At 42.6% G+C, this 70267-nt stretch overlaps 4 protein-coding genes and 1 long non-coding RNA gene across 33 annotated transcripts in view; all 5 read right to left on the bottom strand.

Moving 5' to 3' along the window:
- LOC148129650 (uncharacterized) overlaps positions 1-8147 on the bottom strand; it is a 13973-nt gene extending 5826 nt beyond the window's left edge. Inside the window, exons 1-2 of the mRNA XM_087973298.1 lie at positions 6875-8147; positions 1073-1118 (exon numbers count right to left, since the gene is read on the bottom strand). Coding sequence (XP_087829424.1) covers positions 1073-1118; positions 6875-7165 — 337 coding nt within the window. The 5' untranslated portion in view covers positions 7166-8147. The remainder of the gene's footprint in view (positions 1-1072; positions 1119-6874) is intronic.
- Positions 8148-12378: 4231 nt separating this feature from the next.
- C12H8orf33 (chromosome 12 C8orf33 homolog) lies at positions 12379-25099 on the bottom strand. Of its 28 annotated transcripts, none has more exons than XM_087973287.1 (11): positions 25010-25073; positions 24436-24462; positions 23929-24166; positions 23386-23450; positions 23024-23114; positions 22407-22544; positions 20196-20714; positions 19085-19255; positions 17574-17657; positions 14587-14733; positions 12379-13573 (listed from the first exon to the last, which is right to left on the bottom strand). In XM_087973287.1, the coding sequence occupies exons 4-11, from the start codon at positions 23392-23394 to the stop codon at positions 13365-13367; spliced, it is 1368 nt and encodes a 455-aa protein (XP_087829413.1). In that variant the 5' UTR covers positions 23395-23450; positions 23929-24166; positions 24436-24462; positions 25010-25073; the 3' UTR covers positions 12379-13364. The 28 variants fall into 28 exon arrangements, with proteins under 28 accessions (XP_087829413.1, XP_087829393.1, XP_087829410.1 ...); XM_087973267.1 differs by having other exon boundaries at positions 17574-17661; positions 19050-19255; positions 24898-25049; XM_087973284.1 differs by having other exon boundaries at positions 24898-25049.
- A 1792-nt stretch (positions 25100-26891) lies between these two features.
- AMDHD2 (amidohydrolase domain containing 2) lies at positions 26892-37172 on the bottom strand. 2 transcript variants are annotated; one of them, XM_026682494.2, is made up of 12 exons: positions 37074-37172; positions 34989-35095; positions 33809-33945; positions 32880-33019; positions 32690-32744; positions 31323-31535; positions 30041-30129; positions 29649-29793; positions 28719-28826; positions 28454-28522; positions 27974-28075; positions 26892-27477 (listed from the first exon to the last, which is right to left on the bottom strand). In XM_026682494.2, the coding sequence occupies exons 2-12, from the start codon at positions 35069-35071 to the stop codon at positions 27389-27391; spliced, it is 1230 nt and encodes a 409-aa protein (XP_026538279.1). In that variant the 5' UTR covers positions 35072-35095; positions 37074-37172; the 3' UTR covers positions 26892-27388. The 2 variants fall into 2 exon arrangements, with proteins under 2 accessions (XP_026538279.1, XP_087829421.1); XM_087973295.1 differs by lacking the exon at positions 37074-37172 and adding an exon at positions 36914-37019.
- A 5191-nt stretch (positions 37173-42363) lies between these two features.
- Positions 42364-58714, bottom strand: ATP6V0C (ATPase H+ transporting V0 subunit c). Its single transcript, XM_026682502.2, has 3 exons — positions 58343-58714; positions 46557-46740; positions 42364-43284 (listed from the first exon to the last, which is right to left on the bottom strand). The coding sequence occupies exons 1-3, from the start codon at positions 58419-58421 to the stop codon at positions 43077-43079; spliced, it is 471 nt and encodes a 156-aa protein (XP_026538287.1). The 5' UTR covers positions 58422-58714; the 3' UTR covers positions 42364-43076.
- On the bottom strand, positions 44487-46333 carry LOC148129649 (uncharacterized). Its single transcript, XR_015750872.1, has 2 exons — positions 45760-46333; positions 44487-45533 (listed from the first exon to the last, which is right to left on the bottom strand). It is a non-coding gene; the product is annotated as an uncharacterized LOC148129649 (long non-coding RNA).
- Positions 58715-70267: the final 11553 nt, after the last annotated feature.

Below are 70267 nucleotides of genomic sequence, written 5' to 3'. Positions count from 1 at the left end.
ATGTTATCAGTGCTCAGTGAAAATGGATTAACTGATAAAGAGATGCTTTCCTTGGTATCCTTCCATATTCCCAGTTTACTAGACTACTCCATGTTATTCTAGTCTAATTTTTTTATTATAGTCTGTTCACATTTATTGGAATAACATTCTCTATAGTCTGTTCATTATTTATTAGAGTAACATAATAGAAAGACTTTACAAACCACTTTCTCAGGTCTTTCTATTATGTTACTCCAATAAATACTGCATTCCTTCTATTATGAGGCACAGTCACGATTCCTATCCGAAACAATGATGGGAAATTTTACAGTTTTTTTTTTAAAAAAAAACAAATGGTCTTTTTTTTTTCACGTGAAGAAAAACCAGGAAGTGGCAGGCAAAGTTCAACCAGAATGAAAAATTAATGATTGTGGAACACTGCTGCTGGATAACATCCTCCTCAAAATTGATTAATTCAGGGGGTGATGAACTGAGGTCATTGTTGAGAATGGCCTTGAGATTAAGGATGGGCCAAAATATCACTGCTTATTTACACCAGATCAGCATTAGCCTGGTACTGCATAGGTAGATTTAAATTCTGTTAATCCTGTAATCATTGATAGGGAGAATTGTTGCATCCAGTAAACCATAATAAGAAGGTAGCTCAAGTGTGTTTAAAGATTTGCTGAGCCTCACAAACACACCTTATTTCAATAACCCACTCCTGAAAATCCAGGATAGGAGATTTGTTTAATACACAAATACATATTTTTTTCTCAACCAGATGCAGTTTCCGGATGTGATGGCTTCCCCATAACACAATCCACCATTGGCTATGCAGATAAAATCCCACCCATCTGGAAAACCGGGAAAAACAGCGCAAGCATCACTCTTTTCCCAATTCCAGTGGCCTCTTGCCTTGTCTTGGATTCTGAGTCCCATCTTCCTAGCCACAAATGGCAATGGAGAATGGTGTTATAGTCCAAAAGTAGGAGGGAGCCAAGCTGGGCAAACGATACATTTTCTAGACATGCAAACGGACTCAATGATTCTTTGACCACCCATGAAATTTGGGTTGCCAACAAGGACTCACCAATCTCATCCAGGATATTCTGCTGAGCTGTATGGTGAGCTTTCTCTTGTTCCTTTAAAAAAAAGAGAAGGTGGGAAAGGGAGAAGAAAGACACACGTGAATTGGAGGCTTTAGAATATAGGATCATAGAGCTGGAAGGGGCCTTGGAGGTCTTCTAGTCCAGCCCCCTGCTCAAGCAGGACCCTTAAGCTATTCCAGTCAAATGGCTGTCTATTTTTGAAAGCCTCCAGTGATGGAGCACCCACAATTCCAAGAGCCCAGCTATGCCATTGATTAATTGTTCTTATTGTCAAAAGTTTATCCTTACTTCTAGGCTGGGTGTCTCTTTAACAAGCTTCCACTGAGACTTTTTGTCCCGATGTCTCTAACCTAGGCTGTTCTAGATTAGAGAGAGGGGGGAAGAGAGGGAGGGAGGGAAAGAGAGAGAGAGAAAAACAGAGAGAGGGAAAGAGAGAGAGGGAGGGAGGGAGGAAGAGAGAGAGAAACAGACAGAGGCAGAGAGAGAGAGGGAGGGAAAGAGAGAGAAACAGAGAGGCAGAGAGAGAGAGAGAAGGGAAAGAGAGAAAGGGAAAGAGAGAGAGAGAAAGAGAGAACAGACAGAGGCAGAGAGAGGGAGGGAGGGGAAAGAGAGAGGGAGAGAGAGAGAGAGAAAGGGAAAGAGAGAAAGAGAAAGAGAGAGAGAGAGAAGGGGAAAGAAAGAGAGAGAGGGAGTGAAAGAGCCTGTTCTAACAGGATGAACTTTCAACCAACACAAATAGCAACTGAAACGTTCATCAGAGTACCGTATTTCTGCAGGGCATCATGTTTGGGGAAAATGGGTTTATTTCTTTTGAGATAGCTAGATTCCCCCCCCCCCCTAATCCTGGCTTTAGGTGAAATCTGAACTGAACCTCTTCAGACTTCACCCTCCCTGCTGAAGTTTTTTTTTTAAATTTTATTTATATATTTTTTCCCTTAAATATACATAAGTGCTTAATGTACAGTGTATTGCCTGGATCCATTTGCTTATACAACAAAATGGTATCATAGTAATCATAATTATAATAATAGTAATCATAATAGTAGTAACATTTACTTGTTTATAATAATAATCTTTCATCATTTACTTACACATCTTTTTTTCCCTCTATTTTCCACCTCTTTTATCTAACCACTGATAAAACAAGATCCCACGTTGAAAAGTATTCTGTTTCTTCCTTATCTTTTATTTTTAGTGTCAATCTGTCCATCTCCGCACAATCTAGTATTTTTTTAAAATTATATTTTCATCACCCTCCCTATTGAAGTTGTTAAAAGGAGAGGAAAATGCAATTAAAAAAAGGGGGTAAGCATTTTTGTTTCCTAAAAGCCTCTCTGGTGCTAAATACATTAGAGTGACTCCAGTTTGACCTGCTTCGGGTTGTGTCTTTTAAAGGCATGGCTGGTATGCTGGTTGAATATCAGATCTGCCTGCAAGAGGGCAGCCCAAGATTCTCGTGGAAGGTTAAATGAAATTTAATGCTAGCAAATGAATTGCCTCCTGCTAGATCCACTTCTTCATTTATGCTCTCCCATCTACCTATCGTGAAGTTTCCAGGGAAATTGAGAAATCGAGAGATCTTTTCCGGAGAACAAACCAAAGCAGTCAGAATGGTAACTACCCCACGGGAAAAGTGGGTATATACCAGGGGTCTGCAACCTTAAAACACTCACAGAGCCATTTGGACCCATTCCCCACAGAAAACACCGGGAGCCCCGAAACCTGGGTGGGCATGCTAACTCAACATCACTCCCACCCAGTCACATGACACACGCACCCGCCACACTGATCCAGGTTTTGCGGCTCCCGGTGTTTTCTGTGGGAAACGGGTCTCTCTCTCTCTCTCCCTCCCTCTCTCTCATTTCTGTTTTTTTTTTGTGTGTGTGTTTTATCTTCTCAGGCCAGGCGAGGAGTGACTGGGACAGGAGGCCGAGAGGCTGGGCCAGCCAGTATGGTGGGCTCACACAACAGGGAGCCACAGCAGAGAGCCCAAAGAGCTGCATGCGGCTCCAAAGCCGTGGGTTGCTGATACCCAGTATATACTGTTCACATAGATACAGAACTCAAAAATATTTCTCTGTTTTTTTAGAGTTGCCAGCAAAAACGGATGGGGGGAAGCAGTGCATTCCTTAAATGCTTCATAGGTAAGTTCTAGGCAACCGAAGCTTCTGGCATGCAAGATTATTACTGGAGACCATGATTGATGACTCTTGGCTATGGATGTGTCCCACTGGAGAATATACATCCAGGGGGTGGGGGAAGACCAGGGTCAAGGGTGAAATGAACGATGTGTCTCAGAGTCGACTGCACCCAGGTAGCACCGGCATGTTCACTCCTAATAAATCTTCTTTAAACTCTGAGAAATGCAGCTAGAGACTCATAATTTAAATGGGGGTGGATGCCGGAGCCCTAGCAACAGGTCGTTTTTGGATGAACAAATAGAGACATTCAGAGCCGGAATACTGGAAGCAGAAGGAATTATTAACTCGATGCGGCACCGTTTCTGCAAACTACTACTTCCTTCAAAAAGGTGTCATCTGACAAGCGAGGTCCTAATTTGGGTAAAGGAGAGAGAAAATCTTCAGAGGGTTAAAGAAAGACCTCTACCCTACTGTAAATATGCCTTCACTATTGATTATCGATAGTGAAACAGCACAAGTCTTTACAGGAGACCAAAACAGGAACAATTTTTATAGTGCAAGCATTCAGTAATAGCATCCTGGGATGTGTGCTTTAAGTTCATTTTTATTAAACCCTAGAAACATGATTTTTTTTCATTAAAAAAATAATAATCCGGCTTAAGAGAAGCCTGTCTGTTCTATGGCTGAACTCTAAAATGCATCCATGACCTTGATTTGATACATAAATGCACTGGAGGTTTTTAAAGAAGAGAGTGGACAGCCATTTGCCTGAAATGGTATAGGTTGTCCTGACTGAGCAGCAGGTTGGACTAGAAAAGTGGTCGCCAACCAGTGTGCCAGGAACCACCGGTGGTCCATGAGAAAATTTTGGTGTCCGCAGAGAAATGTTACCCCCAAAGCAATTAATCAGGCTCCGCGGGAACACAAGGCTGTGCCGCCCACATGGCCCACGGGAACACAAGGCTTGCATCGCTTGCATTGCGAACAACATGAGGTAGTGAGGGGAGGGGGAAAGGACTTGCCCCCCTTGCCCCATGCACCTGGTCTAGCTAGTGGGCTGATTTTTCCACCTCTTTCTTCTTCTGCTTTTGGCTACACACACAGAAAGCAGCCAAAGTCTTTCTTTCTCTCCCCCAAAGTCCACCAGAAATGAGTCTTTGAGACCCTGCAAGGCATCCTGCTCCAAGAGGCTGCACTGGCAAAGACTCATTTCTGGTGGAGTTTGGGAGAGAGAAAGAAAGACTTCTGCTGCTTCTGTTGCTTTCCTTGCACGAAGCCAAAAGTCTCTCTCTCTCCCCCTGAGAATGGAGCTGGAGATGGAATCTTGTGATCCCAAATAAAGAACGATCAATCGGTAGGAAAACGGGGTGGGGAATTTTCCTGCAGGCTTTTGGGGGGATTTTCCCAGGGTCTCTATTGCTTTCTGCAGAGACCCTGGGAAAACGTCAGCAAGCCACCGTCAGTCAAAATTCACATTAATGGTCTGCAGTATTTAAAATTATGAGTTTGGTGGTTCCTGAGGTCCAAAAGGTTGGCGACCCCTGGACTAGAAGACTTCCAAAGTCCCTTCAAACTCTGTTATTCTTTTGTGTTCTGTTCGTAAATCAGGTTAGAGGAGCAGGTTTTTCATAATAAATAAAGAAACACATGCCCATTTATATGGGAAAAAAAGCTTATCCCCTTACAGTTTGCTGATTCTGGAGATTGCCATCATGGGGGGAAAAAACTGATTCCATATTGAAAGGGGAGTTAAGATACCTTCGTGCTAAAATCTGGCATGTTTAACTATGTGTTGTGGAATAAGCCACCTCATGTGGATTCATGGAACACACCAAGCCATAAACCACAATTTACAAACCAGAGTTGAGTCTAAGAATGTATTTTGTTTGGTTTCTGCTCTGCAGGTCACACAGAGCCTTTAACAAGACCTAAGCAGGGATGAGTCTGTGCAGTGATTTAGTGGCCTTCCTTCTGGTGCCAGAAGAGACCAGAAGGTATATTAATGGGTCACGCTGAAACCGATATGAAGAGTGTGCTAAATATTCCATGGCCAGCCCTATAATCTGGATGTCCATTTTAGGAGAACATGGCTTTAGGGCCATTAATGTTGGGCTGAACTTCAAATAGTCCCTTCGGGATTTGTTCACCAAGACAGGCAGATGATACAACAGGATTTGTACTAGATCAGCCAGTAGATTTGCAAATAATTAAATGGTTAGTTAATTAAATAGTAGGAATAACTTTTTCTACATACAACCTTAACCTTCTGTCTTGTTAAATATATATGGATGGGTTGTGAGATGCAGTGGTTTTAATGAATCTTCTTGCAGAAATGCAGGCCAGTTATAGACAGAGTTTATAAGTTGTGCTAAGAGGCAATTTCTCTCTAATCATGGTTTGCTGGTTAGGTTCACACAACCTGCTAAGCCATTAAATCTGATGAGCAAATACACAACCCAGGTTATCAACATGCCATTCTGTAATCATTTAACATGCTATGCCCAAACAAAAAGGGGCTGCCACAAAGAAGAGGGAGTCAAGCTATTCTCCAAAGCACCTGAGGGCAGGACAAGAAGCAACGGGTGGAAACTAATCAAGGAAAGAAGCAACTTAGAACTAAGGAGAAATTTCCTAACAGTGAGAACTTGCCTCCGGAAGTTGTAAATGCTCCAACACCGGAAGTTTTTAAGAAGAGATTGGACAACCATTTGTCTGAAATGATATAGGGTTTCCTGCCTGAGCTGGGGGTTGGACTAGAAGACCTCCAAGGTCCCTTCCAACTCTGTTACATTCTGTTTCTAAAAAGCCTATACAAGGTCTTAAGGATGAGAAGTCTTTATACAACCAGCAAAGTAAGTGTCTAGGTTTTCTACCATCTGCTGAACTACAATTAAACTCAACCCAAAATTTGCCTAGATACTTGTTGTCAGGACCATAGTTTTTTTCTTTTTCTTTTTGGTAACATAAAGTACTGAAAGCTAGGCAATCAGAAAACATGAATGAAACCACCTGGATGCTTTGGAATTGTGATTTTGGAGAAAATTGTTGAGAATACCTCCACTGCCAAAAGAACAAATAATAAAAACCAAATTGCTTGCAAAAAAAACAACAACCCAAGTATTGAAGCTAAATCTTAACCACTTTGGACACTTTATGGGAAATGGGGAATCTCTGGAGAGGACTCTGGTTCTCGGGAAAAATTTCAGGCATTTGGAAAAGAGGTCAGCAGAAGACATGAATACAGGGGTCCCCAAACTTGGCAATTTTAAGACTTGTGGACTTCAACTCCCAGAATTCTCCAGTCAGCTATGCTGGGAGTTGAAGTCCACAAGTCTTAAAGTTGCTAAGTTTGGAAACCTCTGCACTAATATCACCAGCTTACAATTGTCTCAGAGACAATTATGGATGACCATTCTGGGAAAATGATGCCCTTCAACCCATGAAAATTCAAAAGCGGTTGAATAAAGGAACAAAAATGCAAGATGTGACCCAATCCAGACGGACATGTAGATTGGAGAAGATATCACCCAGTCTGAATGACCTTGTTGGTTACACCTTGTAGGTTGAGGACTTCAAGAGATTCCCACAAAACTGAAGTCCAGCCCATCTGTTGTATTATGTCTAGATTTTATTGTGGCTCACCTGATGTCCTTTTCCTGCAGATTCTCTCTGGTGGACGCTGTGATCAGAGTGATGTTGCTTATGAGTATCTGTGCCAAACAAAAGGCCAGTTAGCTTCTGCATGGAGGCCTCTAGCTCTTCTTCCGTGTGTTCCAGGGCTTTTCCGGCACGGGTGGCAAACTGACTATAGGAGGTTGAGGGCTTCTCATCCTCTAGCTTCTTCTTGACCTCATCATCTGGCTTCTGCTTCATCAAAATAAGGATTAAGACAAACACAGCCATGCACAGATAGGCAACCCAGAACTCGTCCATTCTAGCAGATTCAGGAACCCAACTTCAGCTAGAACTTTCAATATTGCTGCAATAAATCGCAGAATTGGTAAAGCGTTCAGCAAGTTTTCACGATTCTTTAGGAGGAGAAAAAACTTACAATACTCCAATTAAGAGCACAAATAAATCTGTTCCACCGGATATTTTGGAAAATTGAAGTTAGAACTTCCTTGCTTAAAGAACTTTCATCCACCTTAGATGTTCTACGATGTTCTTCTCCAGCAAACACAACTGAGCCTTAATCGCAAGTTACAGAAAGGGCCCCTTTTTCTTAGATGTATTGTTAATTAAGTTTTTAAAGAAAATCTCATTTCATGTTCTCATAATGCCCATTTGCTGTTGCTGCTTCCCTGGTGGCTGGTGAGCACTAGATGATTCTTCAGACCAGCGGAAATCAGACTCCCAACCAAAAATATCAATTATGTTCAGGAATAGTTTTCACAATTATCCAATGCTCCTTTGCTATGTCAAATAGGCAAGTCCTATATAAATAGTCTTGTTTTTTCAAAATCCAAGATATTAAATTCCAGTAATTGTGATCAGATCCAGGATGTTTTAATTTAGTTCCTAAGACTTGTAAATCAATGAACCAAGGACACTTATGCAAAAAATGTTGTTCTTTAAAAACAAAACAGAACTGCAGACCTAAACCTATAAGCTAAAGCTACTTTTAAAAAAGATTTGCCAGAATAGAAGACTCAACCTTTTGAATTGTAAGAACCACCAGTAATTAGAAAGTGCAGATCTTGAAATCTCTTGAATTTATCCCCAAGGATACTTGCTCGTCAGGAAGTAGAGGTTAGTTGCTTTATATGGCTATTGAAGTCAAGCTCTTTCTCCTATGACACTTCTTTTTCACTTAGCTATTCCATAGGAATCTAGTCAACAGGCCAATTAAAATATGGCACCCACCCCCGTCTTTAGCCAATCCTGGAAGAGGGTCATCACCATATATATCATTCATCACCAGAACAGCCAAAAAGTGAATGAGAAGGGCTGGCTGGTAGAGCTGAACCTTGTAAGCCAAACTTGGACATAGCTGAGTTCCTGTCAGACGTTTTTTGTTACTGTAGAGAATGCCAGAGCTAGAAGAAGGAAAAGCGATATCAAGCTATCACCTATACTTTCTATTTTACACTTGATTTGCTGACCGCTCAGCCACAGCTTTTAAAATAGCCTGTTCTTAACAACTGAGTTTCTTTTCCTACCACCTAAACATTGAAAGGTTGGGGTTAGGGTGCTCAGTGGCTAAGATGGTAAGCTTGCCGATCAGAAAAGTCGGCAGTTCGGTGGTTCGAATCCCTAGCGCCGTGTAATGGAGTGAGCTTCCATTACTTGTCCCAGCTTCTGCCAACCTAGCGGTTCGAAAGCAGGTAAAAAATGCAAGTGGAAAAATAGGGACCCCTTTGATGGGAAGGGAACAGCGTTCCGTGCACCTTTGGCATTTAGTCATGCCAGCCACATGACCACGGAGACATCTCCGGACAACGCTGGCTCTTCTTCGGCTTTGTAATGGAGATAAACAACGCCTTCTAGAGCCAGGGACGACTAGCACGGATGTGTGAGGGAGACCTTTACCTTTACCTAAACATTTAAAAGATGCAGAAGAATCGTCAAATCAGAAAAATCGTGTATGGGGCACGGAAGCAATTCAAGGTATGGGTAGTCCTCGGCTTACGACAATGGAGGCCAAGATTTGTGTTGCTAAGCAGGACATTTAAATGATTTTTGCCCCATTTTACAACCTTTCCTTCCACAGTTAAGTTAGTCACACAGATGTCAAGTGAATTCGGCTTCCCCATTGACTTGGCTGTTCAGAAGCTCTCAGAAAGGGATTATGTGACCCCAAGATGCTGCAACCGTCATAAATGGTCAAGTATGTGAATTCTGATCATGTGACCATGGGGATGCTGTTAACGGTTGCGTGAAAAATGATCGCAAGTCACTTTTTTCAGCGCTGTTGTAACTTTGATCAGTCACTAAATGAACTGTTGTAAGTCACAGTGTCAGGGCTCCAACAAATCCACCCCCATTCAAACCAAGTCTCTAGCCACATCTGAGTAAAAAAAAAAAAATTGATTAGGAGTAACCTTGTCGGCGTTACCTGGGTGCAGCCAACTCTGAGACACTTCATTCATTTCCCCCTTGATTCTGGTCTTCCCCCCACCCTCCCTGGATGTATATTCTCCAATGGGACACATCCATAGCCAAGAGTCATCCATCATGCTCTCCAGTAATAATCTTGCTTCGGCTTCCTAGCAATTATTTGAAGCATTTAAGGAATGCACTGCTTTTCCCCCACTCCCTTTATGCTGGCAACTAAAAAGACCAAAGAAGTATTTTTTAGTTGATACACGGACCAGCTACATAAGACATCTTTCTAGAGGATTGAAAGCAATGGATTCAGAGAATGAACTGACTAAGGCAACCCAAAAAAAGTACTTTTTTTGGACCTCTTGGGATAAATGAACAAGGAAAATCAGAAATATCTTGTTCCTCCAACAGTTTTTTTAGAAAAAAATTTCTGAAGGTATAAATTTGAAGGCTGCCAGCTGACCCAGTCTGGTTTGTTCTTATTTCTTTAACCGACATTCAATCCTCAGGATGATAAAAATAATTGAGCAGATAGGGCTCTTTCCGGTTTGTCGCCGCGAGCGGCAGGGATTTGCGGTTGCGCGATCCCTACCGCGCTAGCCGTTTTAGGACTCCGACCCAGCCGGTGCGGAGCTAGGCTGCCTGCAGGGGCAGCTGAAGGTAGGGGATCCGGAGAAGGGACTGGGGTGTTGCAGACCCCTCCCTGGCCGGCAGAACCCCCTTTTCCCAGGACGGTGCAGCGGCGGTCCCGTAATGGCCGCGCACAAAGAAGCTGGCAGCCGGGTAAGAATGCGCAGGAGGAAGTGGAGAAAGTGATTGAGAGGAGAAAGTTTTCTTGGCTCCTAGGACTCTAAGACATATTTAATAAAATTCCTGAAAAGTATGACTTTCTGAATAATACCTGCCAGAAGAGGAAAAAAGCGGCTGCTTGAAGGTGCTGAAAGGATAGCTTTCCCTCTTTTCTTACGGAATAAATAACTGGATATTAAGAAACCTATTTTTAGGTGGAAATTGGTTTTAAGCGATGAGTGGGAAGAGAGAGGATTAAAAAGAAAATATTTGTATGCTAAGATTTGTTGGAGCAGATGCCTTAAGGATTTGAAGACTAGAATATATTGTAACAAGACTTTAAACAGATTATGGACTTTCTTTCTCTTTGATTGATATCACCCCAGAAGGAGAAAAGTGAGAACTCTGCCTTGGTTTGGACTGATTGATAACTTTGGGACTGTTCTATCTTTTTTATTTTCTTTTGAATATTCTGGTTGTTGTAAGAAGAAAGAAGGAGAAAAGAAAAGAAGATTTATAATGGCTCTTTCTGTTGAGGAACTAAGAAATGGTGTGGAAGAAGCTTTCCTTTTCTTAGAAATGGCGCTTACTAATTATCAACAAAAATTACAACAGATGAAGACAGCAGAGGAACAAGAAAGAAAGGAAGGAGCCATCTTTAATGAATCTCAGAATTTGATCCAGAAAAAAGGAAGAGAGAAAGAAAAGAAAAGAAGAGAAAGAAGAAAAACTAAAGGATTTAAGGACTTAAGATCTAAAAAACATTTAAGAAAGGGAAAAATAAAGTGCAAAACCAATATGATGATTGTAAACAAAGGGGAAAAGAAATACGACAGAGAAGGGAAGCCGGTAAGGCAGAGGCTAGAAGAAGGGGGGTAGAAAGGTTTGTTGGGAAAAGAAAGAAAGGGAAAAGGTGGAGAAAAGCTACAACGTTTTGAAATTAAATGGAAAAAGGAATTTTTATGGATAATGGATAAAGTATAATTTTTTTAAAAAAAAAAAAAAGATTTTGCAAGGTACATAAGATGAGATGGTAGTATTGCAATGGTTTAAGAGTTGATAAGAGATTAAAATGTTAAAATGTTTAAAATGATTGGTTTTAAAACTTAATAATAGGAGAGGTTTAGAATATTGTTTTAATTAAAGAGTTTAATAAAATTATGGTATTGATGTTATTATAAAATTTTTATTATAGTATTTCTTTTTAATATTTGGATTTATTCTTTAATTATGCACTTAATTGTGTTGGATGTATTAGTTAGATAGAATGTACCAAGCAAAATCTGATTGGGTATTAGATATTATTTTAAAGATTAATTTGATTAACTTAGGGGGGAGATAGAAAGGCATCATACTCTGATTAATGATTTCAGGAGAAACTGATTTTCTTTTTTTTTCATAAGGGATGAGACAAAGGGATGATAAAAAATGGACAAAAGATACAAATATAATGATTTAAACTAAGATGATTAATTAAGGTAGAATTAAGAAGTGTGAAATATGTGGAGAAGTTAATATAGAAGGCTTAGAATGGTAAATAAAATAAGTAATGATATGTAAGATGAGCATGAATATAATTGAAGTCCATGAAGAGAGAGATACCTGGGTCCAAGTTACTTTCCAAAAAGATATTTTTTTTATGTTTTGTGTGTTGTGTGTATATGTCTTTTCTGGGGAGAGAATTGGTAAAAACTTGTAGAAATATAGAATGAGAATAATGGTAACTAAGTCAGAAAGAAACAGATGAAATAATAATAATGATATTGAATAAGAGTAAAGAGAAGTAAAGAGAAATTGAATAAGAGGTTTTGGTATATTATATGGAAATGGTTTAAAACAGAATCATAATTTATCTGACTTGTTAAATTTACAAGGGAAAAAGGTTTAAACATGTAATGAATAATGATAATTTGTGTGTTTTAAAAATTAATAAAACTTGTTTTAATAAAAAAAAAAAAATAATTGAGCAGATAATCTCTCTTTCAGAATTCCTAAATAGCCACAAATGCCTAGCCAATGGCCAATTTTCTGTAAACTGTGGTTGGGTTCACACATCAGACTAAGTTACGAATTATGGAATATTAATCGTAATGGCAGCTTTGCACTAAAGCCTCACTGATATCAAGCACCTAAATTTGGATCACCTGATTGCGGGGATGCTGCAAAAGTGATAAGCGTAAAGTTCTGGTGGTAAGTCGCTTTTTCCCACTGTCATCGTAACATGGAATTTGCTAAACAAACGGTTGCAAGTTGAGAACTACCTCTGCTCCAGAAGTAAGTTTAAAAAAAGAAAAGAAAAAAAAAGCAAGATGCACAGCCTGGATCTGTTTATTTGAGCTTTGATCCAGTGGGAACAATACCTTGATCTGCTCCCTTGCTGAGAGAAAATCAATCAAAGACTCCAAAGGTTTGAGTCACGCATAGAGGCGGTTTGCACGGACAGATTGTCCTCCCTGACCTTAGTGTTGGTTGTGGGAACCTCCGATGATCTTCTGCATCCCAAGAAAAGAACCCCATTGTTTCAAAATGATAAATGCAGTGGCCAAGATTCAAAGGCTCCCGCAAAGCATGCTAAATCACCATGGACAATCCTTCTTGATATCCAGATTTTACGGAAGTGCCTAAATTGTAGACAAGTTAGATCAGCTGCGCTTTTTGAGCCTCAGCGTACAGGAACGAGCGGAGAATTTCCAATTCTCTCCTTGCCAGGAAAAACCTATTTCTGCACAGAAAGTTGGAAGAGCAAAGTACTATATTCGTCTAAAGGCAGAAAGATCAAACTTGGTTATGACCTGTGGTCAGTCCTCTGTGACCGTATGTTTTGGCTTTTTTTCTAAAGAATTGGAAGAATTGAAAGAATGGCGTATCCAAATAAGCCATGATAATTTTCACACCTTCATGCCTCTCACCTGATTTTTTTTCCATCTGCTTGCAGAGCGTGTGTGAAGAGAAAGCAGATTTGCTAGTATCTTGTTCATTTTATGTGCTTATTTTTTTAAATTTATATGCTGTCCATCTCGCTGTCAGGCAACCCTCCTTAGCTCTCAATCACTTGTCCCATTTAGGAAAGCATTTGCATAGAAAAAATGCATCAAATCAGGTATTCCCTCCTGCAGCACTGAATGTATAAACCCCGTATTTTATTAGTCTTTCTTTATCAACTTAGAATTTGCCAATTGGGCAATTTCTCCTCCCCCCCCTTTTCATAGGCCATGCTTGCCATTCTATGTCCCCCCCCAACTCGTTACTTCTTTCCCCCCAAAGGAGCCTTTTCAAAATCGGCATCCTGGGGCCTTGCTTAGAAAAAGTTGAAGCAGAATTCCTCTTGCGCTGGTCTGAATTTAAAAGAGGAAGGGTCTGTTGATCGGAGACAAGCTGGGGGCTGACAGCAAGAAGGTTCCTGAAGGTTCTTGAAGGTTCTGGCTCCTTCTGCGGACTTTCTGAACACCTGGCTTCTCTTCTTCCGAGTCTCTTCGTTCACCTCTGTGATGTGAGCGGCTTTCGAAGCTTAGGTGGAGGGAAAGGTAGAGATGAAAGGTCAATGCAAATGTTTTGAAAGGCTGGTGTTCCCTGCGCTCATTTTCCCTTGCTACTTCATCCAGTTGGAATCTGTAAATGGAGAATAAGCTGGAAAACAGCCTCTACATTTTATTTCCATCTGGAAACATTATAATGTTAAAAACTAGACCTAATGAGCGCCTAGTTCACCCTACTAGAGTATTCTATCACGAAGAGAGTCAATTACCATAGATAGGATTGATCAAGATCTGGTTAAGCTCCTTCTCCAGACAGTTTGGTCTAGTGGATAAGGCACCAGGCTAGAAAATGGGAGAAGTTGAGTTCTAGACCTGCCTTAAGGATGAAGGCCAGCTAGGTGACTATGGGCTAAGCAGCAGGAGACTAGTGAGTTCTAGTCCTACCTTAGGCATGAAAAAGCCAGCTGGGTGACTTTAGGTCGATCACCAGGAGATGGTGAGTTCTAGTCCTACCTTAGGCATGAAAAAGCCAGCTGGGTGACTTTAGGTCGATCACCAGGAGATGGTGAGTTCTAGTCCTACCTTAGGCATGAAAAAGCCAGCTGGGTGACTTTAGGTCGATCACCAGGAGATGGTGAGTTCTAGTCCTACCTTAGCCATGAACACAGGTTGGGTGATTTTGGTTCAATCATCAGGAGACTGAGTTCCAATCCCGCCTTAGTCATGAAAGCCGGCTGGGTGACTTTGAGCCAATCACCAGGAGACGGTGAGTTCTAATCCCGCCTTAGTCATGAAAGCCAGCTGGATAACTCTGCACCAGTCCCCCCCCCCTCTCAGCCCACCTCACAGGGTTGTTGTTATGGAGGAAAGCGTGTTGGATATGTTCACTGCCTTGAGTTATTTAAAAAAATAAATAAAGTGGGATGCAAACAAACAAATCATTTATATTTGAAGGCCGTTTCCAACTTGCAACCTGTTCCCTACCTATAAAATAATAAAACTGGGATAAAAAAAATAAAAAATAAAAAGCCCCTTTCTCCCGACCTGCTTGCAAGAGCTTCAGCTGCTTCTGCCTTTCCTCTGCCATTTTTGCTCGGTAGTCGCCGAACATCAGGCGCATCACTTGACGTTTCTTCGCCAACACTGCTTTTTTGCTGCGTAACGTCTTGATGGCACGGACAGCTTCCTCCACTGGAAAGATTAAACAGAGTACAGAATAACAGAGTTGGAAGGGACCTTGTAGGTCATCTACAAGTAAACCGCACTTTTTTACTCAAAGTAAATCAAGTTTTTACTCAAAGTAAATCAAGTTTGGTGCGGTTTACTCAAAGTAAACCGCACCAAACTTGGTTGCAGGAAATACGACTTCAGCAATAGAGTGGTCAATGTCTGGAATACTCTACCCGACTCTGTAGTCTCTTCCCCAAACCCCAAAAACTTTAACCTTAGACTGTCTACTATTGACCTCACCCCTTTCCTAAGAGGTCTGTAGGGGGCGTGCATAAGCGCACCAACGTGCCTACCGTCCCTGTCCTATTGTTTCTCTTATTCTTTTATTTTTCTTATATGTACCCATTTCATATATTCACAACCATGTATACACTTATACATTATCTTGTAAACAATTGGCAAATCAAATAAATAAATAAATAAATAAATAAAATAAATCTAGTCCAACCCGCTGCTCAAATAGGAGGACCCTACACCATTCTGGAACTGGGTATGTCTAGTCTAATGAAAAGAAGGACTAGGGGAGACATGATAGTGTTCCAATATCTGAGGGGCTGCCACAAAGAAGAGGGAGTCAATCTATTCTCCAAAGCACCTGAAAGCAGGAGAAGAAGAAATGGGTGGAAACTAATCAAGGAGAGAAGCAACTTAGAACTAAGGAGAAATTTCCTGACAGGGAGAACAATTAATCAGAACAACTCGCCTGCAGAAGTTGTAAATGCTCCAACATTGGAAGTTTTTAAAAAAGATGTTGGATAACCATTTGTCCAAAGTGGGGTTTCCTGCCTAGGCAGGGGGTTGGACTAGAAGACCTCCAAGGTCCCTTCCAACTCTGTTATTCTATTCTACCCAAATAGTTGTCCACTGTCTTCTTGAAAGTCTCAAGTGATGAAGCTCCCACAACTTCTGAAGGCAACTTCTGTTCCATTGGCTAATGGTTCTTACTGTCAGAAAAATCCTCCCTATTTCCAGATTGAATCTTTCCTGGATCAGTTTCCATCCATTATTCCTTGTCTGGCCTTCGAGTGCTTTGGAGAATAGCTTGACCCTGTCCTCTTTGTGGTAGCCCCTCAAATATTGGAAGACCGCTATCATGTCACCCAGCTAAAATTGTTTTACCCTTTACCCCAAAGGAGTGATCATTTGCCATTCTTCAAAGGCATCAAGGGTCAAGGACATGGATGATCTCAGTAGGACGTGCAGCAAAAATACGTCTTCAAGATGTCTTGTAGTGACTGTCAATTCATTGTTTCCATGTGATTCACTTAAGAGCTGCAGTGATTCGCGTCACAACCGTGGCAAAAAAAAGGTTGTAAAATCTGACGGGACTCAGTTAACCACTGTCTTTCTTAGCAATGGAAATTCTGGTCGCAATTGTGGCTGTAAGTCGAGGATCGCCTGAATACAAATTTAGGGTGATGGAAAATTAAATACGACACACCCTTTTAAAACCTGCTAAATAAATACATGCAGCAGATCTATTTTCTCCCCAAGATAAAATTCAGAAGCGAATAAGTTAGGTTTAAGTTGTCATTTGGTCACTGTCTGCTTCTGGAACTGCCATTTGATATCTCTGTGTCATGATCTTATTGGAATCCACCCTGCATTTTTAAGTCTCCTTGAGAGGATGTTGACAAATCCTGGAAGGGACATCCTCAAAGTAATAAATGAATCCAGGACTGTTCCATTGTTCAATCAAGGTCAATGAAAGGATGAGTGTAAGCGATTGGGAAAGACCGCAATCCAAAAACAGGAAAGACTCCAGGAACAAGAGGTGCCTAGATAACGGAATAACGAAGTTGGAAGGGACCTTGGAAGTCTTCTAGTGTCCTGCCCCTGTCGGAGTCTGAATCCGAGGAGGAAGACGAACAGCTGACAGGGAGCGGGAGTGTGGCTCTGTTGGCTGTGGAGGAAAGAGCAAATTCCGGCTGGGCAGAGCAGGGAAGAGGTAGAACAAGGGAGAGGAAGTTCAGAGGAAGACCCAGGCCCACCCCCTCTTTATCCTAGGGCACGCAGGGAGGAACAGAGGAGAGAGCAATGTGGGTTGCATGGCTTACAGGGGAGGAAAGGGCCCTGATTCCCTTCATTAGCCACAGATGGGAATGAGAGTTTAAAAGAAATGCATGCTGAGTGCAGCGCGTGCTGGGAACAAACGTGAGTTTATCTTGTGTTGACTTTGGTTATCTGCGTTCCTGGCATGCTCCCAACCGTGTTGAGTTATTGCTGTGCCTTCACATCTGGAATTCTTGCTCCTGCCCTGCCTTTGTGCCATGCTCCGGGTCATCACCAAGCCTCTGCTCAAGCAGGAAACTCTATAACATGTCAGACAAATGGCTGCCCAACCTTCTTTCCCAGGCCAATCTGGAGATTTTCCATCCAAATACAGATCACGCCTAACACTGCTGATCTTTTTTGAGATAATTCAAGGTTGGCTGACTGCTGCCACCTGCTGATTCCTGCAAGGTTCTTTGTTATGGAGAATCACTGTCTAGCACAAACTTTTGATAATTGCAGCCTTGAAGTTCATGTGTCCCCCCAACCAGTAGGAGGTCCATAAAATCATGAAGACTTGTTTGTTGAGATGTTGGGTGTGGTCCTTGTTGGGTGTGGTCCTTGTTATTTCTGTGTCCATCTGCATAGATTTATCGGACCCCATCTTGTTTTGGCTTCTATTGGATTTTTCTTTTTTTTAGGTTAATATATTGCGACCTGCTCAGAGTTAGTTGGGAGTTGGAGAGGGGTGAGGCCTAAGTTGAATGTAATAAATAAGCAAACGATTGATTTCAAGCAAGCTCACTCACTTTGTTTTGGTGTGGATTTTTGAGTCTTCAGGCCGAGTTCCAGCTGTTCCACACACCAGTCTACCTCTCTCTTCAACTGATCATCTGCCTGTTAAAATTCAGGGGGAGGGAAAATGAGAATTAGTTGAGCCTGACACTGCAAGCTAACTACTTCTAGCACCTTTCTTCTCCAAGTTATCTCACAAGAGTTCTCTAACTCAGTGGTTCTCAACCTGTTCTGACCAAGGCTTCCAAGACCGTAATTATGCACACACTTATTTTAAAAACAAGTCTTGTTTTATTGCAATGTTGGGAATTATTTTCATTCCCAGCCAGTAATGAATCTCAAACAGTCCCTCGAGATAAGCACCCACCTTTCTTTTCTGTGAAGTGCTGCCAATAACAGAAGTGTCAAATGAACTAGGAAAAAAACCAACCAAAGTACAAAGAGCTTCAAGAATGAATCTGAACCGAACGACTTTGCTTCCTGCAAAGGTTTAGTCATTTTTGCCTGTCCTTTATATCTTAGGGGAGGGGCAATCACCTCCCAGCCTTACTCCCAAGTTGCCCCTTTTGTTTCAGCTGCTCTCGCCTTCTAGCAGCTCTGTGCACATGTGCACTGGGAACAGGCTCCCCTGGGTCCTCGGCCTCGCTGCTGCCAGACTCTGAAGGCTCCGGAGTCAGCACCCCACTCCCAGATGGTCCTGGCCCCATCTCTGCATCGGACGCAGGACCCTCGTCCGAATCCTCTCCAGACACCCTGACTGGTCCCCGTTTTTTCCCACTGTCCGATTCCGCTGCCGTCTCCGCAGGCTGACGGCGAACCACAACACAACCGTAGCAAATTTAAGATGTTGGACGACTTCAACTCCCAGAATTCCCCCAGCCAGCCTCTCTTGCTTTGCTAGATGCATTTCAGTTTAAGCGGCGAGGGGTACTGACCTGGTTCAGTCATCATGCTAAACCATCGGTTTTTTTAACTGCATTGTTGTCAGGGTTCCGACGGATGCCCTAATAATTGTGTCAACCTACCTCTGGGTTCAAACTGCATGCGGAAACCTAAAACTTAAACCTTGGTTTGTAACTCACAATGAGTTCACACAACCCGTTCTTCTAAAACCAAAGAAACTACAGGAGGGTTGTGGCCAATGCCAAACACTGCATTCAAACAGGGAAAAAGGGACAGCATCCACCCTGGAAGATCTGAAGTCCTTCAAGCAAGCTGCTTTGAAATGCAACCATAGTGGCACCTTAACTTTCCATCTTGACTGAGCTACAGGTAGTCCTCGACTGACAACAGTTCGTTTAGTGACTAAAGTTACAATGGTACTGAAAAAAATATATGCCTCAACAACTCAATTGTGGTTGTAAGTTGAGGACTATCTATATTGATAAATTACTGTAGAGGCTTAATATGAATAGTTCTGCATCATTGATTACTACAGTCTATAATTTTTTGTCAATGAATTTTAAAAAAACTATCAGTCCTTAACTCACTCCTTGTCTTATCTCACGTTCAACTTGGTCTTTACATGCCTGTAACATCTCAGCTGGTTCAGATGTTCCTTGACCACCAAGCTTGTTGTCTCCACATCCTTGGTCAACCTGTGCTACTTTTGACGGTGGGGGTTTCTTTTTCTTTTTTCTCTTCGATGGTCCACCAGCTGCCACAACCAATTTCTCTTCTGCAGCCTCTGTTGAAGCTGTGTGCCAACGATTTTTTTTAAAAAAATTAATCAGTTGCTATTTTTAATCGATAACATTAGATTTATATTCCTTTGCATCTCTTTCACTTACCTGAAAATTGTTTCCCAAGGGAAATAAGTATCTTTTATTCTGTACAGTTATTGTATAATTAATACATTACAGGTAGTCCTAATTGAGTGTCCACTCGCTCAACAAATTATGACGGTGCTGAACTAAGCAACAGCAATAGCACTTAGATTTATATATTGCTTTGCAGTGCTTTACAACCCTCTCCAAGCGGTTTAGAGTCTGCCTCTTGCCCCCAACAATCTGGGTCCTCATTTTATCTACCCCGGAAGGATGGAAGGCTGAGTCAACCTTGAGCCTGGTGAGATTCGAACTGCCAAATTGCAGGCCGTCGGCAATCAGCAGAAACAGCCTGCAGTACTGCATTCTAACCACTGCGCCACCACGGCTCTTAGGATAGGACCTCATAGTTGCAGCCCTCACAGCACCTCCATGATCACGATGTGGGCGCTTGGCAATCGGCTCACAATTATGACGTCACCACATTCTGTGGTAATGTGATCACCATTTGTGATCTTTGCTGCAGGCTTCGAATAAGCAAAGTCAACGGGGAAGCAAATGGGGATGATGCGCCCACAACATGTTGTGATTGCAAAGGATTCCCCCAACAACAGCGATGGGGACTGCCACAAACTGCTGTCGTAAGCCAGTGTGGTCATGTGATGTTGTACAGTATTGCTTAGCAGTGGAATCCTGGCCTCAAATACCATAATTAAATGAAGACTATCTATAATAAACTCTATTATTATAGAGATAGAAGCCAGCACTACTTATAATTGAGTTAGTACTGGAATTAGTTGCCAACTTACATAAGATCAATAAGTACATATTTCTTTCCAAGGCTCAATTAAAACTTAGTGGTCCCCATACCTACTTGGGTGGCTTCCAATCTTGGTGCCTCTTGCAGAGGATGTTCTTCTCTGTGTCTGCTTACACAATCCTTCGCGTCAGTTCTATCAGAGCGTGGAGAGGCTGTTGTCACCACAGCTTTCTTGGATGAGATGAAACAGCTCTCTGGAGCTGTTTCTGCTGAAGCTCCACAGCCAGGATCTATGGCATCCCCTGAAGGTGAGGAAGCATCTGGGATGGTGAAGTTGAAAGCAAAGCCAGGCTGCTGTGTTCCAGTGGAGAAGTCCAGCATCCTAGAGAGATCGTTACCGGTAGACTGTTGCCTGGAGTCACCCAATCCATGCTCTTCTGCTGTGGTTCTATCCGTTTCTTCTGTGGTTCCTTCAGGTAGGACAAAGTTAAATTGAAAGCTGTTACCTGAGGATGCAAGCAAGGAAGTCGACACTTCAGAAGGACTGCCGGATTGCTGCTTCCTATACATCATGCTGCCCGAAGGAAGGCTGTTTCCTTGTTGCATTTCTACCTGCATGGGCATCACACCTACAGGTCAGAAACAGAAACATGGGACACTCCCATTAAATCACCAAAGCATGCTCAACCCAAAGCACCAAATTACACAATCTTTACACAAATAAAAACAACATATGTCATACATAGTACATGAAACATAAACTGAATGTTGTGGAATTTGGCTCGAGATTAAAAAGGTCCCCAAGCCTTTTTAGATGTATACTGTAGAGGAGAAGCTGCCTTTGTAACAGCCTCCTAATAATGGCTTCATCTCTTCCCAGTTGATTGATGAGTTGGCTACAGGTAGTCCTTGATTTACGACTGGTCGCTTAGTGATCGTTCAAAGTTACGACAGACCCAAAAAAGGGAACTTTATGACCTAGATTTATAACGGTTGGGCCACCTCCACAGTCATATGACTGAATTTTAGGTACCTAGCATGACAACGAGCTCCATTACGATATCTACCTGTATTTCCCTTCTTCTCTACTGGGAGATCAAACTCAGATTTTTAGCAGGAGCAAAAACAAGCATCCCGAGGCTTCAGCCGACAGAAGAAACAGAAAGGAGTACAGTCCTTCCAGACTGTCAGTGCCTGAAGCTTTTGCAGAATTTTCCTCCTCTGGTTCCTTATCTGTCTGTTCTGTTCACGTGAGCTGACCGCCTCCATTTCTTTTGGCCACATCCCTAGCTGCTAGGCTGGTGGCTGGATCTCAGAGAAGACAGGACTGGGTGTCAGTTAAGGCAAGTGCAGGATGGCTATTTCATCAAAAGAAAAACCGAAGGGCTCACTTTGGCTGAAGCAATTTCCACCCATTTTTTTTTTTCCAGCAGTCTTACCATTAACCCTCTTTGCTCCCCAGTGTCCATTAAAGGAACGGGGTTCTACACTCGTCTTTTGCAGTTGGCCCCCTTGGCTTAATCTTGTCTGAGCTGGTGCATTTCCAGTTGTGGAGCTTAAGATTCCTCATCACTTGCCAGCATGGTCACAGGCAGCAAAAATGAAAGCGGTAAATCATAATGTGGGGAAGGCCTCAAGTTACAGAAGGCTACTCCAGCTGACTAGGCAACAGCTGCTAGCGGCTTCTAAATAGCATGATAAATTGGATGACAGTGTCTTGGTATGTGGGCTTTTCATTCTATAACTTGGGGTCTTGGTTAGGGACAATGTTGCTTGGATCTAGGATAAAGGTGAGCAACTTTCAGACAACCCCACCTTCTACCTGCAGATATCCTGTACGAGTGATCCGTCCTCAAGCCAAAGCAAACTTTATCTGCCCTCACAGCACACCAGATTAAAAAGAAGGAAGGAGAGCAAACGAAAGCAATATCTTTTTTTTAAGGGAAGGATCATTGGCATGCGGAAGCCATGACAAACCCATTCAGGTGGTGGCTATAGCAGGAAAGAACCAAAAGACACAGACTCTACAGATAAACCTCCAAGTGGCCTCAAGGGCTCTCTAAAAGAATGCAAATGACTAGCTGTCTGCAAGGAATATAAATCCTTCCATTCCCCACCATCCAGTCAGAGCTGAAGAAGCTTCTTGGATGAGAAGCAAAACCTCTTCAAAAGAAAAAGAAAGTCCAGTTGTCTCCAGAAAAAAGCACCTTTGGGACAACCATGACCTGAATGACTGAGAATCTCTCTACACATGGATGAAAGAATTGGGAGAAGTAGCATGAGTGAGTGACCGACACAAAAGGCAAGACCTGCCTGCTCACCAGCTTTGGCTGTTCTCTCGTTTTCTTCAGCCATTTTGAGACGGTAATCTCCAAAGACATGGCGCATCATTTGCCGCTTTTTCACAAGGGGAGCTTTACGGGAGCGCAATACTTTAAGGATGTGGCGTGTTTCATCGGCTGCTCTCGGAGATAAAGAATGTAAAAGTTACTCATGAAAATCTGGCATTACAAGTAGTCCTTGAATTATGACCAGTCACTTAGCAACTGTTTGAAGTTACGACAGACCTCCTCAGAGTGAATTACAACCCCAACTTTGAAGTTCCAATGGCTATCCCCCTTGTGGTCATTTAATTGCATTTTGGACACTTGGCAACCAATCCGCACTTACAGCCATTTGCAATGCCCCATTGTCATGGGACCATAATTTACAGTTTTTGCCAGAAACCGGCATTATTTTCATGTGCCTGTGATCTACAGCAGGGTTTCCCAACCTCAGCAACTTATGTGTGGACTTCAACTCCCAGAATTCCCCAGTCAGCATACTAGGTAGAGAATTCTGGGTGTTGAAGTCACATATCTTAGAAATGGTGAGGTTCAGAAACACTGCAGTGTTTCAAATGGATCCACTAGAAGAGGTTTTATTATTTATAACTCACCTTGTTTTGGAGTTGGGTTAAGACGCAATAGGCCAGTCTCCAGTTGAGTGATGCACCATTCCAATTCATCCTGAAATGTTGGTTTGGGAGCCTGGATCAATGGGAAATGTACAAGCATTAAGGGCCGATGTTTTTTAAAAGGTGGTTTGCACATGCCTGTGTGCAAAACCTAAATAACCTTTAAATCCCAGTAGTGTTGGTTGTGGCAAAATTGCTGTGCTTGCTAATATTCCCTGTGCTACACAGTAATTAAAATTGCAGGACTTTGACAGTTAGCTATTTCTGAGCATTTAGACTACTTTAATCTTAAGCAAATCAAAGCAGTTTGCCACATCTGTTGCCATAAGAAACACACACCTTACCTCTTCCATTAAGAAAGTTTACAATTGTTCACATAAAATCTCCAGATACTTTCTCTCCCGTTCACCTAGTAATACAAGGTGACACAAGAACATTATCATGAAATCTTTTTTTCGAAAGGCCCAACTATGTATGCTACATAACTGATAAGCATTTGTAGGAATGACATTTTCTATATTGTGTGGATAGCTTTACAAAGTTCTCTTCTTTGAAGATTTTTTCCATTCTATTTTTCCTTTATGTTAGTAATAACATTGCAATATATTATGTCTAAAATATTAAAACTCTCATGTATTCAGATCAAGAATTCGTTAAAATTTGTTTTCTCATAAACAGCCCACTTCATTGGCATACAAGATCTGAACTATGTATATATTTATAATTTTTAGTGTATTGTGAACTGCCCAGAGTCATTGGAGTCAAGTGGCATCAAACCAAACCAAATTATAAACAAAGAAATGACAGAAGGCTACAGAATGGCTCTACTGAGAGCATCAAATCATTGAAACAGCAGAAAACAAGCAGTAAGAAACAAAGGAATCTACCTGGTCCCAGATACTGTTTATTTAGAATATCAAGAATTTCAAGAGTCAGTTTGGTACAGTGGGGAAGGTCCTGGCCTAGAAACCAAGAGTCATGCCTTAGGTCTAGTCATGCCTTAGGTCAAGGATCTTCAAACTTGGCAAGTTTAAGACTTGTGGACTTCAACTCCCAGAAAGCTGCCTTAGGCATAAAAACCCAGCTGGATGATTTTGGGCCAAATCACCTCAAAGGGTTGTTGTACTGGAAAAAATAGCAGCCTTGAATTAACTAAAATATATTTAAATCTACATATATAAATTTATTTATAAATATATAAAAATCTAATTTTAATATGGTTTTGTGTACAGTATTTATGTTTTTAATTGTATGCTGCCCAGAGTCTGTGACATGACTGGTCTGTAAATTTGATTATTAACAATAAATTACATATACATACTTTTTTTTTTTTTTGCAAGATAACAGAACTTATTCTCAACAAAAATACATTTTGCTCTGGGGCAATGCCATACCTCTATTTCCAGTTCTATTTCAGGTCTCTAAAAATGCAAACAGAAAGTATTCCACTTTAAAATTAACCAGAGTTTGCAAAGAGAATTCCTAATCACTAATAATAATAATAATAATAATAATAATAATAATAATAATAATAACAACAACAACAAAATAGCAGTAGTAGTAAGAGGAGGAGGAGTTAGTAGAAAGTCAAGACAGACCGAAGGAGGACGGAGAAGTAAAACATTAGTGGCTTGCTAATATAAACCTAATCTCAAATCGTGCATCTGTTGCCCTAAAGCAGCCTTTTAATTTCAGTTTCCAATAAATGCAGATTATTAATAGCCCGACCGGCCTGTCGAGCTCTTAATAATCTGCATTTATTGGAAACTGAAATTAAAAGCACTCAGAGGCTTCCCGACTCCAGATTTCATGCCCGACCAGGCCGCGCTCCGTTCCCCCTCTCCCCTTAAATTTACATAGATTCCTCCACCCTCACTGCAATCCGGATCAATCCACTCTGAAAGACAGCACTGAGACCGAAGTCCAGTTTCTTGCACTTAATAGTAAGTTACTCCATTGAGATCCCACCAAAAACACGCGCAACGCGGGCCCCTTCCGTCGCTGGACTGCTTCCCCCGTCGCTCCGGAGTTCGGGGAATTCAGTTCCGCCCGGAAGTCGTTCCTCCCTCCGATTGGCTGGGGAGTCGTTTTTCTCCCACCCAAAAGAACTGGATCTGTCTGTAAAGACTTGCAATAGGGGGCTTTGGACTACTATTCCTATTCTTCCAGAGCAGAGGTCTCCAAACGTGGCAACTTTAAGACTTGTGGACTTCAACTCCCATAATTCCAGTCAGCTATGAATTGAAGTCCATAAGTCTTAAAGTTGCCACGTTTGGGGACCCCTATTCTAGAGAGTCTGGGAATGTTTTCTTAAGCTGCCCAAATATCTGGAGAATTGGTTCTTGCATACCAGTCATTTTTTTCTTAACTTGTTGAAAGGGTAGATTTTTGCATTCAATGATCCAGTGGTGGTTTTTCTTTCTTTTTTTCTCTAATGTTGGGAAAGGTGGGAGGAAATAATCAGCAGTAAGGGGGGTGAACTCAGTTAGGGATTAGGCATTATTGGAAGATCTGAAGGACCACGTTAGACACTGTTCATCTTGTAGAAAATCTACCTCTGCGGTCGCTAGGAGTTAAAAATTACTTGATGGCACTAATCAGCCAAAATCACCCCAGCAAATAGATTTAGTGAAAGTGAACATTCACCCACAGCCTCCCTCTGTTGGAGAAACATTGGTTGTGGATTGAACATTTTATTTCTCTTTATAAAATATATGCTTTTAAGAAAAATTTCCAAAATTAAAAGAATCAGATAAAATTGGTTCTTGACTGGAATTGCAATGGCTGAAAATCTAAATTCACAGCATGGCAAAAAGAAAAAAAAACACGGCATGTCATGAAGCCAAAAATTCCATTTTGTAAAAGGAACAGCACTGATTTCCCGCCTTTTAATATGGCCTTCTTTGTGAAAAATTGGGTTGGACCACATCTCCCATCATTCCTAGCCAACAGTGCTATTGAATGATCATAGGTGTTGTGATCCATCGACTTGCAGGAGAATGAAGTAAACAATGTTGGCATCCATACGTTTGACTCAACGTGCAGCGTGAAGCATGGCCAGTGTGTTCATAGCTAGGAATATTGCGCGAACCGAGGTCATTTGCTGATAGAATCTTCCTTCTCCAAATACTGTGTGCTCTTAAAGGAATGGTTAACCTGGGGGCCAATGAACCTTTGGATGTCTATGGGTATATTTCAGAAGGTTCTTAATCTTAGACAGGAAAAATATTAACTTTTATTTCCACAAACCTTTTAACTGAAATATAGCTTTAGAGTTTATAGGTAAATATGGCCTCCAGATGTCAAAAATCTTTGTTCAAATCAATGAATCTCACCATCTAAAATTATTATACCCTTAAAAAGCTTATTGCCATTGTTGATTTCTCGCCTCAATCCTTGGTAGCAACAGATATTTCTCTCCTAGGTTGTGTAATCAGGAAGGGCATTCGGCCAGTAAATGCTCAGCTCTATCTAACCATCCCAACTTTACCCCAAATTAAAGGATTTCAGGGTTGTAAAAGGGGATTTATCTATGTATGTATGTATGTATGTATGTATGTATGTATGTATGTATGTATGTATGTATTTCTTTTGGGTGGAATTTGGGAGGCTTTAAAAAATATTGAACTTATTTTAACGTGTTCATTAATTTGTCCGGACTAGTATAAGGTCTTCTGCTTGAGCAGAAGGTTGGACTAGAAGACCTCCAAAGTTCCTTCCAACTCTGTTATTATTCTATATTCTCAACCTTTCAAGTTCAAAATGAAATAAAAACATTCTACAGATTTCAGCAATTGTGGTCAGAAATGGCTCCCAGGCTGTCAAAACAAATGATTTTTGCAGGATGCAGCACATTTTGCCTTGGGTTTAATGTCACCCCAGATTTTCAGCTTAGACAAATATAGTCAGCTGTAACAGTGCTGTATAGAGTTGGCTTTACATGGGATCAAAGCAGATGACCCCCTTCCCAAAGCATCATTCAAATATTCAAGAGGTTGCGTTGCAAGACAAAAGAATGAGGCACTCTGGGGGAAAAAATGGCTGCTGTTCCCCAGTACCAGTAAGTTTCTTGATGAATAGTGAGGAAAGCCCCTGTCAAGTTCTGGAAGGAGTCCCACCTCATGTCTGTGGGACAGCTACCTGGATCAAGTCGAGAAGAAAAGTTCTACCATCCTCCATAGGGAGGAAGGCAGCCAGTGCTACAGTTTGAGCAGGACTTTTCGAAGAGAGTCTGTGGAGAAAAATGAGGCAAACCAGAAGGCTTTAGGGGGGAAACGGAGCTGTGGGCCACTCTGAGTCCCCCTCTTCCTTTGGTCCGAAGCTCTGCCTATCCAGCTCTGCACAACTTCAGATGATGAAGTGGTCTTGTCTCCAGACCTCTTCGCCGGCAATATAAGTGGCCTGTACACGGAGTCTCTCATCCAGCAGCACAAAATCTGTAGGAAGAAGAAAATGATGCCTCCCACCCCAAGCCTGGTTGATAGGAATTTGAGGAGTTGTTACCCGACTCATTCAGGCGCTAACAATATAGGAGAGATGGGCATAACTCTTTCAGCCAACCCCAACTGAAATTCACACAATCGGTTAACCTACACCTCCCATAATCCTTCATTCAGCAGAGAAGGATGAGGCAGATGGATGTCTCCAAGGAGAGAATTCCATGAATACCACAGGCACACCTAACATCTAAAGGGTGGAAGATAGAACAAGAAGATAAGAGATTCGTGGTTTGGATTCCCACCATCCAGAACCTCTGAAGTAGTGGTGTTGCTGGACCAGGATCGAGGAGAATGAGATCCAATTGAATTATCTGGGAGGTTTTAGCCCAGCCTCTTGTTTTCAGCTCAGTCTATGTGACAGGATTCTCAATGGATTCCATGTTGAGCTGGAAACAGGGCGATCCAAATTCAATCCTTACAAGAGTAAAAATACCTGCGTCGGTATCATAATCCAAGGTTCCCTTTTGATCCTCGATATTTAAGAGCTGAGCAGGATGGAGAGAGGCAGCCTCCAGGGCTGTTTCTAATGAACAGGCTGCAAAATAGAAATGGGGGTTGCTTTTTAGTCAGAATCCACAAAGGCAAATGGTTCTTCACTTTGACAACAAAGCCCTCGTCCATTCTATACCCCTCCTGAATGGACAGGAGAATCTGTGACTGACTATGTCTCTACGCCAGTGTTTCTCAACCATGAGAATTTGAAAATGTGTGCACTTCAAATTTCAGAATTCCCTAGCCAGGGAATTAATTCCCTTGTGGGAATTGAACCTCTACTTGTGGACCTCATCTTTCATGCCCAATACTGAGTCATTGTGAGGGCCACCCTTTGGGGGCGTTTACAAATAAATCCCCAGCAGATCTGGCTCCCCGGGACATGGCAACTCTTTGTCCTAGTAAGCTAGACACTCCTTACCAGTGGCATCCGTGAAATGTCGGATACAGGTGTCCATGGTGGAGATGCTTCCACTCAATGTTTTGGTACCTGAAAAGGGGAGGAGGGGGAGGAGGAAGAGGAGGAGAAAGATGATCAGCTTTACATGCAAATACACTTGGATAGGGGATGCTGGGAACTGTAGTCCATCTCACGGGTTTGCAGAGACCGTCTGGGTCTTGGGGGAAAAAAATCAGCCCACCTGTTTGAGTGGCTAATTGAGATTTCAGCCTAGGAGTGCCCTTACCTGCAATGTAGGAATTTGCACCTTCTACCTCTACCACCAGCTGGCCCAGAGTGTGTCTGCCAGGAGGAAGCCCCATTGCTGGGATGGCATCTGTCACCAGGATCAGACCTAAGGAGGGATGATTTAAGCCTGTTAATTCCACCAGAAAATAACTTCAGTGTTGCAACATATAACAATAACACTTCACAGTCCTCTCTAAACAGCGTACAGAGTCAGCCTCTTGCCCCCAACAATCTGGGTCCTCATTTTACCCACCTTGGAAGGATGGAAGGCTGAGTCAACCTTGAGCCTGGTGGGATTTGAACTGTTAAATTTTAGGCAGCCGGCAGGCAGCAGAAGTAGCCTGCAGTACTGCCTTCTAACCACTGTGCACCAGCGAAAGAAGGAAGGAAGGAGGGAGGGAGGGAAAGAAGGAAAGGAAGGAGAAAAGGAAGAGCAATAGCAATAGCCCTTAGACTTATATATCACTTCACAGTATTTTACAGTCCTCTCTAAGCGGTTTACAGAGTCAGCCTCTTGCCCCCAACAATCTGGGTCCTCATTTTACCCACCTTGAAAGAATGGAAGGCTGAGTCAAACTTGAGCCTGGTGAGATTCGAACTGCAAAATTGCAGGCAGTCAGCAGAAGTAGCCTGCAGTACTGCACTCTAACCACTGTGCCACCCAGGCTCTTATGGTTAGTTCAGTTTTCAGGTACCCCAATGAAGGGACTCGGCCATTTGCAGCTTGTCAGGATATATAAACATGATCACGGAGGTGTCTTCAAACCAACATTAAAACAAACCATGACTTACTTTGAGTGAACTGAATCATATTCTCTCTATCAAAGCCCTCCCAATATCCACAGACGTTATTGGGCCAAACTAACTAACTAAAAAAATGCCCCTTCTCATCTCAGGGGAATTGCCCCTACCGCTTGTGGAGACAGACCTTGAGGATGGGCCCGGTGTGCGATTCTCAGCGCAGCAGGATTCGTGTGGATCCCGTCTGAGATCATGCCGTAAAACACTTGCTGACCAGAAGGAACCTTGTCACTTGTGAGAAGTCCCACAATCCCGGGGTCTCGGTGGTGGAACTGCAGAAGAAATGTCAGGACGCAAGGCAGTTAAGTCCACGGGTTAGGAACAAGGACTACAAAATCTACTCTTCCATTTCTTGGCTGGACCACACAATCTAGGAGGGGCTCCTAAGAGGAGGAATCACAATTATGTGGGAAAGTGGGTTTTCCAAACCCCAGGAGTTAATTCACTCCCAAAAAAGGTAACTTACAACCAGTTGGTTAAGATTCTGGAAGTGGAAACTTGCCTAGGTACTACACTCACAGGTAACATGGCATTGAAGAGGTGAGTGATGAAGGTAGCTCCCTGACAAACAGCCTCCTCAGCTTGAGATAAATTAGCTACAGAATGACCTAGAAAAAAAGGAAACGGAGAGAACTCAACATTCATGTTCCTTCGGAACCTCTTCTGTTGCATTGAATCATTTAGAAGAGAGTTTTTCAAACTTTCAAAGCATGCTGGCTAGGGAATGAGAGAGAAAGTGCAGATCATTAGCTGGTTTTACCCGTTATGTCCAGCAGGACCCATCTCGATCCACTTTTGGGATTACTATTTTTAAATGAATTACTATTTTCAAATGTAGCCTTCTGGCCTCACAGGGGATATTGTTAGCATTCCGTTTGTGGCTGCTGTCTTTAAGGAGGTCATAACATGACACGACGTCCCTGTGAAAATGCCGCAGCTTCTATCCTGATGCAAGCGTTCAGTTGTACATAGTGTGACCATGTCATCGTGCCTACATTCAGAACGCAGAAATAAAGGGAAGTCTCCTAGTCCAGTGGCTGCCAACCAGTGGACCGGGAACCACTGGTGGTCCACGAGAAAATTTTGGTGGTCCGCAGAGAAATGTCACCCCCAAAGCAATTAATCCAGGCTGTGCGGGAACACAAGGCTTGCGCTGCAAACACGAGGTAGTGAGAGGAGGGGGGGGGGAAGGGCAGAGATGGGGGGACTTGCCCCACTTACTCCATGCACCTCGCCTGGTCACCAGGCCGTTTCTTTCTGCTTCTTTCTTCTTCTGCTTTTGGCTACACGCAAGGAAAGCAGCAAAAGTCTTTCTTTCTCTCCCCCAAACTCTGCCAGAAATGAGTCTTTGGGGCCCTGCAAGGCATCCTGCTCTAAGAGGCTGCATCATTCTGGCAGAGTTTGGGGGAGAGAAAGCAAGACTTCTGCTGCTTCTGCTGCTTTCCTTGCATGAAGCCAAAAGTCTCTCTCTCCCTCCCTCCCTCCCTCCCTCTCCCTGAGAACAGAGCTGCGATCCCAAATAAAGAACAATCAATTGGTAGGAAAAACGGGGTGGGGAATTTTCCTGCAGACATTTTTGGGGGGATTTTCCCAAGGTCTCTGGTCCGCGGGATTTAAAATTATGAGTTTGGTGGTCCCTGAGGTCCAAAAGGTTGGCAACCCCTGCTCAAGAAGGAGACCCGATCTCCATCTTGATGACCCTGTGATTTGCTGTGAATGCCTTTGCTTCTCACAGCTTGGTGTCCAAAACAAACTGGCCTCCTAAATTTCAATCCTTCAAGGATCCAGGGACAAAGTTTACCCAGCGACACGCAGATGCCTCTCTTGGTCAACTCCCGGATCACTTCACCGCTGCGTTTCATCTCAGGGGCTAAGGTGACAATCCGGACACAATCCAGGCTCCCGTACATGGCGAGCAAATCCTGGAAGGCTCCCAACTCAAAAGTGCGGAGGTAATTTTCTGGGTGAGCCCCCTTCTTCTCTCTGCTGATGAATGGACCTTCCAGATGAATCCCTGCCGAAGGAAAAAGAAAAAGAAAGAGATATCCAAAGCTCTGGAACAAGATTAGGCAAGCTTGCGTGAACCCCTGGACCATTGAAGATTATAATATGGATCTTATGACAAACTCCAACTGAAGTGAAGATCTGTAGCAAATTCCTTAGCCTTGATGATCTAGGGCTCTTGAATGTGTGGACTCTCAGAAAGGCACCAGATTAGAGAAAGGTGCCAAAAATCTCTATCTTTCTTACCTCCAACAAAAGATACAACTATTAAGCATGACAAAGAATGTTCTTTCTGCGCCAACTCAGGAAGCTCAAACTGCCCCAAGAGCTGCTGATTCAGTTCTACAGAGGAATTATTGAGTCTGACATCTGCACCTCTGTGACTGTCTGGTTTGGTTCTGCAACCCAGCAAGACAGACACAGACTCCAGAGAGTAATTGGGGCTGCAGAAAAAACAATTACTACCAACCTGCCTTCAATCAAGGACCTGTATATACTGCACAAGTCAAAAAGAGGGCTGTGAAAATATTTACAGACCCCTCACATCCTGGACACAAACTGTTTCAACTCCTACCTTCAAAATGACAGTATAGAACACTGCATACCAAAACAACTAGACACAAGGACATTCTGCTAAACAGCTAATTCCCACAACACTGTCAAACTACTTAGTAAGACTGTATTACTATTCTTCTTCTCATCCTTCCTCTTCCCACTTATGACTATAACCATGTTGCTTGTATCTTTACAATTTATATTGTTTTATTTGTTCCCTAGTATGATTTGATTGCTTAGTAGTAACCTATGACTATCACTAAGTGTTGTATCTTATGAGTCTTGATGAATGTATTTTATTTTTTCTTTATGTACACTGAGAGCTTATGCATCAAAGAAAAATTCCTTGTGTTCCAATCACACTTGGCCAATAAAGAATTCTATTCTATTCTATTCTATTCTATTCTATTCTATTCTATTCTATTCTATTCTATTCTATTCTATTCTATTCTATTCTATTCCATTCCATTCCATTCCATTCCATTCCATTCCATTCCAATTGCATTCCACTGTTATCCTATTTCAATTTTTATTTCTATTTTTATTTCTATTTCTATTCCATCCCATCCCATCCCTATTCCTATCCAATGATGAATGACTCTTACTCACCTAGAACACCGGCTCCGTGAGGCCCCCCATTTTGTACACGGATCTGAGGTAGAACCTAGTAGGAGAGAAGACAGTGGGGCCATTGTTACTGAATCACATGGGTGGGTGTCCATCTATAAAATGTAGTCTTCTTTCTTAGATCAATTCACTTCTTCACCAACACCATATTATCAGCTTTGGATCTACTCACCTTGTGATAGACCGAGGATGGCGAGGTCACCATAGTCGGGCAAAATGAAGTCACGCCACTGGACAGTATCTTCTGGCCAACCAGTGAAATTCCTGCTTGTGCATCATCTGTAGCCAGGGAAAAATCTACTCCGAAACCTCCTGAGAAGACAGAAGGAGAAGTCCATCCTTGCTATTTAGATTGTCCAATGCATTTGCCTCTGTGCAAAGCATATTTATACACCTGGATAATACACTCCACAGATGGTGGGATTAACTTATCTCTGGCTTCCCAATGGCAACCCATCTTTAGAAATGTAAATGTAATTGTCCTTTCCCTATCCTGAGGTTGGTTACAGCACAATCTTCCAATTGTTTGCAAGTATCTTGAACTGTGTCTTCCATTAGCCAAGCTGGCTAGAGCTGTTGGGAGCTGTGGATTATAAACATCTCCTTGAGAGATGTTACCTTGTGGTGAGATAGGTAGCAAATAAATCTAATTAAAAAATAAATAAATACATCTCACTCTTTCTTTGCAGTTTGATTTTACAGCAAAGCTACGGAGATTCAGATTCTAACATGGTGCAAACAAATAAAATATGCAACCAAATATTTCTGTAGATGATGTGGCTGAGCCTGAAGGAGAGGTCAAATGCATCATCAGTCTCGAATCCTTTCATGCCCACAAGAAATCTAACTCCAGCCCACCTTAAATTCTGTTGACTCTTATCCATTGCCAATTTGCTTTGACCGCTTTAGCATACAACAAATCTATCTATTTATTTGGACTGCCTGGACTCCTGATTTCCTGGCTTTGAAAATTTCTGCATCACTTGGATTGGGGCCCTAAGCAACAGCAGATCAAATAAAAAATAGTAAAAATAAATGGGGTTTACTTAGGAATGTCATTGTTTTCATCCTGTAGCTAGACTATAAATACCAATGCCTTACCATTGATTTGTACATCAATGAAGCCCGGTGCCAAGATGCTGCCTTTGCAGTCCAGTTGGACATCTGCAGACTTTTTCTCATCAAAGAACACCTTCTCTGGATTTAAGATCTTTCCGGCTCTTACCCATAGATCCTCTCTAAAAACAAAAGAGGCTAAGTCATCCAAATCTTAGATTAAAAATTCCACTTGATCTCTTTTTTGGCCTATCCACCAAAGGCTGTTGTCTGCTGGAATCTTAGTTGTAATTTATTCTGCGGTGAAGAGGGTTTTGTTCTCCACCCAGAGAGTTTGCTAAATGATGGTTTGGTTCTATCAAGTTTTATTGATTGTAAGTGGGTGATGAAAAGAGAGGGCAGACGGGCCCTCGCTTCTAAAGGAAGGAGCCTTCTTTTGAGTTATGAGGTTGTCTGATCTCCAAGTTTTCCCTTTGGGGAAACTTCTGGAGAAGACGGTTGGATATTATTGATTGTGAGGTGCCCAAAGCTCAACGATTGGAGTGGCGCACCAAAATGGTAAAAAGTGTTATGGAATGTAGTGGACTGGATTCCCAGAAGAGAGGGGTAGCGTTCCAGAGGAGTAAGAGGCAACTAAGTTCACACATTTTGCGTGAGAGAAAGGTGAGGACAGTCCCTCCCTAATAGTTCCCAGAGTATATGCTTCACGCAAGTAGTACTCTGCTTCAGTTTGATAAGATTTTGTCTAGAGGAGTGGAAACAATAAAGAATCCTGCTTGGAAGATTCACCACATATCTGTCTTGGCTTTTGGGGCCTGACAGAAAGGTATAATACATATATAAATAAATGGAGCAATACGTATTATCAGTTCCTTTCTACCTGGAGGACATTAACCTTAACAGGATGTTCTTTAGAAAAGAATATTTGTAGCTCATGGTTGAAATGGGAAGCCCCTGGTTTCTCCGACTTTTTTTTTTTGCAGACCAATTACCAAACTAGGTAACATCATCAGTGTTCCATGGGAGTGAGGTTTATCCCTTTTAGCACTGAGGTTACTTAGGTAATGAAACACCTGCAAGAAAACAATCGAGCTCGGAGATCATCAAGAACCCCACAGAATATTCTTTTTGATAACTATCTTAGCCATTTCCATTGGAAGCGTTAACATTTCATACTTATATCTAAATCGCTAGAACAAGATGGAAGCCTAGAAGAAAGTTCTACCTTTGCAAGACATGATCCTTTAAAATCCGGCAGTTGGTAAACTGGAGGATTGGCGCATCCACAGTAGATTTATGGCATGGCATCCTTCAAGCCCACGTGTGAGGCAACTATAACAGCATGGAGAGAAGAGGAAGCCATATTTAATCTATATTCATTTCTTATGTAAGTCTTTATTTGTTTAGTTCTGTTTTACTGAATCAAAAAAACCAAACTGTTAAATGGGTTAAAAGCAACATGGGAATATGATCTACAGTATTAAACGCCCTTTGCATTTTATTTTATTATTTATTCAATTTTTTTTATCCTGCTTTTATTAATTTGTAGGTAACTCCAGGCAGAAAACTGTACCTTGAAACATAAAGAGTTAATAGTTTCTTACAGGTTGCAGCAAGTCCTTGGAAGGCAAAAAAGATTTGAACATTTCCATGTGATAGCAAACATGTGGAAAAATGCTTCACATTAATAGAAAATGATTCCCCCTCTCCCTCCTATCCTAATAATAAAAAATATTTTTATTTCCCCTGACTTAAGCTTGTTATTTCACCTGGTTTAAACATATTAATTATCAACAATCATGGGATTTCGATTGTCTATTTCCCAGTTCGGGACACCAGGTAATCAAATTCAATAAGGTTACATGTATATTTCTATATATTACATATTAGTATTGTTTTATTGTTTTTACATTTATATATAGCTTTTATATCTGTTTGAACAATGCCCCAAAGTCACTCTTCAAGGGAGATAGGTGATTCCTAAATGTGATATATAAATAAATTATATAAAAATATAGCTCACTATTCTGTTCGTTAATACATTTAAATAAAAGAAACAAAGCCAGGATTTAACACAGTAATTATTTTATTGAATTTATTTGTAATTAAACAATGCTAAGTGGCTTTTAAGAGGTGTGCACTTTCAGTGACCTGAATTAATGGCATGCATTAAATCATCATCATCATCCTCTTTCATGATTCCATAATCCCTTGTGGGGTGGATTCTGGGCAACTGAATGGAGCTGAGTGTTTACTGGCCGGATGCCCTTCCTGTTACCAATGTGGAGTTTTGTTCAGCAGATATATTCTCAGTGTGCCCAGAGAGAGAAATATCTGCCTCTATCTAGGATTGAACTCACAGCCTCCTGATTGTGAGGCGAGAGCTCCACCTCTAGGCCACCGCACCACTCGTGGCATGCATTAAATGGCTGTGTAAAAATACCAAAGGCTGAGCTTGTTTGGTGTGATCAGCCCACCACAAACAAATCACACTGACCCACAACCCAGATTTCGGTTTTAGGGTTCTCTCTGCTCCAGTGAGAACATTTTTATGAGCACCTATAAAGCAAAATATATGGGCTACTGTCCCCTTTCTAGGCACTGTTGGTGACTCATAAGAGACCCTCCCCCCAAAGCTGATGTTCACCCTCTCAACCCACATTGTCCGATTAGAGGGTGCAAAGTTAAGGACCTGCTCTCGCTGCCCCCCTCCTCCCTTTTTCCAGCAAATTTGGTATGGCAATTTTCCTGCAGTTTAGGATGGCGAAATCTTGCAAAAATCACCTCCCGCTCCCAAAACCTCCCCAGAGCTCTGACTTTGGTGCTTTGATCGTGGCTTCTCTTTCGTAGTGGAAGATAGGAATAGAAAATGACTGGATGGCCAACCAACCAACCAACCCACCAACTAACCAACCCACCCACCCATCAATCAACCATCCATCCATCCAACCCACCCACCCACCAATCATCCAACCCAACTCAACTCAACTCAACCCAACCCAACCAATCGCCCTTTGCCATTTTTAAACCGATCTGCTCGCCTTTCCTTTGGCCAGCCCGCCTTCGATCGCTTCTTCCTCTCCTCCCGAGCGATCCACCCACGGTCACTCTGAGATCCTGCCTATTGGGAGGGGGGGGGGGGGCACACACATGAAATCGCCTGTCCGTCATTGCAGAGGGAGGAGCCCCCGGTCCCCAAAGCCACCGGGGAAGGCTGGGAAGTCTTCTCCCGGGGAAGCGAGAAGCCACCGGCCGCTGCCCCTCAGCCCCTACGACCTGAAGCGCGGAAGAGCAGCCGCCTCGGGCTTACCCGGCTCCCGCCGAGCCTTTTCCCAGCCAGCTGCCAGCTTCTCTCCTTCGGGGGCTGCCTGCAAGTGCCCGATCCCGGTCACGTGACCGCGCGGTCAGCGTCAGCTGACGGGAAAGAAAGGAGGGGGCGATCTCTCCCTCTCGGGAGAGTCACGTGTTCGGGGGCGGGGAGCCGCCATGATGGGAAGGGAAGGAGGCGGGGGAAGGAGGAGGTTTTGTCGCCCGCCGCCATCTTGGTGAGGTCTTAGCGATGCGGAGCGAGCGGCGGAGAAAGCAATGTGCAAAAGGCGTGGGCGGGTGGACTACAAACCCCATCATCCGGGATGGGGTAGTGGTGTAGGGGTGGAGGAGGGGCCACGGAGCCTGCAAGACGGTGGGTTTTCGAGGGGAATCTCTCGGGCAGATTGCAATGGTTTTTAATGATATTTTGTTTACCGTTTTTATGGGTTACAGGTGGTCCTGGTTCGTTTAGTGACCGTTTAGAGTTGCAACGGCACAGAAAGAAGCGCCGAAGGACCATTGATCACCTTTTATGACCGTTGCAATCACGTGGTCGAGATTCAGCTGCTCACCACTGATTCACATTTATGACGGTTGCAGCCTCCCGGGGATCATGGGATCCCCTTTTGCGACCTGACAAGCCAAGCAAATGGGAGTCCAGATTCACTTTTAACGACCATGTAATTAACTGCAGTGATTTGCCTAGCAACGGTGGCAAGAAAAGCCGCAAAATGGGGTTACAATTCACTTAACTGTCTCGCTTAAGCAATGGAAATGTTGAACTCGATTATGGCTGTAATTTGAGGACTATCAGAATTCTGTGGTTTTTTGTTTTTTTTTAGTCAGTGCTTTTCCATCATTTGTGTGGGGTTTTTTTGTTTTTATTACTTTTCCATCATTTTTGTATAGAATGCGAAGGATGTGTGTTTGTTTTATTTTTATAGTTGTAAATGTACATTGAAGATGGCATTTAATTTCATTGCATGAGGTGCAATGACAATAAACTAAACTAAATTATACATCTTTTTATTAGTCACATGGTTTTGGGGTGTTTCTATCCATCCATCCAATCCATCTTATCCATCCGTCTTATCTATCCATCTATCTATCTAATCATAGATACCCAACAGGGCAGTTTTGTGCTGGCCAGGCAATTCTGGGAGGTGAAGTCCAGTTCTTAAAAGTTGCTAAGGTTGGACACCCCTGTCCTAGAGCATGAGTGATGCGAATATAGCTTGTTCTCTTTTACTGATGTTCAGCTTTGGATGGGGACCAGGTTATAATATTTTAATAAAATACACTCTTAAGAAATGCTATTGGATTCTTTTTTCTTTTTTTTTTGAGTGGGGCCCATAGGCATAAATGCTCATGGTCATTTGCCTTCATGCTCTCCAGTCCTTGGGGTGCAAGAAAAAGTGGAAGAACAATGAGGAACTGCTTCAAGGACAAAATGAATGTCAAAAGCCGAATACAGGCTGGCTTTTGAACTGTAGCGTATATAGCCAACATGATTCTAATGTTTCTTGCATCTTGTCCCAGACCTAGCTATCAGTCTGCAGGTTATATATTCGAGTTATTCATATCCTTGCTTAGAAAATGTATTTCCTTCCCAATAATACTTTCATTATTTAAGCTGTGACTTAAAAATCCATAAAAATATTTTATGTAGGCATGTTAAGTATTTCTATCCCGGGGCAATCAATTGGATCCTCAGAGGCTGAAGTGGTAATAAAGTACAAAAATGGCAATAGCAAATAGTTTTTTGAGCTTCTCCTAAACTGCAAGGAGAGGGCTTACACTGTAACATGAAATACATTATGCAACATGCATGTGTAGGAACAGGCTGTGTTGCTTTTACTGTCGTTCTTGTGAAGACCTTGTTAATGTGCAAGATAAATGTTTCTGTCAGTTAAGAATCTATTCCTAGCAATTAAGCTGCCAGATAGGTCCTGAAAATGGTTTTTTCCCCTAAGTGATGCTGTTTTATAAATCATATATAATGCCTTGATTCACAGATAACACTAAGCCTTAACAGATGTGTTCACACTTCCTACTAATGCAACATTAGTGAGATTGCAGTATCCTGGAATCGAAATGTGGGCATTTATAATGTTCAGTATAGAGTGTGGCATGTGAACTACATGAATTTTATTGTTTTGTGTTGTTTCATGGTGGCTGAGTCTAATATGTGCATGCACAGCCCAGAGAACCCTAAACTGCTGTTTGAAGTACACCTATCCATTTCATTTCTTCCCTCCCCGTGGTGGAGAAAAGTAGAACAGATAAGGCAGAAATAGAATATGATATGTGGATAAATCAATTTAGTGGCATGAAACTAGACTTGGTTTGGGGATGGGGGAAAGGATAGAGAGAACAGTCCTGTGTGGGTTTAATAACATCTTAATTTATTCTTCGGGACCACATGTCCATTTTAATGTCGGGCAGTTCCATCTCAAGACAGATTTTTTAAAGGGTTTTTTTTTAAAATGAGAAAACAACTACGAAGCATCAAAAGCGCGTAATACAGAATAATAATACAGGCAAGAGTTTCCTGCTGCAGCACTGCGTCAGTTTGAGAATGACCAGCAAAAACACCTGCTCTGGGTTGCTTGAGAAGAGCTCTGCCCCCATCCTCAAAGGGTTTCCTAACCACAGGCCTGCATATTAATCAAAGCTTGTGACATCCTTGTGAGGAAGGAAGCAAGGACAGGAGCCACGACTGACTCAGGGAGAAGCTGCAAACCAAGCAGCATGCTAATTGGGTTTGGAGCCTCACGGCAAAATTTCCTTTTTTTTCTTTTGCTTCCACTGAGCAATTCGGAGGGAAATGAAACTGCATCCCAACCCATCTTTTATTTCTTGCAAACAGGAAAAAAAAAATCCTCCGAACCAGTCTCTAATTTGCTTGAAAGGGTGGTTGGGTAATGACCCAGATGATTTGCTAAGATTTATTATCATTACTCGCCATTTTCAGAGAAAACATACTTGGGCTAAGCAATGCTGGAAGAAAAGTAGGAAGGATGAATCTCGGTTTCAGGATTCTTATTTTCCAAAAGCAAAGAGTGCAGGATTGCTCTTTGCTTTATGCTAGCCCCACAGCCGTTCGCAAACACCATCCTTGCCTTCCTTCCTTCCGACCCAGCTAGGATGACACGCAGATCAGATCATGCAGGCCAATCTCTTGGCCTGAGTCCAAGTCACGATGCCCAGGGTGAATCACTGAACAAGGAACAGATCTGGATGTCCACTAATAGGAGTGTTAATTCCGTTTTTGTATATTTCCCCCCCTACCCTCGGGGGCTCTTCACATTCCAGACCAAGAATCTGCATCCCAGGATGAATGAATGCCGGGAAACACACCAAACTCTGCAAAAACCACATCAAATATGCAACTAGATCTTGAGGGCAGGGAAGTGTATGAAAGCGAGGCTGGTTGTCAGTTGACACGTCCTCCCAAGCCTAAAACGCCTCTCTGGTAGCAGGAGGCATGGGTTAGAATATGTCTCCTGTTTACCTGCATAGGTAAATGTTGTGAATTGAGTCCCATATGGATCTGGGAAGGATATCTCTGAGGTTTAACTCCCTGTAAAGATGAGGTGCATTGCTATCTAAGAGAAAATATTATGTTAAATTTCCTTCCCAAGCATTTAGGTGGCCTCATCCATGATTTTTATTTCTCTCTCTTGCTGCTGCTTCGTTCCCCTTTTTCCTTCCCTCCCCCCCTCCCCCTTCTCTGCAGGGCTGACTCACTCTGCAGCAGACACATTCTGGTGTAAAATGAAAATTGGAAGATCCGTTCAAAGCTTCCCCCACTCCTCCCCTGCAAATCTCTCTGCCCCAAGCTGCTTTTTTTAAATGAAAAAAAAGACAAAATCACTGAGGTGAAATGGTTAGGATAGAAATGGGACGAAGAGATTAAATAATGAGCTGCAGCACCCACCCCCCATTCAAAAGTGTTTCTTTGGCCAGTCAAGAATGGTGCTCAATCTATTTCCATCCCTGAAGCTTGCAAAGCCGAAGGAAAACCGTGAATGAGTCACTGGGATGTCCATGACCTGAAAATCCAGGAACCACCAAGAATGTACATAATGCAGGGATCTGATTCCTCCTTGGGGGGGCTGTGTGGCTGGCCTTACTGGGGAAAAGGGAACTGCATGGTTCTCACAGGAGATGCCAGGCCCCACCAGAGCATTATGGCTCCTGCCTTGAGCATCACTCTTCCTGTTCTTTATTTCGGTGCATGGTTTTTATTATTTTTTTTACAAATAACTCAGGGCAGTGAATAAATCCAACACTATTTCCTCCTCTTGTTTCTCCCACAACAGCCCTGTGAGGCGAGCTGGGCTGTTTGTGGGAAGAGAATAGAGGCACTGGCCCAAGGTCGCTCAGCTGGTTTTCATGGCTAAGGTGAGACTAGAATTCACCTGTCTCCTGGTTTCCAGCCTGACACCTTCACCACTACACCAAATTGGCTTATATAGCCTTATGAAAGGCTAAATTTTTCCTGGGAAGTATAATCCTCCTCAAGGATCTCCACTTCTTTCCATCTCATCCAACAGACAAATTCCTGCATAAGTGTGCAGAAAACAGTAATTGTTTTTGTTGCGGTAAGCAAAAGGAAAAAAAAAAAGCACTGTCCAGGCGGTTCTGAACACTGAACTAAGAGTGTGCCTGGCAAGAGAGCCATGTATTTCTTGTGCTTCAACAGTTTTCCAAATTAGATTTGATGGGTTGAGAGCCAACTCTTTGTATATAATTGGCTCACCCTACTTGTACTGTCACTGACAAGGTGTATAGACATAGAACCAACCCCACTTCCCTTCTAGCACTGATGATGTTACCTAGTTGGGTAATAAAATATCCGTAAGAATACCCCTAACCTCAGGACCAAGGAGCCCATATTAAAAGTATTAAATTAAAAGAGGCTGGATGCTCGCCTTCACCTTTTCAGGGCCTATTTATCCATGTTAAGTATTTACTCCAATTGCTGGGTTTGTTCAAATTATCACCAGCTCCCAAATTAACCAAGTGGGCCGAATTCACACCATCTGTTCCTGCCCCATACATTCAAGGCTAAAACTAACCCAGCTCTGACATTTCTGGTTTCATAAAAGCTGGGCGACTTCCCTCCCTCCCATTTGTTAGCAAGCTCCAGGCATTTCCCAAGCTCATGTTGGGAGGAGGGCGATTTGGTGGCGGTATGGGAGGGGGAGGCTGTGCTGGGTGGCACCGGGGTTTGGAAACCCCGCCTCTCGAGGCAACTCACAACAAGACACACCGTGCAACCATGATACAGTGGAGGAATTGTTTTTTTATTACCTGGAAACGTATTACTGCAAAATCCAACATTGGCTGCACAACTTTTGGATGCCAGAGCGTACAGTTTTTACTATTTGGGAACACAGGAGTGTCTCAGACATTGTTGCTGTTATCTGTATAAACACAAACAGTCTCACACTCCGATACCAGGACACGACAGCAATCATTGAGAATCAAATTACATCCAAGGATTTCTCTGCACTTAACAGTTAACCCCACAGTGTAGTAATCTATGCATGAGATTAATATATATATATATATATAATTGTGTGTGTGTGTGTGTAGAGAGAGAGAGCATGGAAAATTGAAAGCTCTTGTTCCATTATGTATGAACATGTCAAGTCTTATAAATAAAACATCCAATGAAGAGAGAGAGGGGGAAAATTAGCGTTTTCTAGTTTATATTTATACATAAAGGACTCTAAATGGCAAAAATGGATGGAAAAACAGCAAAGGGGCTTCCCTCCAAGCCTTGTGGGAAAAGGCTTGTGGCAGGCCCTCGTTGCTTTTCATATCGAAGTACACAGAGGACAGACAAGTCACATACATTGCGCAAATTTACAAGAGATCAACTACCAAACTGATGACAACTGTACACATTGTGGAGAGACCGTTTTTTTTTTTTTTCTCTTCAAATTCTGGAACTTTGTAAGTTTGTTTTGCTTTCCATCACGCTCTGCGGCTGTTACCCTTTTGTGGAAAGGATGAGGCCAACGATGAGGCCGTACAGCCCCAAGACTTCAGCAAAGATCAAGATCAGGATCATGCCCACAAATAACCTCGGCTGCTGCGCCGTCCCCCGGACACCTGCGTCACCCACGATGCCGATGGCAAAGCCGGCAGCCAAACCACTGAGGCCTACACTCAATCCAGCGCCCAACTGGAGGAAGCTCCTGCAAGGGAAGGGAAGGGAAAGGAAGACAAGCTGAATGGCACGTTGGAAACAACCCACCTCAATCAGGGAAAACTGATCGTTTTCTGGAGGAGAAGAGGAAGAATCTGACTTCCTCTCTAGAAGTCAACTTCCTCCAGCCTTGGTGCTTTCCAACAAGATCTTTGGAGAGCAGCGTCGAGTTACAGAAGATTCGGTTGGAAAAAAAGAAAGAAAAAAAGGACCCAGCCCAAAACACCTTTTACTAAAATCTGGGCTGCTTTCACCAAGGCCAGCCTAAAACTTTCCTGCAGAGTGGGCTCATATTTACCCTCCTGTAACAAAAAAAAAGATGCTAGTAATTAAGAGCATCTCACATCTACGCAACTGTGTTTAGCAGAACGCAGGGTATTAAAACATATGCTGATGCAACGCTCCCAATTATGAAGAACTACATGGCAAGAAGATTATTGACAGAATATTCAAAACCCCTTAAAGAGCAAACAACAAAGCAAATCACATTTTGGAGATTGTCACAGCAGGATAAATCTCATAAATGTTAGGACTCTCTGCTGAACTTACATCATGGTTATTTATTTGTTAGTTCCTCAGCAAACTAGTTGCCAATGCATTGCTACTTTGGATTTGCTTCTGGTAGAAGAGATGCAACTGCCCTTGAACCTCTGTACATAAATATGATTTGTCAAAAAAGCCATCATTAGGCTTACAAAGAAAGTAAGTCATGAACTTAGCCACATGATAGTTTTGCATCTAAGGGAGGTGGGTGGTTGAAAAATGTGTAACAAATATAGGGTGGACCTCTTCTGGGCTCTTCCTGAGGCAGTGACAGTGACATATGGAGCCATGGTGGCACAGTGGTTAGAATGCAGTATTGCAGGCTAATTCTGCCAACTGCCAGCAGTTCAATTTTCACTGGCTCATGGTTAACTCAGCCTTCCATCCTTCCAAGGTCGGTAAAATAAGGACCCAGATTGTTGAGGGCAATAGGCTGACTACTCTGTAAACTGCTTAGAGAGGCTGCAAAGCACTGTGAAACGGTATATAAGTCTGAGTGCTATTGCTATCTCATATTCAACCTGGCAAGTTTTATACCATTGGCCAAGTCTCATTTGTCAAGAATAAAACATTTTGTCCCTTCAACTTCTTGGCAAGCTATCCTTAGCTTTCCTCTAATGATGCTACCAACCATCCGGTCTTGCACCCATGTTCTTTTTTCCCCCTCAGCCTTTCTAGTTAATCTTAGTTTTTCTAAGACGGAAAGCTACTGTAAGCAACACAGTTATTCCTGAAAGGACAGACATGAGTGGGTTCCCCTTGTCAACTACAGCCACTCATGAAAATTTAAAGCTGGTTGTGTTTCAGCCCATTTTAAGCACACCTGGAAACTTCTGGGCATGTCTAACATAGCAGCGGGAGGATTAGCTTACCAACATGTTTCAATTAAGCATCTCTGAATAATTAAAAAGCATTGCATTGGATACCAGTTATTTTGTTTTAAAGGATTTTGCTTCATGAATGAAAGAAGCAAGGAAAGACACCAGCCAGAGCGAGCCAAGAGTCAGTTCTCTCTGGAAATAAATGCAGGTTTTGATACCCCAAAAGGTGACTTAAGAGTCTTTCTAGTGGGATGGACCCCTTGTTTGTCATATTGCACCATTTTGGGAACACAACACCCAATGCTGTACTGGTAGTCCTTGACTTATAACCACAATTGGGACTAGAATTTCAGCCACTAAGCGAGGCGGTTAAATGCCTGATTTCACCACTTTTGCCATGATTAAGTGAATCACCGCAGTCATTAAGTGAATCTGGATTTTCCCCATTGACCCATGCTGATTGGAAGCTGCCCGGGACGGGACTTTGCAACCATTGTAAATATATGCTGGTTGCCAAGCACCCAATGTTGATCGCATGCCTGTGGGGAGAATGCAAGCGTCATACGTGCGAGGACCAATCGGAGGTCACTTTTTTTGTGTGGCTTGGAACAGTTGCTAAATGAATGGTCACAAGCTGAGGACTACCTGAAGATATGGCACTGGGAATCTACAAGCTTCCACGTGTAGGATTACCTCCTGGGAAAATCCGATTATGGGGCATGATGGCTGGAGCTATGCCAAGTTGCCTTTTAGTTTGGTCCCTAGTTTTCTATCACAGAACTTGGGTTTCCTGCCTACAGTTGAGCCACTTAACACCAAGACATCACCTGGGCCGTAGGATTCCAATGCTGGGTTTAGTCAAGGCAGGTATGGCCTAGTGCAGTGGTCCCCAACCTTTTTTATGCTGCGGCCCGGTACCGGCATCAGCTGGGCGCCGCCATCTTGTTTTGATGAAAAAGTGCTTCCGGTGAGCTTTCTACCCAGAAAAGCTCACCGGAAGCACTTTTTCATCAAAACAAGATGGCAGCGCCCAGCAAACCAGCAGGATTTGTTCCATGGACCGGTACCGGTCCGCAGACCGGTGGTTGGGGACCCCTGGCCTAGTGCACTACAAAGAGGAGGCAGACTTTTGTTGGCTCACTATGGCCTTTTGAATGAGCAAAACATCCACTCTAAGTGGTTTCAAGACCAGGACAATTACAAGTTTAATTTACACTGATATTTTTTTTTTAAAAAAAACTCTGTTTCTCCCTTAGAATACACTTTTTCATTACATGGAACATTACAATTTGATTACCATTTTTGGAAACTCTGGAGAAAGCACCAGAATCTTTTAAGGGCAACTTATCCTCCTCTTCTATTCTACAGAAATACAACTGAAATCAGAAGTCTTTTATTAAATACTGTAGCATTGACAATGATCCTAACCTCCCCCTATTTCTGTTCCATTAAAAAACCAAAACCAAAATAAAATAAATAGTGCTAATATAAATAATAAATACTTTAAATAAATAAATTTGGGGTACTGCAGTGTTTTTCAACCATGGCAACTTTTAAGGCATGAGGACTTCAATTCCCAGAATTCCCCAGCCAGCAAAGCAAAGCTGGATGGGGGAATTCTGGGAGTTGGAAGTCCACATGACTGAAAGTTGCCAAGGTTGAGAAACATTGGTGCACAGCATTCATTTTCCCTGAGAGCTGCTCCTCTCATAGCAAACATCAAAGGCCTGAGGAATGTTGATTCTGCACCCTGTTCCTTCTGGTGTGCAATTTCTGAAGATCAGCATTTCCCTTCTTGTAGAGCAGAGAATAGAATTCAGTTGGATGCTTTCCATCGAGAGTCAGATCCCTAAGCCTGCAAGGGACCTCTGCAGCCCTGCTTCGCCGAGAAACTTACTTGAATAGCGACATGTTATATGCGACAGAGCTGGAAATCAGGACAGCCACTACCAAGCCATAGATCGCTATGATACCCGCCATGACCACAGGAATGATGGACTTCATGATCAGCTCTGGCCTCATGACTGACATGGCAGCTATGCCTGTGCCGCTCTTCGCTGTGCCGTAGGCGGCGCCCAAGGCTGCAAGAGAGAAAAGTCACAGGTGAGTCCTACCAAAAGGCCCAACTTTTGTCATGCAAGTTTCAGACTAAGACACTAATCCAGGGCTGTCAAACCCCAGGCCCACGGGCCGGATGAGTCACACACTGGCCACGCCCCTGCCCGGTTTAGCAAAGGGGGTGGAAAAGTCCCGATATGTCATGTGATGCTGCAGTGACGTGAGTTTGACACCCCTGCTCTAATGGAACACTAAGGCATCTGCTCAGGTAAGTGTCCATTTTTAAAACCATGCCTAATCATTTATACGTGCACATCTATGCTTGAAATTTCCATCCATCTATCCATCCATCCAATCTTTTTGTGACCACCTCGATCAATGGCTCTGGGCAGCTAGAAGTTAATCCTAAGGACAGCGTATTATTGCCTTCTAGGTAACAAGCTTAGTCCAGTAAATATTCCTTTACTGTTTGATGAAGGTACGGATGCAACTTTTTTCCCCTTTTGTTTTACAAAGGTTGAGAGTTTGAAATGAGCAAGGTGGGAAGGATTTTGTCACGTTAGGGAAGCGAAGCTGGGATTTATTTATTTATTTTTGATCCTGGGGAACGCTAGGAATTTCTGTGATATTAAATGTATATTTTACACAACACTCAGTCCCCATTTCCCCATTTCCAAAAGCAATAAACTAATTACTATACTTTTAAGAAATTCTGGTCAGGGCTGCAGAAATGATCCTCTCCCTGTTTCATTCACCGAGAAACAGCATAATTTTGAAATATGTTACTAGGATTAGATCAACTCTTTCTTTTTCCAATACAAAAAAAAAAAAAAAGGAAAGCAATGTCATTGCATGGGAAAGGTGCAGAAATTTGCCTCCTTATATAACCAACTCAACCTGCTAAGCTTGTTTTCTCCACCTTCAATGAGTCAAAGACTACCCAAGCACAAGCCAAGGAGGACATCTTGTGTGTCCCAACCTCATCCATCCATTTAGCAATAGCACTCAGACTTATATACCGCTTCATAGTGCTTTACAGCCCCCTCTAAGCGGTTTACAGAGTCAGCATCTTGCCCCAATCTGGATCCTCATTTTACCCACCTCGGAAAGATGGAAGGCTGAGTCTACCTCAGAATTGAATTGCTGGCAGTGGGCAGAGTTAGCCTGCAATACTGCATTGCGCCACCACAGCTCATTTCAAGAAAAAGTGTGTGATCTAACACCATCCTTCACTGCGGCTCTCAAAATGCCAGTTTTGATTTTAGAGGCTGAAATTCGGCGATCATAAACAAGAAAGACAGAAGAGGTAGAATTGGGACAGCAAAAAGCCATCGTCCTGCTGTTGCCCAGGTAGGTTAGCAATGATCAAAATTAACAAGGATCCCAGCTTTTCCTCAAGATTTGAGAGCAGATACTATTATGACAAATATTTGCTCCTGGGAGAAAAAGAACTCACAGCAGATACTTAGCAGGGCACTATGGGGGTTTGCCAGGAGAGATGTTATGTGCCACTTTGTCTCCTCCATCCCTTCCTTGCAGTTAAATTCTTCACTAAAAACAATAGAAATGAGCTGAATCCCTTGCCGCGAGTGGCTATGGGACACCCTGCACCAGGAGGGCATTTTGCTTGTAAGCATGCCAGGACCACAGTGTGCAAAAACTTAGGATCAGGGGACTGTACAATGGCCACCCTCCCAAATTAGCCATAAGCTATTGTTCTCCATCTTTGGGAGGTGAGGTGGGGGAGGAGAAAGGAGGAGGAGGGGCAAAGTGTCCTGTCTGGGGTTCTTAAACTCTTTGTTCACTCTCTTAGTACTTGACCGTTCTGAGGATTCTCTGCAGATGAGACTGTGCTACAGAAACCGGGCTGAAAGCAGGGACACAAACAAATTGCTAAAAGCATGTGATTCTATTCATTTGTTTTCTAGAAATTTATTGCAAAACACAGTCTGTTATCTTCTGCTCTGCTGCATAAACAGTCCAAAGTCTGAAAGTTCTCGGTAGCAAAGTTGTTAGTTTGTCTGTTGTTCAGCTTTTATTAATGTCTTTAGTCCTGAGCTAGTCCTTGACTTAGCCACCAGTATGTTTACACCTTCCAGCTTCCTAGGACGGGGCTACTCTTTGTAAAATCAAAGCCCATCAGAAATAGCAAAACGTTAAGCAAAATTGCTTCTAACGCAGCTGTTCTGGAAACATAATCAGAAATGACTGTGTGGGCCTATTTTCCGAGAGTCTGGCCAGAAGGTGATGTTTCATTTCTGCTTTCATATACTAAAGAAACATTTAAGTACAAAGATGTGCTAAAGATGCTCTGACACCTCTTTTTTCCAGGTATGTCCATGCTACAATGTCCCAAACTCCCAGACAAGTTGACAGTTTCAATTCTTGAAGCTGCAGTGCCAACATGGGTAGAGGCTGTGTGTTACAGGTGGTAATCGATGCACACATAGTTACCAGGCACAATTCTAAATACAGGATTGATCATTCACTGCCTTTAGATTTCGAAGCCAGCAGCCCTCTTAGGCCCTATCACCTGAGGATATCTGATACCTGAGGATTCGTAACAAGCTAACAAGGAGTTTTTAACTCTATGCCCAGCAAAACCAGGTGACCTGCATTTGCTAAACCAATTTTTTCTTGGCTATGTAGCTGCTCAGATAAATCATATGTAATTGCTAAAACCAGGTCTATGTCTACAAAAGATACTGGACAGTTGAAACCGCTTCCTTGTTTCTATGAGCATCACATGGAACTCAACCATACCCTTTTCAATTCCGAACTGAAAGCAAGAACTACATTTCCAGCTTAACTGAATCTGTTTTTGTTTTTATAGAAGACCAAGTATACACAAATAATTTTGATTGTTCCTTTCTGAGGAACTATCATGGGGGTATCCATCTGATGATGCCTTGTCTAGATAAATGCCAAGTGAATAGTTATGGATCAAGGGACCAAAAAAAATCGATCACTTTAATCCAATGGAGACTTCCTAGAAAATCTCCTATATCCATATTTCACAAGTACCATAAAATACTTTAAACGGTGGCAGGGATCAGTTTTCATTTCCTATGAATGACTCTTGGGCACACATAACATCCTCAAGTATTCCTCCAAATAAAAATGGCACTAGAGGTTGGCACTGCCATTTCACCTTCCCTTCTTTTTTAATAGGCACTGCAGGAAAAACATTGAGGGTATCATCCTAGGGAATTGAGATCTAACCTCACTGGTGATCATTATATGCAGCTTATGAGAGATAAAATATGTCTTAACCCTAACTCAAAAACAAGTAGCTACTTGTCATTAATTCAAAACTAAAAACTCACTTATGGATAACAACTAGTAACAAGAACAAGTGAAGTCCAAGACATTTGATATATAGCCCATATGAGCATTCCTTTAAGTCCCAATGAAGCTTGCAAATTCTTGCATAACTGTAGTGGAAAGTTTAACAGTTTCTCTTCACAAAACCTGATTTTAGATCTTATTATAGTTTGACAACATTCTTAAAAACTGTTTTCCCCTTGATGCATTGTATTTTGTGAAACAATCATTGTTTATTTAGCCAATCAGATTTGGTTGATTACAGTGGGATTAACACAAACAAGTGATTTATTTATTTATTTTAAAAGGTGGCTGAGGTCCAGAGAGCCACTTTTAAGGTCTCCTCAAAAGTTTTGGTATGCCTGGTAAGATTTTGCTTTTTCAGCCTGTGAATAAAATGTTATCCCCTATCTCAAATTCGCATTGCTCTACACAGTGGTCAAGCACTCTTTAAGCATGAGGAACTACAGATAGGCCTATCAACTAATGACATTTAAATCTCAGTGATATTAAAAGTCATTCCTCTGAATGGTTAGGATTGTCTGCTATGATAGATGGACCCTATATTCAGCTGTCAGATAGAAAAGGAGTAGTTTTATATTCATTTCTTAAAATTATAGGAAAACTATTGAGCACCCTCAGTAAAGGCCAATTGCAGCAAATAGTAGAGCAAGATATGTCAAAGATTTTAGCTGCACTTCAAGCATTCACGTGACAAATTTAGGAAAATTAGAACACAACTTAATTTCCACTTCCCAATTTCAGATGCAAAGCAGCACTGGTTAAAATGCCCAAATGGCACCTGCAAGCTTTGCGAGCTGTTAAATACATTACATTAATACATAGGGAAGAGGGAAGAAAAAAAGAGTTCCTGTTGGTGAATTGGTAGAGGGAAAAATCAGTTTGGGAAGTTGACTCAAACGCTTTCAAATCATGACAGAAAACTATTTTGCCAAGCTCCAGAAAGCTACCTTATGACTGAGGGACCACAATTTCACACAAAAGGGCAAAGCGATCTCAAACCGTTGTGTCAAGTCACTAGAGAGTATATTTCACAAGTGATATTCTAGCAGGGATCAAGTTTGGGCTATTTGTGAAGCTTTCACGGACTACCTTAAGAAATTAGCATCTTCTGGTTGAGCAGGAGCGAAAAGAGGCCTCCATCCTTAACGTTATAGAGACACCAGATCAGAGAGTAATCTATTTTCATTTAAAAAATGGACATGACTAAGCCTGTTCAGTGGCACAAGGTGGCATGCAAAAAGCAATTTGTTTCCCAGCTGTCACACAGCAGACAGAAAAACTGTGAATCAGAAAGCCACAGGCAGTTTTAAGAACAATACCTTAAGCACACACCTGATTCTTCGATCCCACAGGAAAGGGCAGCACATATCCCATCACTAGCTGTATTTATTCCTTCTATTCAAATTGTAACCAGTCTGCATTCTTTTTAAAGAGGGACATTACATATTTTTTTCCCCTTTGAAACTGGTGATTCAGTAACATTTTTCCAAATGTTGCCCTACAGTCCTATAGAGCAGGGGTCCCCAACCACCGGTCCGCGGACCGTACCGGTCGCGGAACAAGCCTTACCGGGCATCTGGCTGCTGGGCGCCGCCATCTTTTTGGTAAAAAAGCAATTTTTCTCAAAAAAAGATGGCGGCGCCAGCGCTGGTGAGCTTTTCCGGGTAGAAAGCCATTTTACCCGAAAAGCTCACCAGAAAGCGCTGCGCCGCTTATTTGATGAAAAATCACTTCCGTGACGTCACCGGAAGTGATTTTTCATCAAAAGATGGCGGCGCCCAGCTGACGCCGGAACCGGGCCGCGGCGTCGAAAAGGTTGGGGATCCCTGCTATAGAGTACTCTTTCAATTTGCATATTAATCTGGGAAGTGCTACGTTAGACAGCACGTATAATTGCGGATTAAATGAACTGTGGTCTTCATACTATATTGCCAGCTATGGCAGAATTTCAGCTGTTCCTCTCTCTAAATTGGTGTGAGCAGGGATTTAAAGAAGGGGAATAAACTACCTGTTCGAAAACTGCTGCTTAAGCTGTTCATATTTTTTTTTTACTATGGTGTGCAAGAAAAATAGAAAAACTTCAACAGGAAATATAAAACAAGAAAACAACAAAACCTTGTTGCAATTCATATTTTAAAAGAACACTTTTCAGCAGTTGAGTCTTTGCACAAATTGTAACATTTTAAAAAAAACAATAAAGTACCATGCTGTGTTCTCAGAACAATACCGGTTTCATTCGAATGGCTGACAAGCATGAAAGATGTAGAGTTTCAGCCATTATGGCGACTCTGCCTAAGAGTACTGAAAATCAAGACAATATGGCTTTATTTCAGATATGAAATGAATCAGGGCTTATCTTTTTCCATGATCCAGTAGTTTAAGTCAGCATGTTCTTGCTCAGAAGCTGCCACGATATTTCCATCAGGTTTGAGGGACACTCATTGGAAAAATATAGGCAACGCAACTGTAGTGCCATCTCTACTGAAAGTCAGTGGTCCAAAAATAAATTGGTTATCAGGCTTTATAATTCTCAGATTCAAATATAAGCAAGCTTATTCTTTGGTCACATGGGCCTAACCCCAACACAACTGTGTTTATGGGCCCATATTCTCCATCTTTAGCTTAATCACATCCACGTAGGGTTGTCCAATAAGCAAGTTACTATGATACACAGAGCATTAAGAAACCATTAGGTTACTACTTATTGCTCTTTATTAGTGTCTTTGATCTCTTATGTAGCATTTCTTTTACCAAGTACAATCCTGTTTAACAAAATGCCTCCAGTATTAATAAATCTGATATAGTAAAACCTTAAATACAGTATTATACTTTTAAGATGTCAAAAGATCCAATGGCATCCATGCTTCAACGTATTAACACAAATGTCCCTCTGAACTCTGTAGAAACGCTCAAACAGAAGAGTGGTGACTATTTATAGGCAAGTGACCGGCTTCATATAGCATGTTAAGCCATGCTTGTTTAAACATGTTTCTTGAACATTATTCCCAAACATCGGTCTGAAAGGAAATCTTGATTGAATTTTCCCCCCTTGAGGCAAGTTTTCCTTCATAGGATTGCATATCTGAGAAAAGGCAATTCAAACTACAGAGACCATCTTTATCTGCTCAAATACAGAATTCATGCACTTTATGATTGTACCCCACCCAGACAATGCTAACTAGAAATGTAGGCTATTGGTGGGGGGGGGGGAGAGAGAGAGAGAGCTTAACATCCAACCCATATTTCCAAGAATATTTTTTTGCTCCTTGTAGCACTATATTAAATACTAATTCTTTTTCATCACATATACAATTTAAAACAATTTAGAATTGTTTTTAAATACATCTTAGTTCTAAAAGCAAAGGGCACCCCTGCTGTTGTTCTCAGCAACTATTTTTTCCAAAAATGATACTTTGAACAAAATGATAATCATGTCAGAATAGGGGAATTTGACTAGATATATATTTAACAGAATAGATTCTACTAAGTTTTACTGATTTTCTCAGCCATCTGATTCCTAAAGATTCTGCTTTCATCAACCTTCTTCCCATAGCTACCTGTTCCTAAGACATCAATTCTGAAGAAATGTTGACAGCCAACAGTTAAATGAGGCAGTTTTGTAACACAGGATGATGGCTGGGGTCATACATTCCCTGAAGGTATAATTCTTTTAAACCAGGTTTGTGGATTGAACTATAGCTGGCTGAATTCATGCATTTTTTAAAAGTAATATTTCCCTGGTTAGATATATACATCGAATCACCATGAAGTAAACCACATGATGGGCCTAATGCAGTATACAGATCTAGTCAATTTACTGATAAGCTGACATATAATCCAAAACGGAAAACAATAGCTTTGCACTGGCAGTTCACATACAGAAATGGCACTAATAATCACAAAATTTTGCAGATCAGAAGCCTAGGATGAGCCTAGTTTCCCAATATCTAACATTCTAAAGCAGAGAGACAAAAGCCATGATAGCTAAAAATGATTCCAAGGCATACGAATTATCCCAGGCACATGTATTTTCCAAACTGCCTTTCTGTACAGAAAGTCACCTTAATCACAAGTGCTAAAATTGATGACACAATCACTATTTTGTGATAGGGATGAACATTCTAACACCTGCCCTAAAATAAGCAAATTGCAATTAAAACCAAAGGACCAATTTCAAATGCACTCTTGCTCATATGAGATGGACCCACCAAATCTGTGGCTCCCAATTCCTCCACTCTGCCAATGTTTTATTCTATGTACTGTACCGTCATAAATCATGGTTCGTAAGCCAAAATGCTTCAGTTCGTACAACAAAGGTGAAACCAAAAGCACCATCTTTGGCTTAGCAGAGGGTTGTTCAAACCTGGCAACTTTTAAGATTTGTGGACTTCCAAAGTCTTAAAAGTTGCCAAGTTTGGAGATCCCCTGACTCAGCATGATGTATAACTTCCTCATGCCATTTCAAGAACCATGTGTAGCGAAACCTGATGGGGATTATGGCCATTTTACTCCTTGGAAATTTGTCACCATTTCCTTCTGCAATGTGAAACCTGTTAGAATTAGCCATGTTACAAGGAAAAATTAAATTACTCCGTGGTATTTGACCATCCTTGCATATAACCTAATGAAAGGGGAAAAAATACATTATCCCTTGAGAATAGAGATCAATCTCCACTGTTGATCACCTGAAGGTCATCAGTGAATCCCTCACAATATTAGCCAGGGGTAACTAGAATGGTTTCTACGAGATGTTTACTATCATCAGAAATTAGCGTGTATAGGACAAAGATGAGGCTGTTTATACAACACAATTTCTGCATTCAGCCTGCTTACACAGAACAGAGCTTGGATCTACTAACAGCCATCTAGGCTTCAATGAGTCACTAAGATCTATAATACACGACTACATTTTCTCTTCCTTATGGCCCTCCAAGGCAGAACTCAATGCCATTCTTACCTACCTTATTCACACCTCAAAATTCTCATATTGGGCTGCCTGCCACAAGCAGATTAACTTCTGGCCTGTTAGTGTGAAGTGATTAGCAAGCTGAGCATCCAGTACTTGGAAATACTAAGAGTTGCCCAACACAAGCTGAATCAGGAAAAGATTGCAACAGTAGATACAACGAATGACACTTACCCTCTACTTAGTTTGTTTAGTGACCATTTGAAGTTAGAATGGCACTGAAAAAAGTGACTTATGACCATTTTTCACACTTACGACTGTTGCAGCATACCTGTGGTCAAAATTTGGACACTTGTCAATTGGCTCATATTTACAACAGCTGCAGTGTCCTGGGGTCATGTGATCACCTTTTGCGACCTTCTAACAAGCAAATTCAATGGAGAAGCCAGGTTAATAACCATGTTACTAACTTAACGGTGGTGATTCAGTTAACTGTGACAAGATAGGTTTTAAAAAGGGGCAAAATGCACTCAACGGCCAACCTGCTTAACAGAAATGTTTGGCTCAATTGTGGTAGTAAGTCAAGGACTAGCTACACTCCATTGTGCATTATATCATATGCATACAACTATCTCCTTGGATAGAGTCCACTTTCCGCTACAGTAAAAAAATTAAAAAGTATTTTGTATTTCTGCATTGGGGGTTTTCTGAGGGTGGAGGGGCAGCACCAGAGTCAAGTAGTAGACAGATGTTCTAAGCCTTTAGAAATGGCATCAGTATGAATAGCCTGTCCCCTTGGGGGCAGGCCCAATGGTTTCAGTTCAAGGATGCAAGCTGCTGCTATCAAATCATTAGTGATGATCGTAAACTGCAAAAGTCAACCTGAGGTTTTACTGCTTTGCAAATTTCCATTAACTATTAAGTCACATGAAAAAGGCAGCAAAAAGGCTTAAAGAAGTTACGTGGCAAAAATAGACCTGGAAGTTTAAAGCTGGCTCTTTTTTCACCCTTGCTTATTTCTTTTTTCAATTCCTACAAGGAAATCAATTAAGCTGGTTTGAACTGCAGTGGCAAACACAAAAGACCTCATGGTTCCAATGAGGGGCAACTCAAGTTCTCATTTCCATTCAGTCACAATGAATGCCTCAGGCTAGCCAGTCTCACAACTAAATTTATCCCAACACCCCTACAGAGGAAAGAAAAATAAAAAAAATTATATTCAAAGATGATTAGAATGCACAGTAATCTTTGCAGGAAAAGAGATTCTCCAGAGAAGATACCAATAATTGAATTTTATCTAAGATGTAACAAAAAAAAAAGCAAAGTGACAAGTTAGGCACAATTTGTATAGTACCTTCAAAATGAAAAAGCTACAAGGTCTTCAATTAAATCTCAGGGAAAGTATATTTCAGAAGACTGCCATGTAAGTATTCATTTTAAGAGAACTGTGTGAATTTTGTATTAATACTGACAATGTGGCATATTGTGGTTTGAGCTTAGCATGGCACTATCAACCCAACCAAATCTGGTTTAATAAAACTAAGGTTAAACTGGCTTAGCAGGATAGATGAAGACCGCCACTGGGAGGTTTCTTTATCTGAAGCAATAATTTAAAACGGTGTCCACCAATCCCTGTTATAACACAGCACATAATTGTAACGTTATCGCAACCCATCTGGAAGATGACAAGACCAGAAAGGCTTCAAGGAAATTTACAGGTTGTGCACCAACAGTTGCAACATTCTCATTATCCTAAAAAACTAAGATGTGACTCTTCTGGATTAACCCCCAGTTTTGTACAATGAAGGCAGCATAAAGGTAGAAGTGAAGCTGCAACAGCAGTAAAGCTACCAGTTTCATTTTATCAGCCACTTAGGATTATTTCATCAAGCAGGCACAAGATCAAGACTGAATTTCACAGTATTCTTCCAATATCTGCAAGCTTCAGTCGCACAAGCCTGGCAGCCTACTTTGGGCTATATCTCAGTTCTGAGAACCCAGCCTTCAGCTCACAAGGAACGAAGGAGATAATGCTAGAAAAAAACCCTACTTTGCAGCTCCTCCTTAATTTGGAAATTAGTTTCTTTGCCCCCACTTGAAATCTCCCAGTCTTCCCAAGATGCCAGAAAGCCAGGCGAGCTGCATGGGGCAGTAATGTTCAAGGGTGCATTGCAAGCTTAGCTGAAATCATGGATGTGGGGAAGCAGCAGAGGCTTTTAAACATCTCTCTCTTCCCCCCTCCCAGTCATATGGCCGGTCAGGGTTCCTCCATCAGCTGGTGTTATGACATCACCCCATTTCTCCCCCCCCCCACACCTTCTGTCGCCTTTTCCCAAAGCAGCCTATCTCCTTTTCTCCCATGTCTCCCTTTCCCTTCAAATTCCCCGGATGAGCCAACCAGAAAGAGCAAAGGACCCTCCTCAAAATACCTCCCCCCCTTCTTCCCTCCCTCCCAGAAGGCAGGAGGGTTCTGGCTCCAGCCAGACTGGTGTTCCACCCTTCACCCAGGCAGGAACATCTCTGCAGCCACTTGAGGCCACCCAGCTGCTTAATGGGGGGGTGTTTTTTTTGGGGAGGAAAGAGAGGCAAGATCCGTTCCCTTTTTTTAACACTGGAGGGGGAAAAAAAAGCAATCAGATGTCACACAGATGCTGCCAGCCCAGTGGGGCACCGGAAGGGGGGAGAAAGCTTAAAAAAATAGAGATCAAACATTAAAGGGCATCTACCCTCCAAGCCCAAGGCACCCAATTTGGGGGAGAGAGAGAGAAACCCTGCCTGTCTTTTCAAAGCGAGGGTGGGGGTGGGAGAGGAATCTACTGGATCCTTCCAAGCAGGGTGGGGCTCCCCAAGCAGCCGAGGCAGAGAGAGAGAAAAGACGACATTGCCAAAAGCCACTTTGCCCTTCCCAATGCGCCAACCTCACCAACAGGACGGCGGGGCTGGGTGGCATTTCCCGACAATGGCACGACGACTCTTCCTCTTTTTTGGGGGAGGAAAGAGAAAGCAAGGATTCTCTTTAAAAAATATATATATCAAAGCAGCCTTCCCCAGCGGGGAGCCGGACTCCAGCTCCCATCCTCCCCAGCCTGGCAGCCTGCCACCCACCCGCTTGCGGGGGGAGAAGGCTTATAGCCCAGCCTTCACGCCTGCAGCCCCTTCCCCGTTTTTTTTTAAAAGCTATATCTTTCCTCCTCCCTGCCCTCCTTTGGAGACCCTCCCCAATTCAAAGGGTTGGAAGGCGCCCCCCCCTTAGAAAGCCCGGTGGGTGGTGCAGATGGAGGGGGGTCTCCGACCCCATGGTAACAGCCCCCACCCCACCCGATTTTCCTTCCCTGCCCGCCCCCCGCAAGGTGTGCTGCCGGGGGCCTCACCGCTGAAGATCATGGCGGCCGAGGCGCCCATGACGGCGAAGAAGGGGGAGTACTCGGGGCCGGCCGGAGCATTGACCATGGCGGAACCGGGTGAGGGGCGAGGAAGAGGACGACGGTGGTGGTGGGGTTGGTTGCTGCTGCTGCTGCTGCGACGCCGCCGCGGTCGGGGAACCTGAGGGGGGGAAAGGAGGGGGGTTGCTGCTGATACTCCTCGGCTTCTCTTCCGTGCTTTCGCTGTGCCGCCCGGGAACGAGGCAAGATGGCGGGGCGGCGTCAGCGGCCTGGGCGGCGGTATCGACACGACGATAGTCCTGCGCGGACGGTTCTCCGCTGCGCCCGCCGCTGGCTCTAAATACCCAGCCGCCGCAGAACAAAATGGCGGTGGAGCCCTGCGTCACGTGGCCCGCCGCTGGCTCCGCCCCTCCTCCTCCTCCTCCTCCCCCCCATACTGCTTTCCCTTCTCTTCCGCTTCTCGGCTGGGTTGTGTTTTTTTAACATGGGATATACCAAAGTGAGGTTGGGGGAGCATCGACGTCTTTGGAAAACGGACACAGCCGTTTTGAAAGCGCAGATGGCGGTTTTTCTTACACTTATATCGTGTAAAGGAAGAAAGGGGTTTTATTGGGCTGTCGTCCGAGCGATGAAATGGCCTTCTCGGCTTCCCTTCCCGCTACGACGTAGGTGGTTTCACCCCGACAAGGCTCGTCGAATCTAGTCTGAACGCGCTTGGGGATTTTTCCCCCCTCTCCTGATGAGCGTGATTCAGCGCTGATTAGCATAAGGGGCGGGGCCAGTGAGAGAAGGGCGGTCCTCTTTCTGTTCCTCTTCTGGTTTTTTTGCAAAACTGGCTGGATAAGCCGGATATATCAATCGGGATTTAATCGGCAGTAAATCAAGATTAGCATTTATATGATTCGTTTCTCTTGGAGCAACTATAGGAGGAAGATTCTGCAAGCAACTTCCTGGCACCCTGTTATCTTCCAGATGTTATTTGGGCTACAGTTCCCCAGAAGCCCCCAGCCTGAACATCTGGGTTAGGGAAAAGAGTGATTTAAAAAAGTTAAACCTATTTACTGTGTCAGGAGCACAGGGTGGGGTTTTGCTTCGTTATATTTCCAAATGAACAATGCAACAAAATGTGAGGCCCTAAAACACTCCCAGGCAGGTTGCAATTCTACACAAAGCATGGCAATCTTTAAATAAATAGAGCCTGTCAAAGAAGGTCCTTGATTTACAACTGTTGGCTGGAATGTATGATGGCCTTGGAGAAAGTGACTTGTGACCCATTCTTCCAGTTACCACCTTGCACCACCCAATGGTTACGTGTTGCAATTCAGCTGCTTCCAACCAAATCGCATTTATGATGGTTGGAGGGTCTTGTAGTGGCTAATCACAATTTGTAATCTTCCCAGCTGACAAAGTTAACTGGGGAAGTTGGACTTCCAGAAAAGAATAGAATAGAATAGAATAGAATAGAATAGAATAGAATAGAATAGAATTCTTTATTGGCCAAATGTGATTAGACAGACAAGGAATTTGTCTTTGGTGCATATGCTTTCCATGTACATACAAAGAAAAAAAAATACATTAATCAAGAATCATAAGATACAAGACTTAATAGATTACTAAATAAGCAATCAAATCATACTAGGAAACAAACAATATAAATTGTAAAGATACAAGCAACAAGGTTATAGTCATAAGTGATAAAAATGGTTCTGGGAACTGAAGTCCACATACTGGGCCAAGGAATTCTGGGAACTGAAGTCCATAAATGTTAAAGCACCCTAGCTAGGGAAGTCTGGGAATTGCAGTCCATGCCTCTTGTATAGGGATGGGCAATTAATTTTCTCCAGGGATCACATAAAAAATTGGGTCTCTTGGGTGGGGGGACTGAACCAATAGTGCTGCAAAGGTATGTAGGCATGAACACATCCACATACGTAAATTTAAAAAAATGTTGCTTTCAAAATAAAAGCAATCCTTGCATGCTGGACAGGGACAGCCAAAGAATCAGATGTGGCCTGGCTGGGGAATTCTGGGAACAGAAGTCCACGCATATTAAAGCCTTCAGGCTGGGGAATTCTGGGATTTGAAGTCCAGACCTCTTAAAGTAGAGAAACACTAAAACCCCAGGGTTGCATTGGTATTTACACGGCATTAATTAATATACCCCTTTTTGGTTGATTATCTTGCGGTTCAGATTTGGTGCTTGGCATCTCAGCATTCAAATTCCCCAGTTCTGTGGGATTACAATAAAACTGTGGCTTTACAATAAAACTGGAAGAGATGCCTTCCCTGCTTTATTTGGCTCGCTTTCTGTATCTCCCTTCTCCATTTTGTATCCGCTACAGATTTTTCCCCTGGCTGTGCTGTAGCGAGAGCTCCCATTTATTCTTAATCCATCACTGGAAGCAGGCAAGCTGCTTTTAATGCTGAGCGGATGGTATGTGACCATTCTGTAGTGTAATTGGTGGATCATTTGGACTCACTGCATGAGAGACAGACTGTGCCAAATGCTGGCGGTGGTGGGTGGTGGGTGGTAACCTCTTTTGGATTGTTTAACGTAAAGTACGATGTCGATGCGAGGGGCTTGCAAAGCAATGCTTCCGAACCATTGCTCTCTGCTTCCTTTACATGTGCTAAAGATAAGTGTTAACATGGACATATGTTATGTCTCTATCGTGACCTGGATTGTCCCCATTACGTATGTCTCAATCTTATCAATTTTAAGAGGCATGGACTTCAATCCTCACAATTCCCAAGCATACTGGTCAGGGAATTCTGGGCATTGAAATCCACATACCATAAAGTGGCCGAGAGTGAGAAATACTGCTGTCCTTCATAATAGAAGCAGCAGCATCTTAAATCGTACTTCTTTCTAGACAAGCAAACAATGATTTGGGAATAAGGAATAAACAGAGGCTGGGAAATCTCAGAATTGTCCACAATTGCTCTTTGCTTTCTTTCCAGGCTGATTGAAGGGCATTTAAAGATTATCAGAGGTTTTCTCACAAGAAAAGAAGTAATGGGTGTGTGGAGACAGGATTTTTTGCAAACATTCCTGATAAGATTTGGATTATTTTAAGAGTAGAGCCCTGTATTTCTTCAATACAGAAAGATAGTTCTCAAAGTGCAGAGATCTGCTCCATTTTTATTACTCCAGTTGGTGTAAGACTGGTATTTCAGTGAAAGATTGACATAACGTAGAAGCGCAGAAGTTAGATAAAAGACCAGATATGTTATTGGCACAATTCATTTTTCTTTTCACTGTTCGTAATTATTTTTCAGGTTTAACACTACTGAATGTCGATTGTTTTTATGCATGGACATATTCCTTCGCTCAGAGTCTTGATGTAGAACACCCAAAGTTGTTTAGATGGGGCCGTTCTATGGGTTCTGTCAAATAAATACATGATTGCAATCATGGGGGAGAACCAAGAATAATTGGCTAAAAGGTCAATGGAAATAGGTTGTTTTGGAACCTATGTCATGCGATGTCCCGGTTTTTCCGAGCAAACTTTTAAACTTGTGAACTTTGCCAACATAAAGCACAATTTAGTTATTGATGTCCCACCTTTATGATTTTTTACAAACAACTCAAGGCAGCAACCATATCCAACACACCTTCCTCCTCCTATTTTCCCCACAACAATAACCCTGTGAGGTGAGTTGGGCTAAGAGAGATTGCTTCAAGGTCAACTTTCATGCCTATAGAGCAGGACCAGGAAATGATGGGATTTTGACTTATAGTTAAAAAATCCTAATATCCGTAGAATCCAAATATCAGGGTTTTCTTTAGTAGAGCTTGAGACTGTGGATTTCTTTTGATACTCAAATGCTCATGATTCCTTAGTCATATCTGTGGAGGTTCTGGGCAAAGAGCTTGACAATGTCTAAGAGATATTCAAGCAAACTATCTTGTTCAATCTTGGAGGTTTACCTCTTTAAAGCAAGCAAACAAACAAATGGATTAAAGCAAGATTTCCTGATCTGCTGTCCTTCAAATGCATGGGAAAATCCAGTGCAGTGTTTCTACAGTTGGTTTTAAAAACCCCGAGGTATGGACGCTAGAGCACTCTGATATGGGGACAAATCTGATGTAATACTAAAACATCTGGAATTGCCATATGTTTCTATTTGCAGCCGTTTAAAAGCATGTTAAAAGATTGAGATAGTTCTCTATTAATATTGCATGGGTCCCTTCTTTCTTCAGTTCCAGTTCATTATTATCACTAGGATTTTATTAATTTTTGTTTTTTTTTACCGGATACTCACTATATTATGGTTCATCGCATGGCCAGCCAGATGTTCATATTAGATTTGGCGTTTTTCTTATTTTGATGGTTGGTTGCACAGTCAAGCCAGATATTTTAGATATTTGGATTTGGCATTTTTGTCCACCTACCGAGTCCTTCCCAAGGACCTGGGATAGGCAGATGTGGCTGTTTGATGGTGTTAAAGATATCGTTGCAAGATGTGAGCTGTTCCAAGTCCAGGTGCCTTTTTTTTGCAATTGACGGGCTGTGATTTTTGCCAACAATTATTATTTTCTCCTTGGTTCATTACATGGGAGTTGTTACATTTGATCAGGGCCGCCAGGTTGCACAATGTTTTTGTTAGAGCAGCATAGCAAACGGTAGAAGGGTCAATGCCAAACCTCTTGCTGGAATCCCAGCACAATTCAGCGGCTGCTGTTGATGCATTGAGTGGGAGGGAAGAGAATGAAGTACTTGGGTGAGAATTTTGTGAAACGAGCTGTGCAGTACTACACATTTTTTTCCTTTTTGCCTGTTGCATTCGTCGGCTCTGATTTCTCAGCAGCAAACAGACCGCACACCTCATCTTTCTAGCTGCTTCCTCATTCTGCTACCCAAAGATTTGGTTTTTCTGAAATCACATGAGCGTTCCTTGAATAAACTCAAATTAGGGCCAGCAGGCTTCCCTCTTTATAAATCCTCCCCTAGGCTATAATTTGGAGGCTTATCCAAATCTTAGTTCTAATCTTGGAGACCTAGTAGACACTTAAATATGAGCCAGCTGTGTGCTGCAGTTACCCAAAAAGCCAACACAGTCCTAGGCTGCATCAACAGAGGGATAGAATCACGTGAAGTGTTAATACTACTTTATAAGGCCTTGGTAAGGCCATATGCAGCGGCTCAGTGGCTAAGACGCTGAGCTTGTCAATCAGAAAGGTCAGCAGTTCAGCGGTTTGAATCCCTAGCGCCGCATAACGGAGTGAGCTCCCATTCCTTGTCCCAGCTTCTGCCAACCTAGCAGTTCGAAAGCACGTAAAAACTGCAAGTAGAAAAATAGGGACCACATTTGGTAGGAAGGTTCTGTGCACCTTCGGTTTTTAGCCATGCCGGCCACATGACCCCGGAGACGTCTTCGGACAGCGCTGGCTCTTCAGCTTTGTAATAGAGATGAGTACCGCCTCCTAGAGCCGGAAATGACTAGCACGGATGTGCGAGGGGAACCCTTTACTTAAGAGTAGACCACACACTTGGAATATTGCATCCCGTTTTGGTTGCCACAATATAAAAAAGATGTTGAAACTCTGGAAAGAGTGCAGAGAAGATGAGGGGGCTGGAGGCTAAAATCTACGAAGAACAGTTGCAGGAACTGGGTATGTCTAGTCTAATGAAAAGAAGGACTAGGGGTAACATGATAGCAATCTTCCAATATTTGAGGGGCTGCCACAAAAAAGAGGGGGTCCATTTGTCTGAAATGCCATAGGATTTCCTACTTGAGCAGGGAGTTGGATTAGGAGACTCCCAAGGTCTCTTCCAGCTTCTGTTCTTCTATTATTCTGGGTCAACTTATGTTTCCAAAGCACCTGAAAGCAAGACAAGAAACAAGGGATGGAAACTAATCAAAGAGAGGAGCAACCTGGAATTAAGGAGAAACTTCCTAACAGGGAAGACAATTAACCAGTGGAACAGCTTGCCACCAGAAGTTGCGGGTGCTCCAGCACTGGAGGTTTTAAAGAAAAGATTGAGCAACCATTTGTCTGGAATGATATGGGGTTGGACTATAAGACCTCCAAGGTTCCTTCCAACTCTGTTAATTCTATCAATTTAAGCCGAAGCTTCCTTTTAAAGCTGTGGAATTACTGAGAGGGAAACCTCCAATGGCCCATTCTGTCATGCATTTGTTCTCCGACTCTCCCGGCTCTGAAGATGTCATCCCACACCTCCAATTTTGCAGCAGCTTGCCTGTTAGATGCCTGAATAGTACAACAGGGAGCTGAATGTGCCTGTGATTGAAGCTTGGATATTTCACACAATACTTTCCCTCTCCATAATCAAATGAGCCAGAATCTTCTTGCTAAAAACTGAGATCGCATATGCGACCATCAAGTGCCCCCCCGCGGGATTAAATGAAGCCTCCCTGTAAAGTACAGGTAGTCCTCATCTTACGACCACCATGCAGCCCTAAAATTTATGTTGCTCAGGTGAGTTTTATTTGTCAAGTGAGTTTTGCCCCGTTTTATGACTTTGCTCGCCACCTTTGTTAAGTGAATCACCGCAGCTGTTAAATTAGCAACGGTGAATCTGGCTTCCCCGTTGCCTTTGCTTGTCCGAAGGTTGCAAAAAGGGAATCACATAACCCTGGGACCCTGCAACCGTCATAAGTACATGCCAGTTGCCAAACTTCTGGATTTTGCGTGATCCTCCTGCGTGATCAGGAGGATGCTGCAATGGTTATAAAGGTGAAAATTGGACATAAGTCACTTTATTATAGGGCCATTGTAATGTTGAACAGTCACTAAGTGAACTGTTGTAAGTTGAGGATTACCTTTAACCAGGGATGGGCTTCAAATTTTTTTAACAAGGGGGTCTCTGACCTAATGACTGGCTGGGTGGGCATGGCTAGGTGGTCATGTGACTGGGTGGGTGTGGCCAACTTGACATCGCTTCTTTGCCCTAATTACCTAAATGTATGTATATATGTATGTATGTATGTATATATATATATGTATGTGTGTGTGTGTATGTATGTGTATGTATGTATGTATATATATATATATATATATATATATATATATATATATATATTTGTTTTCTTAAGTTTTTGCGGGTATTTATATGTATGGTATTCAGCTTTGTTCGGGTATTTTCCCTGTATACAGAAGCCTGATGATGGCAGATGAGATTCTGCCGAAACGTTGCTACAACTTTAAAAGCACAACTATAATGACGTGGGAAAATACCCGAACAAAGCTGAATACCATACATATACATATACATATACATATACATATACATATACATATACATACACACACACACACACACACACACACACACATACATATACATATACATACATACACACACACACACACACACACACATATACATATACATACAGTGAGAACAATCAACCAATGGAACAGAAGTTGCTCTCGGAAGTTGTGGGAGCGCCATCACTTGAGACTTTCCAGAAGAGACTGGACTGCCATTTGTCAGAAATGGTGTAGGTTTCCTGCTTGGGCAGGGGGTTGGACTAGATGACCTACGAGGCGCCTTCCAACTCTGATTATCTGTTATCTTATCAAAACCATCACAAGCTCTGGATGTGGGTTGGGCTGAGAGAAAACAGGACTGGCCCAAAGTCAGTTTTCATGGGTGAGGCTGGACTTGGATCTGGCTGTCTCCAGTCCTTCCTCAACCCCTGAACCTCTACCTCACACTGGACTGGTTGTCCAGGAGCAACCCCGGATGAGTGTCCTTGTTGGAGCTTCTTACCGTGAGGAACAAAACAGCACCAAGGTTTACAGTAGAAACATTGCACAGCACATTCCAATAAAGTTGACCTGGGTGGCACCCAGCTACCAGCCCTCATCCAGGAGACCATCGTGTGGCACAAGGCACGGAGTGTATTCTTCCATCAGGGCTGGATAGAGTTGATAGGGTAAACATGGGACGTGCCCATCAGGGGTGGCCTTCAAAATTGTTAGCAATGGGTTCTCTGCCTGGTTACTGGGTGGGCATGGCTATGGCGGGCGTGGCCTAGTTGGCCTCCTGCATCACGGCAGGGGAGGGGCAGGATTGGAGTGGGATTTGGGGGGGGTCTCTGAACTGCACAGAACCTCTCCCGAACCCCCGCGAGCCCCCGGCAGCCCATCCCTGATACCCATCCATTCACAGCAATGGGTGATAGCTGCAGCTGCAGAAATTCCTGCCTTCTACACTGGATCCTCTCCATACAGTTTTAGTCCTCGACTTATGGCTACAATTGGGACCAGGATTTCCATGGCTAAGCGATCCTCTTTTGCGACTTCCCACCAAGCCAAGCCAGCTAGGGAAGCCGAGATTCGCTTCACAACTGTCTTGATTAACGACGACGGTGGCAAGAAAGATCGTCAAACGGGGCAAATCTTACTGAACAAAATTCAAATCTCGCTTAGCGACATAAACGTTGGACTCCATTGTGGCCGTAATTTAAACCAAGGACTCCCTATATTTCACCAGAGTCTATTCGTATCGAGTCATGTTTATCTGGATTTCTAATTATTATTTTTCTCCCCAGGGCAGAGAGTGATGAGGGCAGAGCAAGCTAAATTAGCAATCCCAGCGAGTTTGGCCTGAGCAAAACCAGTTAGGAATCTCAGTGGGATTAAACAGAGAAAACCAGCTCTTTATCCCACTTGGAACTCCTCTTGCTGTGAATTGGGAGACGATTATAGATAATCAGAGTTGGAAGGGACCTTGTAGGTCATCTAGTCCAACCCCCCATCCAAGTGGGAGACTCTACCATTTCTGACAAATGGCAGTCCAATCTCTTCTTGAAGGTCTCAAGTGATGATGCTCCCACAACTTCTGAGGGCAAGTTGTTCCATTGGTTGATTGTTCTCCCTGTCAGAAAGTTTCTCCTTATTTCCAGGTTGAATCTCTCCTTGTTCAGTTTCCATCCATTATTCCTTGTCTGGCCTTCAGGTGTTTTAGAAAATAGCTTGACCCCCTTCTCCTCTCTGTGGCAGCCCCTCAATTATTGGAAGACTGCTCTCCTGTCTCCCCTGGTCCTTCTCTTCACTAGACTAGCCATACCCAGTTCCTGCAACCGTCCTTCGTATGTTTTAGTCTCCAGTCCCCTAATCATCCTGGTTGCTCTTCTGTGTCTCAACATCTAGAGTCATCTAGAGTCTCAACATCTTTTTTATAATGTGGTGACCAAAACTGGATGCAGTACTCTAGGTGTGGTCTTACTAAGGCTTTATAGAGTGGTATTAGTACCTAACTTGACCTCAATTGGATCCCTCTGTTAATGCAACTTAGGACCTGCTCCTTGGTCTAGAGTCCTAACAAAGATTTTACAACGGGCATGGAAATAATGGAATTCAGCCTCAGCAGGATAGGAGATATATGAATATGTCTCTTTTCCAGACTTTTGCTGTGGATAGCTTTAGCATATTCATGAGCTGTCAGTTGTTGCCATGGTTATTTGCTGAGCTGAATCCAGCAATCACTCTTCCGAATCTCTCAGGGATGAGTTAACCAAGTCTACCTGTTGACTATTTGACCGCTTAAAGGTGGCAAATGCACGTAATAAAAATAAATAAATAAAATCAGGCGCGATTCATTTAAGAACCAACTTGCTTAGCAACAGAAATTCTGCTTCCCGTTGTGGTCGTACGCCGAGGACTATTTGGGTCTTCCTTGGGGGTCAAATTCAAAAGAAGAGGATGGCCTGGGTTAAAACCAAAGTGTTATTATAACGCAGGACTCTCTTGCAGTGGTGGGATTCAGCCAGTTCGCACCAGTTTGGGAGAACTGGTTGTTCACTTTCTGAGCAGTTTGGTGAACTGGTTGTTGGAAGAAACCATTAGGGCAGAGAGCCGTTTGTAATTCTCGCTCTTCTAAATCACGTCACATTTACTTTTTTCCGCACTACGAATGACGCTCGTCCATTCTCAACTCAAAGATTTAATCTCAAAAAACACTAGACATTTCGGGCCACGGATCTCTTGAAAGTCCGTTAGTAGGTGCAGGTTTCTAAGAGGAAACGCTGGTGAAAATTTCAACACAGAATCTTCTTAAGGAAACCCAAAGGCAAAAGTGTATTGCCTTATGTAAGGTTTATGGTTACATTCTTCTGGTTTTCCAAAGGCAAGTGGAAAGCTCCAGAGATTGCTTCCACCAAAGCCTACAGTGTGGAAAGCCATCAAGCCAAGTTTGCCATGCAGGTACGTCCTCGAATTACGACCCCCCCGATTGAACCCCACGTTTCTGTCGCTGAGCAAGACAGTTGTTTAAGTGGGCTTTGCCTCCGTTTTACAACTTTTCTTGCCACAGTTGTTACGCGAATCACTGCAGTGGTTAAATAATACGGCTGTGAGGTGAAAAAGGGAAACCACGTGACTTTGTCGGAAGGCCACAAAAGGGAACCACGTGACTCCAGGACCCTGCAACCGTCATAAATATGAGTCAGTTGCCATGCCCCCGAATTTTGATCATGTGGCCATGGAGATGCTCCAACGGTTGTTAAGTGTGAAAAACGGCCATAAGTCACTTTTTTCCAGGGCCGTTGCAACTTTGAATGGCCACTAAATGAACTGTTGTCAGTCAAGGGCTACTTGTATTCTGCCCTTCCTGCCTGCATTTTTTTTTTTGCAGCATTCAAGGAGAAACTAGTTTCCCTCTAAGATCAGGATTCAATTCAATGGTAGATTTCTTGTTATGATCCTTCTGCTGTCCTCTTCTCACCCCCCAAAAAAATCTGCTTTAAAACTTTGGCAGGTGTGCGTTCCACTTTTCTACTCTGTACGAAACCTTATAATACATTCAGAGTGGAGCTGGCAGGAACCTTGGAGGTCTTCTAGTCCAACCCTTTGCTTAAGCAGAAGACCCTATACTAATTCAGGCAAGTGGCTATCCAGTCTCTTCTTAAAAACCTTCAGTGTTGGAGCACCCACTATTTCTGGTTGCAAGCTGTTCCGTTGGTTAATTGTTCTAACTGTCAGGAAATTTCTCCTTAGTTCTAAGTTGCTTCTCTCCTTGATTAGTTTCCACCCATTGCTTCTTGTCCTGCCCTCAGGTGCTTTGGAGAAGAGCTTGACCCCCTCTTCTTTTGGGGCAACCCCTCAAATACCGGAATACTGCTATCACGTCATCCCTAGTCCTTTTCTCTAGACTGGTCACACCTAGTTCCTGCAACCATTCTTCAATGTGTTTTAATCTCCAGGCCTTTAATCATCTTCGTTGCTCTTCTCTGCAGTTTTTCCAAAGCCTCAACTTCTTTTTCGTAATGTGGTGACCAAATCTGGATGCAGTATTCCAGGCGGAATGCCATAGCAGTGCGAGAGTAGTGTGTGAATATGCCTTGGAAACCGCAAATAGAACTGCAAATTCCTTTCCTGCCAGTGTAAAAAACTGTGCATCATTTTTTCACCTGCCTTCCTCTCCATCAGAGTTAACCCTGTCAAGATCACATGAAGAAGCCTTGGATAGCCAGAAATGACTCACCCTTGGTTACTAATTTCTAGAGGAGACAGATTGAAGTTAATGATTATTCTACTCTAGGCATGCTATTTTGCAGTCCAATGTACCTTCGCCTGGTATAGGTACTCCTCAACTTACGATCACAATCGAGACCAACGTTTCTGTTGTTAAGCGAGACAGCTGTTAAGTGAGTTTTGCTCCATTTTATGACCTTTCTCACCACAGTTGTTGAGTGAATCACTGCAGTTATTAAGCGAGTAACACAGTCGTTAAATGAATCTGGCTTTGGGAGATGACCAGGCTGAGCCTGAAGGAGGGGTCAAATGTGTTATAAGTCACGCCTGCAAGAGATCTTAGTCCAACCTACCTTGAATGCCTTTCTTATCTCCCACTCATTTCCCTTGACCGCTAGTTGCTCAGATTCTTGTAGAGAGCTCAAGCTTGCAATAAATCTTTATCCTCATTTGAATTGTCTGAA

Source organism: Notechis scutatus, chromosome 12, assembly GCF_049901735.1.
Source record: "Notechis scutatus isolate UNSWTSFEM ecotype Mainland chromosome 12, rNotScu1.2, whole genome shotgun sequence".
Classification (NCBI taxonomy): Eukaryota; Metazoa; Chordata; class Lepidosauria; order Squamata; family Elapidae; genus Notechis; species Notechis scutatus.
Note: the sequence above shows the minus strand (reverse complement) of the source record. Positions and strands in the feature narration are given on the sequence as shown.

Bases quoted from the DNA above. Each gene is read 5' to 3' on its own strand.
- C12H8orf33 (XM_087973273.1), bottom strand. The intron at 22,545-23,023 runs GTGAGTTATAAA...CTCCGAGAGCAG, and splicing joins TAACCCAACTCCAAAACAAG to CCGATGAAACACGCCACATC. The intron at 19,256-20,195 runs GTATGGGGACCA...GTTGGCACACAG, and splicing joins ATTGGAAGCCACCCAAGTAG to CTTCAACAGAGGCTGCAGAA.
- AMDHD2 (XM_026682494.2), bottom strand. From the start codon at position 35,071: ATGCCATGCCATAAATCTACTGTGGATGCGCCAATCCTCCAGTTTACC. The intron at 33,946-34,988 runs GTAGAACTTTCT...TTTTGTTTTTAG, and splicing joins AAGGATCATGTCTTGCAAAG to AGAGGATCTATGGGTAAGAG. The intron at 28,076-28,453 runs GTAAGGAGTGTC...TCTATTTTGCAG, and splicing joins ACATTTCACGGATGCCACTG to CCTGTTCATTAGAAACAGCC.
- ATP6V0C (XM_026682502.2), bottom strand. From the start codon at position 58,421: ATGGTCAATGCTCCGGCCGGCCCCGAGTACTCCCCCTTCTTCGCCGTC. The intron at 46,741-58,342 runs GTGAGGCCCCCG...TCTCTCTTGCAG, and splicing joins GGCCGCCATGATCTTCAGCG to CCTTGGGCGCCGCCTACGGC. The intron at 43,285-46,556 runs GTAAGTTTCTCG...CTTCCCTTGCAG, and splicing joins TATAACATGTCGCTATTCAA to GAGCTTCCTCCAGTTGGGCG.